Source organism: Eleutherodactylus coqui, chromosome 8 (genome assembly GCF_035609145.1).
Source record: "Eleutherodactylus coqui strain aEleCoq1 chromosome 8, aEleCoq1.hap1, whole genome shotgun sequence".
Taxonomy (NCBI): domain Eukaryota; kingdom Metazoa; phylum Chordata; class Amphibia; order Anura; family Eleutherodactylidae; genus Eleutherodactylus; species Eleutherodactylus coqui.
In genome coordinates, this window is record NC_089844.1 from 159,023,727 (window position 1) to 159,095,815 (window position 72,089).

At 44.0% G+C, this 72,089-nt stretch overlaps 1 pseudogene; it reads right to left on the reverse strand.

Annotated features, from left to right (window-relative positions):
* Positions 1–12,151: 12,151 nt before the first annotated feature.
* Positions 12,152–46,546, reverse strand: LOC136577077 (protein ELFN1-like; annotated as a pseudogene).
* Between the last annotated feature and the right edge of the window lie 25,543 nt (positions 46,547–72,089).

Here is a 72,089-nt window from a genome sequence, read left to right on the forward strand (position 1 = left end):
TGATCTTACCACGAGGGGAGTGCAGGACCACCAAACATCAATCGTGACATTTAAATGCTGCTGTCAGAATAGACGGCGGCATTTAAAGGATTAACAGCTCTGATCAGTGGCGCTTCATCGTACGTAATCCTTCATTCAAAGATTTTTTTTTTGACTATGCAAATAATATTGTTTTAGTGCTATAAAATCTATTATTAAATGTCTATTCTCAGTAAAGCCACCCCCATCAGTAAAAACGGCATTTTCAGTAACATTGTAACAGAAGATACCGGAGATTGGAGCAGGAGGGGAGGAAGGGGATGAAGCTGCAGTTTCTCAGTGTGTAAGGCTCTTGCTATGAGAGGAGGAGCATCTGAGCGGATGGGGCGGCTCCACGTCTGATAGCTTTCTCTACCACTTATTATTTCATAGTATATGTTCACCTTTGAAAATCACTTTCCAATTTATATTTGATTATATACATTAAGACTTGAGTAACTTTGTATATACATCACATTACATATCTTCTACTGATCCTGATGTACAGCCTATGTTATACTCCAATTCTGTATTCACAATTCTGCTGGTTGTTATTGGAAACAATGAACAAGTTTGTCCTAAGATCTTAGCTAGGCTTGTACAATGCAGGGGAGTAATTACTAGATTCTACATCACATAGGTGAAGAGGAAATTTATCAGCAGACACTGAGGTATCAAGGAATACTGGGAGATTTCTCTGTAGCATGCAGAATTGTGAATACTGCTCTTGCCATGTAAGTGACCCTAAGGACAAAATTCTGTCCTGGAACTGCAGGGGAGGGGAGTATAGTAGCTGCAGTTATTCTCTGCCATCCCTCCGATCTGCCAGATTTGGGTCTTATTTTCAGCTGTCCAACATGGGTGACGAAATCTTCAGGCCAACTAATCCCCACTGTGCATTGGTAGTGTTAGACTACCAATGCACTATACGTGCTCTCTGATTGGTCAAAACTGTTCATGTAAAAAGATAGTCAGGGAGGCGCTTCAACTAGTTAACTGGGGGGTGTCGCTGGGTGGTCAGAATAAGTGAAATAAAAATGAAGTTTAAAGGAAATAAAATAAAATGGGACTTACCCGGTGTATGGTGGAAACCCCTGTGGAGAGGGGTCCCACCAACACCTCCTAGTCCAAGTTTGCTTGTCAGACCTCTCAAGGGTCTTACTCCTCTGGTGTCGACCTGGTTCCTGAGTTGTTGGAGTCTGCTGCAGAGCTTCTGTGTCCAATAATAGATTGGACCTGCGGAAACGTGATGACGAAAAAAAGGTTTGAAAAAAATGCTCTTGCGCCGTCTCAAAAAACAACTGGAGTTGACAATGTAATATTGTCTAAAAGATTTAATGAAGTACAACGCGTTTCGTCGCGCAAAAGCGACTTTATCAAGTACATAAAACATAACATAACGATGCATCCTTATATAGGGACTTACATGTATGTAATAATGTTCCTAAGGTGGATAACCGGGTGTAAGCAGCCCACATGACCTCCACGTCATGTGTGCCACGTCAGCTCAATAGTTGCCGGTGGAGAGTGAAACTGAAACTACTTCCGGGTACGTGGTGATCACGTGACCCGAGTGGCCATATGTATGCATAAAGTTTTTTTAGGTTTACGTCTATACCGCTATCTACCTATATATATAGTCATAATGCGGGCGGTTGTTTCGATATATTATGGGCTCCGGTATGGATTACCGGCATAGAAGTGTAGAGCGTCATGACGCGGGGTTACGTCATGACGCCGGTAACGTGAGGACGCATGGTAGCGCTAGTGTATGTTGATGTATTACTATGGCGACCTGCGTCAGAACGTCAAGAAGCATTGCCCCCAGATGCCTCAGGGTCACCATAGGTCCAGCCTTTCCCCAAGATGAAGAATTCTCGGGTGAATGGCTTCTTATGCTGAACACTTTCTCCACACTGATGCTTGACAAACTAATTGCTAAACGTTACTCTCTCCTTTCCATGTATATCAAAAGTTTAGTTCTATCTGAAGATAAAGAGGATGTAATACGGGACGTTATACGACACATGGAAGGGGTTGAGGAAGAAGTAATTAGAAGGAAGAGTAAAAAACTATCACGGGATGCGATAGATTTTAAACATAATAAATTTTATCCCAAGGATTATAAAAGAACCAGGATGAGGAATCCCCACCCCTCTGGTCACACAAATAACAATACAGACGAAAACACGCACAAAAACAGATATCATACCAGAAATACAACAATATCAAATCAGAGACTACCCAGCCACAAACAAGGTCTCACCTCTAAACGACAAAACTATCGACCACATGAGACACATGCGTATAGAGATGAGACACATGCGTATAGACAAAGACATACAAATACAAGAACATATAACCAGACCCAGAAACATCAATACATGTACCATCAGAAAGAAAATCAACAAATCCCATATCGTAATAATTATCCAAGAGACCAATATGAGAAACACCAACCTAAAGGATACAACCATTATAATCATTACAGGCAACGGTACCCTGGCAGTAGAACAACGAAACACACCCCAGGGGTTGCAACACAAACCAACCGCCCGCATTATGACTATATATATAGGTAGATAGCGGTATAGACGTAAACCTAAAAAAACTTTATGCATACATATGGCCACTCGGGTCACGTGATCACCACGTACCCGGAAGTAGTTTCAGTTTCACTCTCCACCGGCAACTATTGAGCTGACGTGGCACACATGACGTGGAGGTCATGTGGGCTGCTTACACCCGGTTATCCACCTTAGGAACATTATTACATACATGTAAGTCCCTATATAAGGATGCATCGTTATGTTATGTTTTATGTACTTGATAAAGTCGCTTTTGCGCGACGAAACGCGTTGTACTTCATTAAATCTTTTAGACAATATTACATTGTCAACTCCAGTTGTTTGTTGAGACGGCGCAAGAGCATTTTTTTCAAACCTTTTTTTCGTCAAAACTGTTCATGTGACCAGCACTGGCCATTTAGAAAGCAGTGCACAGTGTGCATTAAGCAGTAAGAAAATCGCTGCAGTCAACCAATGGCCGAAAAAAGATCTAAAACTGGTGGATCGGGGGAGGGGGGCAGCAGGTAATATATTCCCCTCCCCCTCCCGTTGCTTTAAAGGAGTTGTACTAAGATAGACTTTTAGTCTGATCAGTGGGGGTCTCAGCAGTAAACAAGCACTTATCCTGAGAACAGGGGTCCTACGTTTCTCTCTTCTGTCTCTGCAGGGATGCTTCTCCCACCCACAGTGACATCAGATAGAATGCAGTGATGGCCGCACATGCGTGACTGCTCCATTCAATATCAAGGGGGCTGATGAAAATAGCCCACTGCTTGTACTCAGTTATCTTCGGCAACCCCATTGAAAATTAATGCACCACACATGTGCGGCTATAGCTCCCTTCAATCTCCTCCTCCCTGCAGGGGTGCAGTGAGCCTACAGTGGGGATGTATGGGGGGAAAATACTCCTGTTCTCTGGATCTGTGGGGTTCTCAACAGCAAGACCCCTTTGGATAGGCGATGGAAATCTATCTTGACAGAACCTCTTTAATACAGGTTGTAACTGGATCAGTACAAGACGTGTAAAGCAATGTACAGCAGGGTGGCCGAAAAAACTCAACTTTCAACTACAAAGCAAGACACCCTCTAACTTTTTCCTTTTAGCAAACCTTTATCTGGGTCAGTTTCAGGTTCTTCTGTCTACGACAAGCTTGCGCTCAAAGACCATGCCTTTTCAGACTTTTTACTAATGACGAAGAAGAAAAACAACTGTTGCTTCAAGTCGTGGAAGCAAATTGCAAGGCTGTTCCAACACAGTTTCCCAAGACGTCTGCTGCCCGGTCCTTAAGCGCTGACTGACAAGTATTTGTGTCGTAATTTTGACTATTTTCATATATTTGGAGGTATTTTTGCAGGAACAGCACAAATGTGTAGATTGTCAGCACAAATACCATTGTCAATACTTCATGTTAAAGTATAGCGGTTCTATTGCAAAAGCACATTGTTAATATTAATGCTGTAGCTCGTGGAATTGGACATCTTGCACATAAGCGCCATTTCTCATAATATACATCCGTTTTGAGCCCCATCTTGCAGTTGGAATTTAAAGCTAAAACTTTACCCTAACATTACTATTAGCAGATGCAACAAATTGGGAAGGTGTCTTAATGTATAGCTGCCACTTAATTTTTTGCCATATCTCTATGGGCCACCCTAATGTACAGTATATACAGAGTAATCCCACTTTTTATGCAGAGTACATAAACTTTTGAAAGATTTCTGAGATGTTATAGTGACATGTCAGAAGTCTGACTAGTAGGGTCTGGGAGGTGAGCCCCCCACCAATTGCTAAAATAAATGGGCAGAAATGTTCACCTGAACGTTGTGCTGGTTGTTCTCTTTTTGTTCTTGCTCTGAGCAACGTACAGGCATGAATAGAAAGTCTATGAGCCTCTGAATTACTGAACGATCACGGTGGAAGAGGCACAAAACTTGCCAGAGGGCTTATACCCCTTCATTTCAGCAATCAGTGGAAGTTTCAGCACCCAGACCGCCAGATAGTCATTGTGGCTCTATAAACCATTGATTCAAGGGAGTTTACTTAATTTTTCACACACTGCTTCTGCATTTTAGCCTAGCTTTTGTTTAATAAACAATGGCACGGTGTCATTTGTCATGTGTTCTTCTTCATCTGAGGTTGCATTTACCTCATTTTAAGAACTTCTAAAGACTAGACGTTTTATCATTATGTCCTGAAAAATAAAACAAAGCAATTCAAACAGGGTGCACTTAGTTTTTCTAATGACTGTGGCTCAGATTAAAAAAATCAGAACTCTATCAAAATCTCAAATCAATAATAGAATATTTCAAACGAAGTGACCATTCAGATGGTGTGGGTTTGGGTTGCATGCTATCTGGGTATTCCATGGACAGCAAATGACCCCATAGTAGCCTAGAAGGCTATTCACATGCTGATTGCTGCATGTCCTATTCTCATTCGTTTTTGCAGATGAGAATGGCGTATGCAATCTGCAGGTCAGCGTATATCAGACAGCACACAGATGGGTACCTGCATGCTGTGCAATGCAAGATGTGCCCTCATTTCTCAAATGCAGTTCATATATTTCCATTTGCATGTGGCCTTAAACACAGACATGAAAATTCCTAGTGTAATATCAATGTACACAACCGATTAACCCTTTCCAATCTACTGTCTGACGTCTGAAGACATTCTGATTGAAGGCTGTACAGCTCCGATGTCGGAAGATGTCCGGCAGGGTTTTCTTACTGTTGATTCCTGGCCGCTCTGTTGTCAGGGTCTCTCCAGCATGTCCCATACTGCAGTACTGGCTCTAGCCAGCAGATGGCGATATTGTATAATGGCAGAAAGAGAAAAACCCCTAGGAAACCCTGAATCCAAAATTGGATAGCAAAGGGTTAAAGGGATGGGAAGGCTCTTCATAGTCGTGATGGCTGATGATAGAAGGCTTCACAATTTTGTCAAGAGTCTCTATTTTATTCGCAGCTGTCAGCCATATTTCTACTATCTGCGATGCTCGGCATCCTGGAGACTGTCGCCTTACCTGCTCACATCTGGTGTCTATAAAACTAATTTCTCAAATACCTTATTAGTCGCATTTCAGGCATCTCCAGCAGAACTTAAATGCAGCTTTCTGATGAACTTTGTGTAACAGTTGTTAAGAACTCTACTTGCTGTCAGTGAAAGGAAACCTTTTTCGTAGTTTTTACACCTAGTGGCTGAAATCTGCCCATACAGGCTTGTAATATATGATACACCTGAACGTATAGGCAACTACAGCAATGTTTCTCAATCTCAGACTTCTGGTACCTCTAAATTTCATGATTTGAGGATCATCAATAGTAAAAAAAAAAACACCCATGGCAAATCCTGATACCTTGACAATACTTATATCACCCGTACAATACTAAAAATATAACCCGTGGGGTTATAACTTATAACGGACTGGGTCAAGGCTGATGGAAGGCTTTTTGTGGGACAAAGGCTTTGTGTAAGCCCCTACCCCTTAACTCAGCCCTGTACCGCAGGGATAGATTATGCTGGCCATACGCTTTATGTAATTGCTGAGGTCGGCAGGATCTGGTGACAATATAATCTGTGTAGAAAAAGTCCCACTCCCCTGTAGTGTCAGTCGATATGGGGGTGAAGCTGTAACCGGGCCTCTTAGTCAAGGGCGCCCATTAGCCCTCTAACCACACAAAGAGTTATATTCACATGGCAGAATCCAATCTGCGCCAGAATCTCAAAACTGCGGCAGAAATATACGGCTAAGCTGCAAATTTCTGCCATATATTTTGCGACCGATTTCTATGCAGATTTAGCCCTGTGAATGGGCAAAATCCATGTGTGAAATTTTCAGTGCGATTCCACGCAGATTCACATTAAGAAGGGACACGTCATTTCTTAACGTGGAATTGCATCAGAAATTCTGCATGCGGATTTTGCCTATTCGCAGGTCTAAATTCACGTTTGGATCCAGGGCAAAATACACAGCAGAAATACACGGCTTGATAGTAGATTTCTGCTGCAATTTTTAGAGACAGGATCCACATGGAATAATTTGCATTGGATTCCGCCATGTGAACACCCCCCTAATATGGTTAGGGGGCCATTGGCCCCCCTGGCTAAGGGACCTGGTTGCAACTGCAGCCACTGTAGTTACTGCCAACAGGGAATAGTGAGAAAATGTGTGTCAGATTCCACTATGTGAACATGCCCTAAGGCTAACTGTACTCTGGACTGCTTATCTCCCTAAGGCGGGTGGCATGTGGCAGCATGTGCATGCTATATTCTCCTCCCCTGTCTCTTCTTCTCTAGTTCTACTGGTACTTTAAAGGGGTTGTCTCGCGGCAGCATGTGGGGTTATACACTTCTGTATGGCCATATTAATGCACTTTGTAATGTACATTGTGCATTAAATATGAGCCATACAGAAGTTATTCACTTACCTGCTCCGTTGCTAGCGTCCCCGTCGCCATGGATCCGTCTAAATTCGCCGTCTTCTGACGATTTTAGACGCGCTTGTGCTGTCTGGTCTTCTCCCTGGTGAATGGGGCCGCTCGTGCCGGAGAGCTGGTCCCGCGTCGTCATCGTAGCTCCGCCCCGTCATGTGTGCCGATTCCAGCCAATCAGGAGGCTGGAATCGGCAATGGACCGACAGAGCCCACGGTGCACCATGGGAGAAGACCCGCGGTGCATCGTGGGTGAAGATACCGGCGGCCATCTTGGTAAGGGAAGAAAGAAGTCGCCGCAGAGCGGGGATTCGGGTAAGTAAGCTATATTTTTTTTTTTTAGCCCATCCCTTTGGTTTGTCTCGCGCCGAACAGGGGGCCTATTGAAAAAAAAAAAAAAAAACGTTTCGGCGTGAGACAACCCCTTTAAGGCACCAGAGAAGAAAAGACAGAGGAGGAGGATTAAGGATGCATATGCTGCTGCCTCAGAAAGAAGAGCAAGTAACAATATAAGGGCTTCTACCCACTAGCCTTTTTTTTACGCTACGATATCGCAGCGTTTTTTTCAATGGGACTTTCTAATGTTAAAATAGCATCACACAAAAATTGCAAAAGCCCAAACTTGCGATTTTTGTGCTATGCGATTTTAATATTAGAAAGTCCCATTGAAAAAAACAGCGATATTGCAGCGTTAAAAAAAAAAAAAACGCTAGTGGGTAGGAGCCCTAATAAAGAAATAATGGCTGGCGGCTGTGGAGCCTACAATTTGGTTGTGCAGACAGCAGGAGGTAGTATTACTATGGGGGCATAGAGAGGGCACTATTACTTTGCAGAGGAACAAAGGGAAATAATTACTTAGAGGACACTATTACCATATGTGGGATGCTTATTACTACGGGTGGTGGGCACAAAGAGGACACTATTACCATATGTGGGATGCTTATTACTATGGGTGGTGGGCACAAAGAGGACACTATTACCATATGTGGGATGCTTATTACTATGGGTGGTGGGCACAAAGAGGACACTATTACCATATGTGGGATGCTTATCACTATGGGTGGTGGGCACAAAGAGGACACTATTACCATATGTGGGATGCTTATTACTATGGGTGGTGCACAAAGTGTGTATTATTACTTTGCACAGATAAGGGTACTTTGACTGTGAGACACAAAGCAAGCATTATTTTGTGAGAGGGTAATTTTTCCTGCATAGGATCACAAAGGAGGCAGTTATCACTATGTGGAGGCAAAATGGGGTATTATTACTGTGTGGCAGCACTATTATTTTATCGTGTACAAAAGGAGGCGTGTGGAAGGCACTATTACTGTACAGGGGCAGTGAGAGTAGCACTGAGCATAGCAGCAGGATGAGGAGTTTACATGCCGAGACTGATTGTAGCTGGAATAAATCTTCTTAGCGATCTGGGCTGGTTGGAGAAGAAAAGGTGAAAGCATGTGCCTCCAATCTATAGAGATGTCACTTGAGTCACTGGAGGTAACTGCACTGTAATCACTATCACTGCTATCTGACTGCATTGGTGACTGCATTATAAAGATGCACTACCATACGTAGAGCTGAGCTACTATAACTTAGCCTGTTATTTGATAAAAGTTGTTTTACAGGTGTGCAGTCTACAATGTATTTGCACCATGGCCCTTTGCTACACCCCTGGAAACAAGCCTTTGCATGTTGCCTTTTTACATGCAAGATCCTTTCCTAACCACGAAATCTCTTCTGGTTAGCAAAGTAGGCTTTGGCTATAATTTGGGCCTGAGGGTACCCATGGCCTAGACCTGAGAAACATAGTATTAGAGTAGGAGTAAGAGATACATTAGTAAATTCTGGCTTGGAGGTTTCTAGGCACTAATAGAGAACAATTGGCATGCCTTCTTACTCAGAGACTGCCCAGGGCATGTGTTTTCTGCATAGCAATGGGATTGTTCATTATTTCTTACATTTTTTTATTGAGTCATGGAGTGAAGGACCCTGGGGCAAAGTAAGTGGCTTTCTGAAGGAGCAGCTCATACTTGATGCTAATATCATTGGTACAATGCAGTGAATGCTAGATGCCTATACATCAATTACATGGTTGGTTTACCATATGCCTAATAGCATTTCCTTCAAGAGAATGATAGATAATGGTGGTAGGTTTACAAGCATGGGCTGAATCTCAATGTCTTGCTGAATCAAAGATGCCCTTGTTTGTAGAAAGGCCATGAGGTGTAATACCCAGAACTGAACAGGAACAAGACTGGGTCATTTCTTATGACAGACCCAAACATCATAAATAATGCATTTTTACCTATTATCCATCCTTATAAGCTTCATAAGCCACATTTTTGGACATGCTCCAACTTTACTACATCTAGGTGCCTTCAATGGGAGCTGACTGCCTAAAACACAAGAAATGCCCCTGTGTATAGTATAGTACATAAAGCAAACACTACTGTATTCTCACATTTATTTTCTGTATTACTGATAAATAAAGTTAATTAGGTACCTTTATGGGTAATACAAGAATATTTTGGGGAATCAAATGTGATAGACATGCTTTGTCATTTCTTGTTTTCCTTAGTTTTGGCTTCTGTACGCTTTAACTAACATTAAAGGAATTGTGCGTATTTACACCATTGATGACCCATCCTCAGGAGATACACACTGACAGCCACCAGGAGAGCAACTCATCAGCCGGGGTCCTGAACAGGAGACCCCTACCAATCAGCTATTGATGACCTATTGTGAAGCCTCAATTTAGATTCTTCTATGGTACCCGTTCTTATCCTTCTGTACTACCCCTCTGAATATGATATAGATACCCATGAATAGTGTTGAGCCAACTGAACCAGTTGAACCCTGTTTCAGGTCAAACGTTGCTAAACCTTGGGCGGTACATCCTAGACGAACCCACTAAAAGGTAGTGGTGATCCTGTGTCTCAGTGGTTAGCTCTGCCTTGCAGTGCTGGGGTCCTAGGCTCAAATCTGAGCAAATACAATGTCTGCATAAAGTTTGTGTATTCTCCCTGTGTTTCATAATAGCCACCCTTATTTTTATAGCATACGTATAATATTTACATGGCTTGATATTTTCTGTCTCCACTGGGACTCACAATCTATATTCACTATTAGTATGTTTTCTCAAACTCAGCAAGAACATAAAACTCCATGCAGAGTTTGTCCTTGGTCAGATTTGACCCCAGGATCCCAACACTTCAAAATATTAGTGCAAACCACTAAGCCACCATGCTGCTGCTGCTTCCCCTCAACAAATGTATACATTATATAAATAAAGATGATCATTTTTAGGAGGAATAAACCCACACAAACGAAGAACATACAAACTCCATGCAGATGTTGTCCGTGGTCAGATTTGAACCTAGGACCTCTGCACTGCCAGACAACAGTGCTAACCATTGAACGACCACACTTCTTCCTTCTCTTCCTCCTTCTTCCTTTAACTCTTCTGGAGGAGGAAGAGAAAGAAGAAGAAGAAGGATAATGGCTCAGTGGTTGGGTTCAATTCTGCCAAAAGGCAACATCTGCATGGAGTTTGTATGTCTGTTTGTGTGAGTTTGCGCCCACACTCCAAAAACATACTAACAGGTAAATAAAAATTGCGAGCACCAATGGGATAGTAAATATCAAGTGATCTAAAGCTCTATGTAATATGTATGTACTATATCAATAAAGATGATTATTATGAAATACAGGAAAACCATACAAACTCCATGCAGATGTTGTCCTTGCTCAGATTTGAAGCTAGAGCCTCAGCCTAGCAAGGCAGCAGTGCTAGCCACTGGACCACCCCCACTAATGTCACACAATAATTTTTAAGGGTATTGGTGAAGTTCTGGTTTGTTTTGAAATAATTTGGACTGAACAGACATTTTTGCTGAAATTTGGCGATCTGGCTGAACCAAAGTTTTCGAACGTTGGTTCAACACTACCCATGAAGTTGTATGGATTCTTGAAACTCTATTGTTGGAACCTTTCCAGAGTGGGGAACTGGTTTAGTATGATGATGGTACATCAGCTAATGGTCACAATGTGATTTCTTATGAAAATAATATATTTATCTAATCATCGTCAATAAACGACACACAAGACTGGAGATTTTTGTAAGAGTGTCATCTTTTCTATTTCTCATTGCAGTTTACCTCTTCCGGAAAAAAACAATCACTCAGTGAAGAAAGAAAGAAACCGACCCCCAAAAAAGCAACAAACGTAGAATTTTTTTTTTTTTTTTAACAAAATAAAGTGAAATAATAGAAAACGACCTCTTCTAAAACCCATGATTAAAACCTGATACTAACATGGTATTATTTTTTTAATCCTTTAGCAGGTCCTGGAAAGACGAGCAAGGCCTTGCAATTGTGTGTTGTACCGGCTGCCAAAGGGTTAAGCTCTAGGTTTATATATCTATCTATAGATTTATTTCTCATATTTAATTTCTCTCTCTCTCTTTACAGCAAACGTTGCAAATATAGAAATTTGTATCTGTACAGTGTAATAGTGATCACAGTTTTGAATGCAGCTGTAGGTGTTTAAATGGGAGCCTTCTTGTAGGCAAAGTCGGCACTGGAAGACTCAGTTGAAATACAAATTAACATTAAAGGGGTTGTCCCGCGGCAGCAAGTGGGTCTATACACTTCTGTATGGCCATATTAATGCACTTTGTAATGTACATTGTGCATTAATTATGAGCCATACAGAAGTTATAAAAAGTTTTTTACTTACCTGCTCCGTTGCTAGCGTCCTCGTTCCCATGGAGCCGACTAATTTTCGCCCTCCGATGGCCAAATTAGCCGCGCTTGCGCAGTCCGGGTCTTCTGCTCTCTTCAATGGAGCCGCTCGTGCAGAATGCCGGCTCCGTGTAGCTCCGCCCCGTCACGTGCCGATTCCAGCCAATCAGGAGGCTGGAATCGGCAATGGACCGCACAGAAGAGCTGCGGTCCACGGAGGAAGCAGACCCCGGCGGCCATCTTCAGCAGGTAAGTATGAAGACGCCGGACCGCCGGGATTCAGGTAAGCGCTGAGCGGTTTGTTTTTTTAACCCCTGCATCGGGGTTGTCTCGCGCCGAACGGGGGGGGGGGGGGGGGTTAAAAAAAAAAAAAAAAACCCGTTTCGGCGCGGGACAACCCCTTTAAGGAAAGGAGTTTTACTGTCTTATTCCAGTTCTTGTTGCTGTTTTTTTTTTCCGTTTCATTTTTGTCCTGCAGTGATGAAGGGATAGAACAAAATTTCACAGGAGTCAAACCACGCAAGTCAGAATATGAGATAACATGCGATAATGCGTTACAGAGTTCCGACCGCTCCTACTATCTCACACGGCTCTTATTTTTGCTTGATTTTTTTTCTCTTCTTTTGTTATAAAAAGAAATTCCTCTTCACAGTTTTAGCGTATATTTTTTGTTTTTTTTCCTGATTTGCTGCATATGCTCATGTTTTTTGACTTGATTCGTTATTTAGGTTTCTAAGCCATTGTATTGTTTTTTTCCGCTAGATTAGATATAATAGTTTTGTTTTTGTTTTTTTTTTCCATTCGTAAAGACAGTTTTGAATAAAAAGTAGCTGCTGCTAGTTGGAGTTTGGTCCTGTTAACCTCTTTACCGCTAAAGGGACCTACAGAATCTGTGTACCATGTACCCACAATGCTCTGCTGGGCACTCTTTCTAGGACAGGGTTAAGGTTTACGAAAGAAAGAGTTAAGTCACGAGTAGCTGGAGGCAAAGGGAAGAGGTGAGGACTCAGGACTTGTGCTGGGCAGAGACGCCCTTCCAGTAGTCTAGGATGTCATGGAGATCCTCATCTTTGGCAAACTGGACCTTTTTGCGCAGGGCATGACCGGCTGCCATATACTCTTCCTCTTTGTGGCGTTTGCGGAGCAGTTTGAAACGTTCCCGGATGCTGTGGGAGGGTTTGCACGTGTACTCTGGACTGGAGGTGTCGCTCAAATTGTGGTAGTGAGGTGAAAGTTGGGAATAAGCCAGTTCCCTTGGACGCGGTCGAGTTAAAGGTTCCAGTATGGAGGTTTTGCGACCTACTATGTTTTCATGCTGAGACATAGGCTGCTGTTGCTGCTGCTGTTGCTCACCTTGATGTGAGCCCGGATAGGAATGCCAGTGCTCCGTATACTGACGGATTTTTTCAGCTTCCGCTCTTAAAGGGGTTGTCCCGCGCCGAAACGGGTTTTGTTTTTTTTTCACCCCCCCCCCCCCCCCCCCCCCCCCGTTCGGCGCGAGACAACCCCGATGCAGGGACTTAAAAAAAAAACAGCACAGCGCTTACCTGAATCCCCGCGCTCCGGTGACTTCTATACTTACCGGTTGAAAATGGCCGCCGGGATCTTCTTCCTCCGTGGACCGCAGCTCTTCTGTGCGGTCCATTGCCGATTCCAGCCTCCTGATTGGCTGGAATCGGCACGTGACGGGGCGGAGCTACACGGAGCCCCATTGAGAAGAGAAGACCCGGACTGCGCAAGCGCGTCTAATTTGGCCATTAGACGGCGAAAATTAGACGGCAACCATGGAGACGAGGACGCCAGCAACGGAACAGGTAAGTGAATAACTTTTTATAACTTCTGTATGGCTCATAATTAATGCACAATGTACATTACAAAGTGCATTAATATGGCCATACAGAAGTGTATAGACCCACTTGCTGCCGCGGGACAACCCCTTTAAGATTGCAGCAGCGGGGGTCACAGTGAGGATGGTATCAGCAGTTGGAGAAGTCTTCTCTATATACTGTGCTTCTGATTTATGTGCAGACCCTTCGGAACGAAATGACCTTGGACTGTGGATAGACCCACTGGAAGATGTGCTAGAGCGTTTTGGAGGTGCTTCCATGCTGTGATGCCTCTGTAAGGGATGGGTGTAGCTTTCCTTATATACTGGAGAAAGAAAACCATGTTTGCTGGGAATCTGTTCAGATATCAAGACCAACTGAGGCTCTGCTGTAGAGACAGCTCCCGACATTACGCCTTGGAATGATGTTGTCTCTGGCTTCAAGGCATCTATACAATTATTTATAATCTGGTTGACCTTGTCTACCCCCTTAGCAATGGTGGATATCTCTCCCTCTGAACTCTGAGTGTCCGGTGGCATGGACAGTTCACAGTCTCTTCTCTCAGATTGTTCACCAGTTCACACCTCCATGTAATTCCCCTTCGTGGCTTTAGGGGTTTCACTGGTTTCTATCAGTTTGTACTGTTCCACTTCCCGCACTAACGGCAAATAGGGGATGCGGGACATTGATTCTGGACCCATCATCTGTCCTTGAGACAGCTGACTTATACTAGGTGTCTCCATTTCAGGATCATATTTAAGTTCAATGATTCTTTTCTTCATACTACCACCTGCTTTTTTGTGCTTTTCCTCTTTTTGGCGCTTTTTGCGCAGGCAGTAGTATACAATACCCAATATTATTACCATACCAAACAGGCAGCCAAGAATAGTCATAATATAGTGAGTGGCGGTGGATGGGGTAGGCACATGTTCTTGTTTGGTATGGCTGCGAGTGTAAAAGGCTATGCAGGTGTGGTTGAACCTGAGAGAATTACGAATAGAGGCGACACAGTAAGTGTAAGTTGTGTTGGGTTTCAACCCGTCCAATTTTATGGATTCTTTCTCTGCCTTCAGGTTTCGAATGTCAGTAAAGAAGCTATTATTGTACTGGACCAAGATGTACATCTTGCTGTAAGGGTATGGTATTTCGGCCACTAGAACTGCATCTGAATGGGTTTCTGTGTTTAGGTTCACACTTAGGCTGACTTTGGAATTGGCAGGAGGAGTATAGACAATAATAAGGGGTGTAGTCCCATCACCGGAGAAACAGTCTTCATCAGAACAAGGGCTTTCAGGTGGACCAGTGGTGGCTTGGTACTTCGGAGACATCAAATATGGCATCATTGTATAAGACCCATCTGTGCAGAGAGATGACAGCATGCCAAGTGCATTATGATAACTGGATCGACCCTGACCCACCAAGAAATAACCTGTATAGTCAGGTGGAGAATCGCACTGCATGCGGTCAAAAGTACGAGTCATGTTGGTGAATATATCCAACCACTTTAGGAAGCCCAGAAGCTCACATGAGCAATAGAAAGGATTACTGTACAACTCACAAATAGTCAGCTTACTGAGGCCCACAAAAGTATTACTGTCCAGCCTCTGGATTCGGTTCATAGATAAGTCAATGTTCATAATGTTTGGGCACTCCCAAAAGGCATTAGGAGTCACAGTTTCAATTAGGTTTGCATGGAGGTAGAGATACTCCAACATTCCCAGTCCCCTAAGAATTCCCTCAGTCAGACTTCGTAATCTGTTGTGACCAAGCTGGAGCACCTGCAAATTGGACTGACCAGCAAAAGCTCCATCTTCTATATATGACACCTCGTTCTTAGTGAGGTTGAGGTACGTTAAGTTGTCGAATCGGCTAAGTGAAGAGTAGTGAACGCTCTTTATTCTATTCTCATTGAGCCTCAGGTCCCTTATGGTGCTATTAATGTGCCGTGGTATAGACTCATAAGGTGGCTGGTTCTGACTGCAGATAGCAAGCCAAACAAAACCCTTGTTACCTTCCATCAGCCAGCAGTCTGCCTGTACTTTACCGGTGTATAAAAGTGCAAACAGAACAAACATCCATAAGCAGAGAGCTGGCATTGCAAATCCTCTGTGCCTAGCCATGGTAAATGATGCCCCAGCGTGGAGACTCCTTGGTACACTCTAGTATTTGAGAATACAGTAACTTATAATGTGAAGGACGAGCCTCCTTTTTTCACTTTTCTCCTCACCAGTACAGCATTGAGTGCAGATCCCAAGTCTTTGCCAGAGGAAGACCACCGACGAGTAGTTGCAGTCTATTCTGCAAGAACGTTGGAAGAAAATTCCTTGTGCATATTGAGTGCTAAATTTGGAGTCACTGACGATAAAGACACATTCGCTGGTCAAGCTGGTCTCCAAAGATAACACATTTATTGTCTGCAGTTCAATCCCATCCTGATTCTGCATCACATTTCACCAACTTCTTGTCTGGGGTCTTTTGAGGAGTTGATGTTTTTGTAGAATTCATGAGTCTCCCTGTAAACAAAAAAAACACATATTAATACAAAAATATTTTGTCACATTCAGAAAAACATTTTGTTAGAGGGTTCTCATAGAAGAACCTGATCACAGCGCGTACTCATGCTGGGGCCACCACTGATAAGTTATTCTATTTCCCTGCAGTGCCCGCAGGGGAAATGAAGCATTGCATGGTGCCCACTAAATTCATTGAACAGAAAGGCCCCCATACACACTAGGGAAAAGTTGACTGAACCTGCTGATATAACCAGGACTGTCTGACTATCATATATATGAGGGCCTCCAGAATTTCACACCAAATTCCGCATCAAAATTAGCTCCAAATGTTGTGGAATTTGACATAGATCCGCAGTGCAAAATCTACTGTAGAACATCCACTGTGGACACTCCATGGCCAATCCACCCTATGTGGACATACCCTAAAGAAGACATACTCTTCTTGTCCAATCCCATGCAACTCCTGTTCTGATGATGCTGCAGCGATGACATCACTAACACCAGGGACATGTGACCTCTGCAGCCAATCATCAGCTTATTTTGATCAGAGACTGACTGCAGCGATCACATTTCCCATTGTAAGAACATCATCTGGACTATTACACGAAGAGGGGGACCAGACGCTGTTGGGAACAGAGCAGTGGGGGACCAGGTGAAGGGAATATGTTATCTTGGTCATTACCTTTGCCCAAAAATGTTATGCCTGAATAAATATTTTAATTGACCGTAACGACCCCTGACTGATGACATAGCATGTCGATCGCTCACATTTAAAGACCTTTTACACCAGGCAATTGTTGGGTAAGGAATGACCTATTGGTGTCCACTTTGATCAGCTGTACATTCCTTGCTTACATTAGGGGGTGTGCTAGGAAAAAAACGATAATTTTTATGTCTACCTAATATATGGGATTGGTTCACAAACAAATGAATTATTGTTTGTCATTGGACTGCTTCTCCTATTTACACTGGGCAGTTATAGATCACTCAGCCAATAATCACTCCATGCAAAAGGCCCGTAAAGGGGTATTCCCATCTTGGCATAGTACAGCTTGCTACACTGTTTCCGTGACTCTCATTCACGTCATTGAGAGCTACAGAACAGCGCTGGACTGAAGAAAACGAGAAAAGCTCAGATTATGAAGACAACGTTAACATATAATCTAGTAGATATCGTGGTGGGCCGTATTAGCCTCACAGGTTTGCACACATATTCCGTCCATCCTTGGATATACTATGAATGAGGCGCTGCATTTGTGATATTTTGTTGTAAAACTACGTTTGAGAATAAATTATGGAATTGTCTACAAGTAATAAAGCAATGCTATTATTGTGCCAATTAGCTGGGGAAATGACAAATGCAAAAAGAAACCGGAAAGCATACTCCAGCAAATCCAATTCTGTTTCGATGATGGATGGCAGGAACGATACAGGAAATCTGAAATTGTATATTCAGATTTAGGCTGGCTTCACATGACTGTATTTGCGCATAGAAGTCACTGGGGATGCGCAAATGTGCCGCAATACGCTAGCAGATGTGAAAAATACTGTGGAATTGTGCAGAATAAGGAACACAACTTGAACTCATTAGAGTAATTTTGGCTGGGAGGATTGGTGCCCATTTCTGTGCATGTGCAGAAAGTACAGTAAAATACACTGCTGTGCGCTCAAAAAGAAAGCACCGCTTGTTCCATAAAAACACAGCGCGATAATGCACATATGCTCGTGTGAATCTGGCCTATGTAGCATAACAAGTTGTCCAGGATTAAAAAACGAATCTTCATTTTATTTTCCAAAAACAGCGCCACTCTTGTTCATTGGTTGTGTCTGGTATTGCATATGCATTCAAATACATTAGCCTAAGGCTTTACACACGAGTGTATATCGGCCGCTGTTTTCACAGCCAGCCGATATACTCTAACATCTGATGCATTGGATTCCAATGCATCAGTTCAGATGGGCGCATTCCCGCGGCGTAAAAGCGCCCAGCCGGACAATATAGCATTGGGCGCTTTTACGCTGGGCAGCAAAAATAGTCCTGGAACTATCTTTCTGCTTGGAATACGTCGGCTGCTGCATAGACTCCTATGGGAGCCAATGACAGCTGCGGAAAAAGGGCGGTGGGAGGGAGTTTAGCAGCGTGCCTCCGCCCCTTGTCAGCTGTTTGGATTGGGAGGGGGAGAGACGGGGGTGAGGCTAGTTGCTAAGCTAGTGCCGGCAAGGGAGAGGGAAGGGGGAGACAGTATAGCGGAGCTAAACCATATCCCCCTGTCCGACAGCATTTCGGGCTTGGCGTATATATGGCGGACTTGGCGTATATATGGCGGACTTGGCGTATATATGGCGGACTTGGCGTATATATGGCGGACTTGGCGTATATATGGCGGACTTGGGACGTCTGAACGGGCTCACAAACGTTAGATTGTGGGCGAGCATAAAAACGCTGACGCCCGTGTGAAAGAGCCCTAAACCAGTGTTTCCCAACTCCAGTCCTCAGGGACCCCCTACAGGTCATGTTTCCTCAGTGGTGCGCAGGTGATGTAATTATTGTCGGTGCCTCAGACATTGCCACAGGGGTTCTTACCATAGGATATCCTGGAAACATGACCTGTTGGTGGTCCCTGAGGACTGGAGTTGGGAAACAGTTGGGTCACAGTCCTGGAAACTCCTCTATGAAATGACTATTTAAGCAACTGTGCAATCTATCCAGAAACATCTCATAGTCTAATTTCATTCACATGGAAAGTATTGTAATTTCATCTACAGTATTAGCCGCTACGGTCTCCTGTGGGAAGTGTAGCACCTGGCACATTAAAATAAAATGACATTATACAGCATGTAGTTAATGAATAGTGAGCTGCGTGACTGGGACCTAGGAGTCCCCTAAATGAGTTTAATCCCTAACATTGCAAAATTGAGTTAGGCGGCTCGCCTCTGTCTTTCTGCTGTTATATCTGGTTTTCTCCCTCACCCAAAATGACTTTTTCTTGCCATAGAAAGTAGTGTAATAAACACATTTTATCAGGACCAGAGTTTAATTTCAACTCATTAGAGCAAGCAATTTGACGGTTATTTGCACTCCAAAGTGTGAATGAAATGCTGGCATTAAGGAAGAAGAGACATGAGAAAGCTAATCTCACAGTTTACTGCAAGACTGCGACCCGTCTGGGGACCGGAGACTTGGTTTTAGATGCAAGAATATTTCTTTCATGTTTCTGTTTATCTGATGCCTAAATACTCACAGGAGAGATTCGACTAGTGTGGGAACACAGCCAGCAACGGACGTACATTACTACTCATGTCATCGCGGGCCGCTACAATCTAATCTGCTATATTGTATCCAGCTAGGCTAGATTTGTTCGGACTCTGGAGGAAATTGGAGGTACAGTATTTCTAGGGTGCCCTATTATGGTTCTGTGCAAACATAGCAGTTAGTAGAACAGAGTGCAGGAGACCTTATGGTTCTGAAAGACAAGCACATTTTACAGGTCACATGCTATAACGGAGTATATTACGGCTCCATGACGATTTTGATACAGAATTAAAAATGACTTAATTCTGCAGGCAATTCATCCAAATCCACATGCATAACCAATGTTGATCGCAGCATGTAAAGGGTTCACAGAGGGAGGGGACTCCCTCTGCAACGTCATTTGCCCCCTGCTATGTAATCACAGAGGGCCAATGGCGTCCAGGTTTGCCATGACCTATGATCGCTATTATAACGGATACATTGCAGTACAGGTAACATGGTATAACTGAGTATATTACGACTCCATGCAATGTACTGAGTCCTGCAATATACATTTCACTGAGGCAAAAAGAGGTCTATTTCTTAAAGTAAGTGCCCTTCACAGTATAGACACAATCAACACTAAATTTTATGAGCACTTTTAAAATTAGGGCTGGAGATAAACCCAGAAACTAAGTTGTTTTTACCTGCAGTTAGGAGAGTACAGAGAGCAGAAACTTATGACTTCAGACATACAGACAACACATATACAATAAAACAACTATACCTGATGCTTATTTCGGAGGTACAATGGTGAGGATTCTTGAGAGCAATTCAGAGCCCGATATTATATAAACCAGTTTCTTTCTAAATGGTGGTGGTGAAGTTGGTCAAAGATTTAGGGTTCTGCCTTAAATTAGCGAATCAGTATGTGAATATTGTGTAAGGGGGAATACTGCAATGGATTATCATAATGACCCGAGGTTCACAGGTCCTACAGGGACATAGAAGATGTAAAAAAAGAAAAGAAAAAACACGTAAAAGATGGAAACAGAAAAAAAACTTTTTTACGCACTTTACCCTCTGCTTAATTTTTTTTAAGGAAGCTATATGTTTGGTATTGTTGCATACATAACAAGCCATACAATAAAGAGGAAAAGGAAAATAATAGCTGTGCTCAGTGGAAACAATGGGAATGGCTCACAGTAAAAACGAACATCTCTGTAAAAGATGTCCCCTAGAAATACCAGTGTGAGATAGGATATCACTTACTAGTTTCCTTCATGAATCCCCCTGCTTGTATAACAGCGGTGAAATAGAGACTTTTCTCCAGACCCGAGAGTATTCCAAAAGTTAGGTTTATTTCAAAAAGGGTACAGTTTGCAGGTAAAAGCAAAGCAACACGTTTCGGCCTAAGATTGGCCTTTTTCAAGCCATACAATAAATTGAAGAGAAAAAGGTGAACCCAGGAAGCTTCAGACCTGTGAGCCTGACTTTTATATTGGGAAAGATCTTTGAACAACTATTAAACAGCATGTATGCAAGTACTTGGATGAGAATGGAGTAATTAACCAGAGCCAGCATGGGTTTGTAATAAACAAGTCATACCAGACTAATTTCCTTCTATGTCAGAATCACCGAGTGGGTTGATCAGGGAAATGTTGTAGATATAGTAGATCTTGACTTTATTAAAGCATTTGACAAAGTATCTCATACTATACTTCTTAAAGAAATGACCAAATATGGGATTGGCAAGGCAACTGTTAGGTGGATTCACAACTGGCTGAGTGATCATACTCAAAGAGTGGTCATAAATGGCTGCACATCCAAGTGGAAGAATGTATCAAAAGGGGTACCACAAGGCTCTGTCCTGGGCCCAGTGTTGGTCAACATTATTATAAATGATCTAAACGAGGGAATTAAGGGAATACTGATCAAGTTTGCCAAAGCTAGGAGAGATAGCTAACACTAAGGAAGAGTATTCAAAAAGATCAAGAAAAGCTTGAATAGCGGGCGGTAACTAACAGAATGGTATTTAACAAGGAGAAATGCAAAGTCTTACACCTAGGCAAGAAAAATGAAATTAAAGCACCTACAGAATGGGAGAAACTGAGCTAAGCAGCAGACTGAACATGAGTCAACATTATGATACAGTAGCAAACAAGGCAATTTTGGGATGTATTAAAAGAAGCATAGAGTCTAGATCACGTGAGGTAATTATCCCCCTCTCTTCTCTTCCTTAGTCAGACCTCATCTGGAATACTGTGTCCAGTTCTGGGCACCCCAATTTAAATAAGACATAGACAAAACGGGAGCAAGTTCAGAGAAGAGTTACCAAGATGGTAAACGGTCTGCAAATCATGTCCTATGAGAAACGGTTAAAGGATCTGGGAATGTTTAGCTTGCAAAAAAGAAGGCTGAGAGAAGATTTAATAGCTGTCTACAAATATCTGAAGGGCTGTCACAGTGCAGAGGGATCAGCCCTATTCTCATTTGCACAAGGAAAGACTAGAAACAATAGGATCAAACTGAAAGGGAGGAGACACAAATTAGATATTAGAAAAAACTTTCTGACAGTGAGGGTGATCAATGAGTGGAACAGGATTAGAGATGAGCGAGCACCAAAATGCTCGGGTGCTCGTTACTCGAGTCGAACTTTTCGCGATGCTCGAGGGTTCGTTTCGAGTAACGAACCCCATTGAAGTCAATGGGCGACTCGAGCATTTTTGTATATCGCCGATGCTCGCTAAGGTTTTCATTTGTGAAAATCTGGGAAAATCAAGAAAGTGATGGGAACCACACAGCAACGGATAGGGCAGGCGAGGGGCTACATGTTGGGCTGCATCTCAAGTTCCCAGGTCCCACTATTAAGCCACAATAGCGGTAAGAGTGCCCCCCCCCCCCCAACAATTTTTACTTCTGAAAAACCTTCATTAGCAAGGCATACCTTAGCTAAGCACCACACTACCTCCAACAAAGCACAATCACTGCCTGCATGACACTCCGCTGCCACTTCTCCTGGGTTACATGCTGCCCAACCCCCCCGCACGACCCAGTGTTTACAGTGCACACCAAAGTGTCCCTGGCAGCCTTCAGCTGCCCTCATGCCACACGCTGGCCTCATAGCCACACCACCCTCATGTCTATTTATAAGTGCACCTGTCATGAGGAGGAACCGGAAGCACACACTGCAGAGGGTTGGCAGGGCCAGGCAGCGACCCTCTTCAAAAGGGGTGGGGCGATAGCCCACAATGCTGTACAGAAGCAATGAGAACTCCAATCCTGTGCCACCTCCATCAGGAGCTACAAACGTGGGCATAGCAATGGGGAATCCATGTGCCACACAGTATTTATTCTGTCAAGGTGTCGCATAGCTCAATCCACACTGCAAGGGGAAAGCCGTCAGCGCTCTGCCCTCTACCCAAGTCAGTCAGTGCCTTTGTGCAAGACAGGTCAAACACCGCGATGGGAACTAAGTTTGCACCAACAGAATAGGTGGGTCCTAGGAAACCCAAGACATGAACAAAAAATTGATCTGAGCGGCCAAACATGGCAGACTTGCACCGCGCCCACGACATAGGCCTCGGCCCACAGCTTCAGCAATCCTAGGCAGGAAGCGGACTTTCACTGCACCAAGGACATAGGCCTCTGCACAAACCCTAAGCAATCACGGGCCTACAGCGGACTCCTATGCTAGAGTAGCTGTGCACGTCTCATTAGCGCTGTATTGCTCCTGTAGTTTGTCCCAATGCAGTGCCCCGGATAGTAGAGCTAACGTCAGATTAAAAACAGGTGGGCTTCGGCCGACACTGCATGCCCCAACCTGACCGTGGTTTTTAATTCATAGACACAGGCAGGTACAAATCCCCAATGTGAAGTCCCTGTGGACCCACAGCATGGGTGGCTCCCTGGAACCCACCGGCGGTACATAAATAGATCCCATTGCAGTGCCCAGCACAGCTGAGGTAACGTCAGGTTTAATGCAGGTGGGCTTCGGCCCACACTGCCTGCCCCAGTCAGACTGGGGTTCTCTATAAGTAGACACATGCAGTTACAACTCCGTGTGGACCGACCGCATAGGTGGGTCCCAGGAAGCCACCGGCGGTACATAAATATATCCCATTGCAGTGCCCTGGACAGCAAAGCTAACGTCAGATTAAATGCAGGTGGGCTTCGGCCCACACTGCATACGCCAACCTGACCGTGGTTTTTAATACATAGACACTGGCAGGTACAAATCGCTAATGTTAAGTCCCTGTGGACCCACAGCATGGGTGTCTCCCTGGAACCCATCGGCGGTACATAAATGTATCCCATTGCAGTGCCCTGCTCAGCAGAGCTAACGTCACATACAATACAGGTGTGCTTCGGCCCACAGTGCATGCCCCAGTCAGACTGGTAATATGTACCTTAACAGTAACCGCATTGGTGGGAATGTGGTGGCGACTGCGAACCTAGTAGCGCGGTTTTATTTAGTTGGTTTTCGGAATGTGGACAGGATTAAGTGGGCCGTAGCGGGGGGATGGTTGGGGGGCTCTCTTGTTGTGTCGGTAAAGGTGAAATTCTTGGACTGCCACCAGACGGACCAATGCAAAGGTATTTGCCAAGAATGTTTTCATTGTTGGAGGAGGAGGGGGATGTTTTTGAGGCACTACGTGTCATCTCCACGTGTCCGTGGTTATATGCACCTTAACAGTAACCGCGTTGGTGGGAAATGGCCTCGCCACCATCATGTCTTTGGGAAGCCTCCGTTTCCACACCCCAATGACATAGCATTAGCAGCGGTATAGGCAGAGCCCAGAATTAGTAACATTTCAGCGGTAGCATTAGGGACAGGCCCCAGTAACATATCACTAGCAGCATTATAGGGGGAGCGCAGTATTAGTTCCATTTCAGTAGTAGTAGCAGTCAAGACAGGCCACAGTAACATTCCCGATGCAGCAGTTTAGGGAGATAACAGTCTCTTTCACATTTCAGTAGTTGCAGTATAGACAAGGCCCCAGTTACATTTATGTAGCAAAAGTGTAGGCCAACCCCACACACCTTGCAGTAGCATGAGTGCAGGCGAAGCCCATAAAAATTAATTGGATTACACTGTAGGCGAGGGCCCAAAAAAATTGGTGTACCAACAGTACTAATGTACCTCAGAAAAATTGCCCATGCCCAACCAAGAGGGCAGGTGAAACCCATTAATCGCTTTGGTTAATGTGGCTTAATTTGTAACTAGGCCTGGAGGCAGCCCAGTTAAAATAAAAATTGGTTCAGGTGCAAGTTTCAACGCTTTAATGAGAATTGAAACGTATAAACATTGTTTACAAAAGTAATATGGCTGAGCCTTGTGGGCCTAAGAAAAATTGCCCGTTCGGCGTGATTACGTGAGGTTTCAGGAGGAGGAGCAGGAGGAGGAGGATGAATATAATACACAAATTGATGAAGCTAAAAGGTCCCCGTTTTTTATGGTGATAGAGAACGATGCTTCCATCCGCGGGTGCAGCCTACGTATTGTTTAGGTACTGCTGCTGTCCGCTGGTGGAGAAGAGAAGTCTGGGGAAATCCAGGCTTTGTTCATCTTGATGAGTGTAAGCCTGTCGGCACTGTCAGTTGACAGGCGGGTACGCTTATCCGTGATGATTCCCCCAGCCGCACTAAACACCCTCTCTCACAAGACGCTAGCCACAGGACAAGCAAGCACCTCCAGGGCATACAGCGCGAGTTCAGGCCACGCGTCCAGCTTCGACACCCAGTAGTTGTAGGGAGCAGAGGCGTCACGGAGGACGGTCGTGTGATCGGCTACGTACTCTCTCACCATCCTTTTACACTGCTCCTGCCGACTCAGCCTTGACTGGGGAGCGGTGACACAGTCTTGCTGGGGAGCCATAAAGCTGGCAAAGGCCTTGGAGAGTGTTCCCCTGCCTGTGCTGTACATGCTGCCTGATCTCCACGCCTCCCCTGCTACCTGGCCCTCGGAACTGCGCCTTCTGCCACTAGCGCTGTCGGATGGGAATTTTACCATCAGTTTGTCCACCATGGTCCTGTGGTATAGCATCACTCTCGAACCCCTTTCCTCGTCGGGTATGAGAGTGGAATGGTTCTCCTTATACCGTGGGTCGAGCAGTATGTACACCCAGTAATCTGTAGTGGCCAGAATGCGTGTAACGCGAGGGTCACGAGAAAGGCATCCTAACATAAAGTCAGCCATGTGTGCCAGGGTACCTGTACGCAACACATGGCTGTCCTCACTAGGAAGATCACTTTCAGGATCCTCCTCCTCCTCCTCCTCAGGCCATACACGCTGAAAGGATGACAGGCAAGCAGCATGGGTACCGTCAGCAGTGGGCCAAGCTGTCTCTTCTCCCTCCTCCTCCTCCTCAACGCGCTGAGATATAGACAGGAGGGTGCTCTGACTATCCAGCGACATACTGTCTTCCCCCGCCTCCGTTTCCGAGCACAAAGCGTCTGCCTTTATGCTTTGCAGGGAACTTCTCAAGAGGCATAGCAGAGGAATGGTGACGCTAATGATTGCAGCATCCCCGCTCACCATCTGGGTAGACTCCTCAAAGTTTCCAAGGACCTGGCAGATGTCTGCCAACCAGGCCCACTCTTCTGTAAAGAATTGAGGAGGCTGACTCCCACTACGCCGCCCATGTTGGAGTTGGTATTCCACTATAGCTCTACACTGCTCATAGAGCCTGGCCAACAACATGTGCAGCGTAGAGTTCCACCGTGCGGGCACGTCGCACAGCAGTCGGTGCAGTGGCAGATTAAACTGATGTTGCAGGGTCCACAGGGTGGCAGCGTCCGTCTTGGACTTGCGGAAATGTGCCCTGAGCCGGCGCACCTTTCCGAGCAGGTCTGACAAGCATGGGTAGCTTTTCAGAAAGCGCTGAACCACCAAATTAAAGACGTGGGCCAGGCATGGCACGTGCGTGAGGCTGCTGAGCTGCAGAGCCGCCACTAGGTTACGGCCGTTGTCACACATGACCATGCCCGCTTGGAGGCTCAGCGGCGAAAGCCAGCGGTCGGTCTGCTTTGTCAGACCCTGCAACAGTTCGTGGGCCGTGTGCCTCTTCTCTTTTAAGCTGAGTAGTTTCAGCACGGCCTGCTGACGCTTGCCCACCGCTGTGCTGCCATGCCGCGCGACACCGACTGCTGTCGATGTGCTGCTGCTGACACATCTTGATTGTGAGACAGAGGTTGCGTAGGAGGAGGAGGAGGAGGGTGGTTTAGTGGAGGAAGCATACACCGCCGCAGATACCAGCACCGAGCTGGGGCCTGCAATTCTGGGGGTGGGCAGGACGTGAGCGGTCCCAGGCTCTGACTCGGTCCAGGCCTCCACTAAATTCACCCAATGTGCCGTCAGGGAGATATAGTGGCCTTGCCCGCCTGTGCTTGTCCACGTGTCTGTTGTTAAGTGGACCTTGGCAGTAACCGCGTTGGTGAGGGCGCGTACAATGTTGCAGGAGACGTGGTCGTGCAGCGCTGGGACGGCACATCGGGAAAAGTAGTGGCGACTGGGAACCGAGTAGCGCGGGCCGCCGCCATCATACCTTTGAAAGCCTCCGTTTCCACAACCCTATACGGCAGCATCTCCAGGCTGATAAATTTGGCTATGTGCACGTTTAACGCTTGAGCGTGCGGGTGCGTGGTGGCGTACTTGCACTTGCGCTCCAACACTTGCGCTAGCGACGGCTAGACGGTGCGCTGACAGACATTGGTGGATTGGGCCGAGGACAGCGGAGGTGAGGGTGTGGGTGCAGGACAGGAGACGGTAGTGCCTGTGTCCTGAGAGGGGGGTTGGATCTCAGTGGCAGGTTGGGGCACAGGGGGAGAGGCAGCGGTGCAAACCGGAGGCGGTGAACGGCCTTCGTCCCACCTTGTGGGGTGCTTGGCCATCATATGTCTGCGCATGCTGGTGGTGGCTACCCGGCTGATCTTGGCGCGACACAGGTTTCACACCACTGTTCGTCGGTCGTCTGTACTCTCAGTGAAAAACTGCCAGACCTTTGAGCACCTCGGCCTCTGCAGGGTGGCATGGCGCGAGGGGGCGCTTTGGGAAACAGTTGGTGGATTATTCGGTCTGGCCCTGCCTCTACCCCTGGCCACCGCACTGCCTCTTGCAACCTGCCCTGCTGCTGCCCTTGCCTCCCCCTCTGAAGACCTGTCCTCAGTAGGCGTAGCAAACCAGGTGGGGTCAGTCACCTCATCGTCCTGCTCCTCTTCCTCCGAATCCTCTGTGCGCTCCTCCCTCGGACTTACTGCCCTTACTACTACCTCACTGATAGACAACTGTGTCTCATCGTCATCGTCCTCCTCACCCACTGAAAGCTCGAGACAGTTGCCGGAAGTCCCCAGCCTCATCCCCCGGACCCCGGATACTTTCAAAAGGTTGGGCATCAGTCACAACAAACTCCTCCAGTGGGAGAGCATTCGGAACCATTGCTGCCCATTCTGGGCAGGGGCCCGAGAACAGTTCCTGGGAGTCTGCCCGCTCCTCAGAATGGGTCATTGTAATGGAGTGAGGAGGCTGGTAGGAAGGAGGAGCAGCAGCCAGAGGATTCAGAGTTGCAGCAGTGGACGGCGCAGAACTCTGGGTGGTCGATAGATTGCTGGATGCACTTTCTGCCATCCACGATAGGACCTGCTCACACTGCTCATTTTCTAATAAAGGTCTACCGTGTGGACCCATTAATTGTGAGATGAATGTGGGGACGCCAGAAACGTGCCTCTCTACTAATCCCGCAGCAGTCGGCTGCGATACAACTGGATCAGGAGCTCGGCCTGTGCCCACACCCTGACTTGGGCCTCCGCGTCCTCGCCCGCGTCCACGTCCTCTAGGCCTACCCCTACCCCTCAGCATGCTGTATTACCAGTAGTGCAGAAACAGAACGCTGTAATTAAATGTGCCACTTATTGGCCTGTGGTTGGAGGCTGACTTCGCTTACGGAATGCACAGCAGAGCCAGGAAAGAATTTTGCGCAAGCCTGCTGTAACACTTAGCTGGCTGCGTATGAATTAGGACAACTACCCCCAGCACAGACCCAGTACACTGAGGACGGTCACAGGCAGCCCAAATAGATTTTTTTTCCCAAATGTTTTTGGAAAAGCCCACTGCCTATATACACTGTATATGTCTTCGTCCCTGCCTCACCACTACTGGCCCTGGACTATGTAAAATTACTGCAGACTGAGGGTGCAATGCTCTGCACGGCCGATATACAAAAAAAAAAAAGTAAAACACTGCAAAAAGCAGCCTCAACAGTACTGCACACGGTCAGATGTGGCCCTAAGAAGGACCGTTGGGGTTCTTGAAGCCTAAAATAACTCCTAACACTCTCCCTATAGCAACTCCAGCAAGACAGCACTTTCCCTAAAGTATGTCAGAACGCATCTGTGGCGAGCCACGGGAGGGGCCGATTTATATACTCGGGTGACACCTGATCTCGCCAGCCACTCACTGCAGGGGGGTGGTATAGGGCTTGAACGTCGCAGGGGGAAGTTGTAATGCCTTCCCTGTCTTTCTATTGGCCAGAAAAGCGCGCTAACGTCTCAGAGATGAAAGTGAAAGTAACTCGAACATAGCGTGGTACTTGTCACGAGTAACGAGCATCTCGAACACGCTAATACTCGAACGAGCATCAAGCTCGGACGAGTACGTTCGCTCATCTCTATTTATAAACTGCTATCAGACATAAAACTCTTCTGCCTCTCATCTATGCCATCTCAACTTTTACATACCTAAATATCACTGCACAGTAAGAGAAGTGAAGCTAATCATATCCATTTTAATTATGGCAAATGCAGATAGCAGTTTACCAAGGGACCAGATAGGAAACAAGGTACGAAACATCAAGAGGACATCTGGCAAACTATCAATTTGTTCAGAATCCCAATTATACTTAACTACTAAGTAACAGGGCTGAGAACTACATATATAGGGAGTATAAATGAGAAGATAAAGTGACGCCTCTAGAAGACCACCCCTGATCTAGGCCAGATGAGAATGAGATTTCAGGGCACTTACATGCTATGTATTTTTGCCCTCATTTTTGAGAATACAGGTGTCTACAGGGGACTGCTGGAACCAGATTCTCTCCCTATTCATAGTGACTAACAGAGGTGTAGGTAGGCTTTCCGTCCCCAAGGGCAAAGAATCAGTTTGGCACAACCCCACCCATCCTCGAAACTTTAGTCTTTACTTCCAGGTGCAATCTCTTTTTAAAAAAAACTGGTTTATAAGCTGGTAACAGACGGAAAACTCTTCTGCCTCTCATCTATACCATCTCAACTTTTACATACCTAAATATCAGACATGCCAGCTGTAAATTCAATATTTCTGACGCTACTTTAAATGGCTGTAGCTCCAATTTTATAAGGGCTCTAGACATGTTTTAGGTGTCATTTTAAAGCAGCAGTTTGAATTAGCACGAGTTTGTCCAAAACTTTTCCTGCAGAGCCAGCTCTGTTCTGGGTAAACTGTAGTTGGGTTAAATTACTAGGCTGGTGCCCCCCCCCCTATTCAGTCTTGACTGCACCTGGGGCACATGCCCCGCCAGCTCCCCCCTAGCTATACCCTTGTGACTAATCATTATGTATATCCATATATATCTAATATAGATCCCAGGATAAGATCAAGAATAGTGTAGGCCTCTGTGCAAAACATGTATGGGAGGGGGGCTTTTTAACTTTGGGAAGCAGAAAAATTAAGTAATTTGCATAAAGGGAGGAATGCATCATCCTGGTAATTTTTTATGCTACTTTTTTAGCATTTTTTTTTACCTTGTGCAGTTTAACCTGATACAGGCCTAGCACTGTAAATAAAGGGTGCAGGGTCCTGGGATTTAATTCTGTGTCATTGTAAAAATATGGCGCAGGATTAAAGCTCCTGCTCCTGTAATTTAGCAGGAGCAGGTTGGGTCCTCAGTTCACTGTGACAGCCAAAGACTCGAAGACTCCGAGTTTTTTTTACTGCCTCTGTCTTCTTTTTTGCAGGCTACATACCACTTAACGAATGCTATGCAGAGAATAGAGAAAGTAGAAGTGCCATTTCTGGTATTTGACCAGGCAATCAACCCCTTGGCATGACAGAGCTGCTGGGCCTTAGCAGGACCTGATCAGCTATAGGGACTATTGTTACTATAGGGGAATGTTTTCCCCTGTAGCTTGAGCTCCAATGGATGCGGCTCCTATAAATGTCCCAGTTACAGCGGAAAACTGCGAAATACAGGAAAAAAAATTATAATGTGAATGTCCCCCAGAGATTTTATATGATGTAATGGGGCTATAGATGTTAAAAGATAGTTACAAAAATAAGTTAAAAAATTATAGAAAAAATAAAAATATTAAATAAAAAAAAAGAAAATGACCCACCACCCACGCCAAGCTAAATAGTTGCCATATCCACCCTGTAATGCAAGACTATACAAATTATATATGGAAACATCCAAAATAAAATGGAGAACCTATTCCTGTACTTTATTTTAGCACAAATATACTAATTTTAAAATTAAAAACTATAAATTTTTAGAAAAAAATCTTTTTTTTTGTACACATTACAGACTTACGCACATGGGCGTATATCATCTGAGTTTTCACGCCCCTCCGATATACTCTGCCCCTCTGATGCATTGGCTTACAATGCATCAGTGCACAGGGGCATATTTCCACAACGTAAAAGCATCTGACCAGTGGCAGCTGCATAGATTCCTATGAGAGCCTATGCTAGCTGCCGGAGAAGGGAGGAGGGAGGGAGTTTAGCAGCGTGACTGCTAAACTTCCTCTCCCTTGTCTTCTCCTCTCAGCCCTTTGCCGCTGTTTGCAATGGGAGGGGGTGCGACAGTGGTGGAGCTAAGTCTCTCCCCTCCCATTGCTGGCTGCAGACAAGGGGTGGGAGCTTAGCTCCACCCCCACTCCCTCCCATTGCAAACAGCCGGAGGGGAGGAGAGAGGAGGTGACCCGACGAGGGGGAGGGAAGGGGGAATGTCGACCCAGGCCCCCTTGGCCCTGGCGTCTATGCGGGACATGCCTGTAAATCGCATACCGCCATGTAAATGGGGCTTGACTCTAATAAAACAAAAATGAAAAAAGGTATTAAAAAATAGCCCCACATGTCATGAAAAAACACAGCAAAAATAACTTTGGTAGCTGAAGAAAAAAAAATAGTGCCATAAAACCACCACCAAATTGTCTCTTAGGCCTGAAACATCCTGGTCTTTAAAGGCTTAAATAGTGACAAATTCTTATCAAACCCACATCCTTCTCTAGACACTTTTGAAACGTGGAGTGAGAGGGGTAACATTTGTTCTTTTTTTGGTGAAAATCAATAGTAAATTTGTTTACATAAATTTACATTAAAGAGGTGTAACACCTGGAATAAATGTGCCCTGCAGTCCTTTCACTGCTGTTTTTGCCCCTCAGGGCAAGCCAGACAAGATTTTTTTTTGTGCCCGCGCCTTTGTGTGCAAAACAAGTGCGTCTGATAGAATCATCGGTTTCCTATGTAGTGTTCACATGTCCAGCTTTTACAGGTGCAAAATGCTTGCACCTGCAAAAGATAGGACATCCGTGCCTGGGAAGGTCCGTGCTGTGTGGAAAGAGTCCTAGCGAGAGTCCCCCCACAGTGTTCAGTGATGACGGGTCTGCAGCGGGGATGAAGGAATCGCCTGCCACAGCTGTCATAGCTGTGACAGCTGTGGCAAAGGACCGCAATGCCACCCCATTGCTTTCAATGGGGCTGAAGGCTACTGCCGCCAGGACCATTTAAAGCAATGAGATGAAGGCAACCCCTGCAGTAATTTTCGGGGAAGGGCTGCTCATAACAGGCTTATATTTCAGTTTCTGAAACACGGACAGCTAAAGATGTGCCAAATTTATTTAGAGACGCATTTTCTTGCACCATATTTTGGCTGTAAACTGGCCGGTCTAAGTGAATCTTCCCCACTGAGTTCAATAGTTGTACTGCATAATCTTGCTTTCTAAGGACTCATTCACACGAGTGTGCGTTTTGCGTACGCATAATACGTTCATATTCATGGAATTTGAAGCGGAAAATAGTGCGCACCTAAACAAGATAGGACATAGCTGTGCGTTTTGCAGGAGTTAATGGAAACTCTTGCGCTGCCAATAGCCTCCCCACTGCTTACAGCAAGATATTTAAAAGATACTCCTGGTCAGAAACACCTTTTAAATGTCCTGCTGTTAACCCCTTAGTCCTCGCGGGGATGAGGGGACTCCCAGGGGGTTCCGTTAATCCCCGCGGGGAGTCCCCTCATCACTGAACACTGTGACAACACTGTCACAGTGTTTAGTGATGAAGGAACTGCAGCGGGGATGAAAGAATCAATGAATGGCTGAGCGCTGCTACTGATTGGTAACAGCTCTCAGCCAATCAGAGGCAGCGCTTTCTGGAGGCGGGGATTTTTCAATCCCCGGCTACCAGAATACAGAAGAAGACTGCCGGGGATGAGGAGAAGATCCGATTAGTGCTTCTAGGTGAGTTACCTTTTTTTACAGCTAGGGATGATTTTTGGGGTAGGGCTTATATTTCAAGACACCGAAAATTATCACTGTGGTAGATGCCTTCGTCCCAGGCGATCAGCTATTGATGACCTATCCAGAGGATGGCCATCAAGACAAGTAGCCATGAAAACACCTCTAAGCTGGTTTAAGGGATTGGATGGTGGAGGTCTCTAAATGGTGGAGACATTGCCCCTTTTGCCTATGTTATAAGCTGGCATTGATTCCTCTCCATAGAAGCTGGGTCTCATGACAATGAGTAATGAGGCAGTATTCAAAACAAACCATCATTTTTACAACATGCTCATTTTCTATGTGTTATCTCACGTAGCCCATCCTTGTGAACATATATGTACAGCAATATGTGGATAGGGTGTATACAGTGGATAGTGTAAACAATGCTTTTCAGCTATTCAAATGGATTGAAAGACTGGAGAAACTATACCATCCCCCGACCCACTCAACCCCCAGGTGTCTCCACACACTGTTTGGGTGCTCTCCTTAAGGAGACACAACACCCCTCTTGACCCACATCATAGGCCTCTCACAGACTAAGCCAGAAACCTACTGTACACTAATGAGGGGTAAATACCCTGAAACAGCTGTCTGTGTATGGTTCTCTGGCTTCCTATTACCAATCATTGTTAAGAATTTTTAGAAAGTCACACTGATTTGCAGGAATGCTGCCATACAATAGGGGGTGCTGCAGAGGTATTTTTCCATCTTCCTTATTTAAACATAGTAGAAAACGCAGTTGGAACTAGTCTAACCGCCTTTGCAACAAGAAAAAACCCTTGCTCATTCACAGTTGTATACTATAGAAAGAAAGAAAAGCAATACATCTGTTGACAGCTGCTTGCTGATGGTTTCCAGTTAAAAAAAATTATAGTTTTTTTTCCACACTGTAAAGAATTAAATGAACTTCAGAGCCGCTATATTCTACATTTGCCAACTATAGAGCCAATACTAATCAAAGATGGAGCTTCACTCTTTGACATTGAATGACTGGCACTGCAGCAGATGAAGTGTTGATCAATGGGACTGGTAGATAAATAGAGTTATTGGGCAGTTGGGTATCGCTGGCTTTTACTAACTTTGTAATTGGGTGGATTACACCTTGGGTTGAGTTCAGCAGAAAAGCAAACTAAGCTGGAATACAACTGGATGTGTGTCTAATTTTATTTCCTGGCAGCTGGTAAGGGTACAGCCTGTTTTGCCAATGTCCTGCTCATCTGTGGTTCTGGATCACTGTAACTTGGCAGAGAACCTGCGCGCTGGTCCCTCCATTATCTCTAATAGTGCTGCCAACATGTATTTTTCTTAATTTGTTGTATCCATTTTACAACCTTTCTTATACTGGGCTAAGTAATTTACAATCCTCCTGCCAAGTCAGCTGCCCACGGGAGAGTAGAGGGAAGGGTTGTTAGTTACTTACAGAATGTAATAACACACAAATGAGATAAAATAGCTAACCGATTCCTATTGCATTCCGAGTGCGGTCCCACACACAAGTACCTTCGGAAATTGCAGGGAAAGTAAGGCAATTTGCAATATAGCATTACTATGGTTATTTCATAGACCCGCTGTCTGGGAAAATGACAAAATAGAGCATTACACTTTGTGCTTTGTGCTGACTAAAAGCATTCAGGAGCCGTTTGCTTGGCAGAAACAGCAAGATTAAAATGCTGGGAGTCCTGGGAAAGTGATTCTCTGGTAAGGGTCTCTCCGCACGTGTGGGGACTACTTAGCTGTGTTTGGTTTTGAAAAGTGGTTTGTATTGACTGATACAGTATACAAAGTATATTCGCCAGCTTCCTGGAGAGAGATTATCGGGTCAGGTAAAAGAAAAAGAGATTTTATGGAGGGGTGAATGTGGACAACCTTCAATTGGGAAAGAATACTTTAAAAAAGATCTATGATTATTATTAAAACCAGCTTGTATACACGTTTCGAGGTTTGGGAGCCTCTTCCTCAGTACTTGCTGAGGTTACACATCTACAGATACACAGTTAGCATCTTTAGGCGTGTAACTCTGTTTTTCTTAAGAAGTAGAGGACAGAAGAACTGGGCCTGTCTACGTTTTTTGTGGATAGTAAAAAAGAATGGCATACAGAAGTAAAATAATGGGCACATGGACCGCATACATATTGTGAAAGACATCTGTTTTTTGCAAATGCAACACATTTTTATGCTACTCTTTGTTGGATTTCCAATACCCTTATAAGCCTCCAGCACACCAGCAATGAATTAACATGGATAGTACTAGAGATGAGCGAGTATACTCGCTAAGGCACATTACTCGAGCGAGTAGTGCCTTAGCCGAGTATCTCCTCGCTCGTCTCTAAAGATTCGGGGGCTGGCGCCGGTGACAGGTGAGTTGCGGCGGGGAGCAGGGGGGAGCGGGGGTGAGAGAGAGAGAGATCTCCCCTTCGTTCCTCCCCGCTCTCCCCCACCGGCCCCTGAATCTTTAGAGACGAGCGGGGAGATACTCTGCTAAGGCACTACTCGCTCAAGTAATGTGCCTTAGCGAGTATACTCGCTCATCTCTAGATAGTACACATCCACATTAGAGCCTATGGTGCTAAGCAGATTGACATTTTGTACTGATGTACTACTATTCCTGTCCGGATCACAGGCAAGCAATAGGACATGCAAATCAATGTCTACATACTGTGTCCGTTGTGAGTTGTGCCTGAGCCTCTTGGACACAACTTGCACACATGAGAAGTGGGCACCCAGCCATATTCTATGTACTATCTATCCAAGCTAGAGTGAGAGGACCTGTTCTGATTAGTAGTGGACCGGAGAAAGTACTTGGCAGCATTACATGTAGGCTAGATCCACACTTGCATAAAAAAATCTTGTCCATGTTACATTCAGAAAAAAATGATGTTTTGCCATCAGTATGCGGTTTGCGTATCCATTTTTTTTACTTCCGTATGTCATCCGTTTTTCATGTCCACAAAAATAAAACTTGAAACAGGCCCAATTCTCTATTTCTGCATCTCGTAAGAAAAAAGGAGGGCAGATGGACTGAATCTAAATGCTGTCCGTTTTTATTTCTTTCCAATCTCTGAATGAGCAAGTCTCGTCCACAAATCACATTAGAATACTGCGTGTCTTGGGTTTTTTCTTGCAATCTATGTGTCAGTGTAAAACTAAAACTGATGAGTCTCTTGCCAAATTAATTGATAAGGGCTGTGTGACATCTGAGTCTAGTCCATTTTTTACTCAAATAGCACACAGACAGAAAAATGCTAGTGTGCCAGAGGACATAGGCTGCTGAACAAATGGCATCAGAAGGGGTGGACTTGGCTAACATAAGTTGGCGGGGAGGTGGGTAAGAAGTGGGTAAGAGATTGTTATAGCCAATAACCCAGACCAGGAGGATTATGTTAATTTTCCTATGAGGCCTCCACCTCTGCCATTTATCTTCTGACAACCAATTTGAGACATAACAAACTTTATAATATCATTATAATAGCCATGCCTGAATGGGGAAAGCAAAAACTAATATTAAATGTGCTATCATTAAATGGGTTGTCTGGTCTAAAAGAACACTTTCAAATAGCTTAGTTGCAAATTCTGCATTCCATTTCCTCATTCAAGGCTTTCATCTACTAGCCAGAGTGGCTACAAAGATAGTCATACACTTTGGCATACCCAGTTTTGTCAGCCTCAGGGCTTATTCACACGAGCGTATATCGGCTGCTGTTTTCACGGCTGGCCGATGTACACTACCATCTGATGCATTGGATTCCAATGCATCAGATCACACAGCGTAAAATCGCCCGGCCAGCCAATATAGCGCCGGGCAGCAAAGATAGTCCTGGAACTATCTTCCCGGCCAGAATTGGTTGGCCGCTTCATAGGCTCCAATAGGTGCCAATGACAGCGGCCAGAGAAGGGAGTTGGGAGGGAGTTTAGTAGTGTGACTCCTCCTCTCTTCTTTTCTCCGGCTGTTTGCAATGGGAGTGAACGGGGTGGGGGCGTTGCTAAGCTCCGCCTCATCCCCTCCAATTGCTGGCTGCAGACAAGAGACAGGAAGGCCCACATCCCATCACCTCCCACTGCAAACAGCCAGAGAGGAGGAGAAAGCCAGAGAGTCGGCGAGGGGGAGGGAAGGAGGAGACGGCTTAGCAGAGCTAAACAGTCTCCCCCTGCCTAATGGCATGGCGGCCTCGGTGTATATGTGATGGGCCATTGCTGACTGAGTGGATGCACAAATGTTAGATTTGTGTGCCTGTTCACACATTTTTACAGTGCCTGAGGGAGCTTGTAAAAACGCCTGCCGCCATGTAAAAGGGACCTCACCTTGACCTAGCCGCACAATTGAAGGGAGGTTTTGTAGGTAAAATGTACAGAACAGGCTGTAGGCTATTGCAAAATGCTAAAAATTGTCTAGTCTATATATTAAAAGAAAAAATTTTGCATAGTATTTAATGGCTCACTCAGACGAGTGTTTTTTTCTTTTTTTGCATGCCTATTGGGGCTAAACAAATGTGCTCCACTGATGTGCAAAAAGTGTGTGACCAAAGCTCCATTCTATTTTTTACATGTGTGTGGAGCGGCTGTGCTTGTAAAAGTGCAGCTGCTCCACAAAGATCCCCTCATCACTGAACACTGTGACAGCACTGTCACAGTGTTCAGCGATGAGAGGACTGCAGTGGGGATGAAAGAATCCCCTGTCACAGCTGTGGCAGAGGAGTGCGATACCATTCCATTGCTTTCAATGGAGCCAGCACTGCTGCCGCCCCATTGACAGCAATGGGATGAAGGCAACTCCTGTAGTGATGATTTTCGGGGAAAGGCTTGAAATATAAGCCCTTCCCTGAAAATCATCCCTAGCTATAGAAAAAATGTTTTTACTCACCTAGAAGCGCTGAATTCAATAAATGGCTGTGCGCTGCCTCTGATTGATTACAGCGCTCAGCCAATGAGAAGCAGCACTTTTTGGAGGCAGGGATTTCACAATACCTGGACACCAGAATACAGAAGAAGACTGTTGGGGAAATGGAGAAGAGACAGACAGCGCTTCTAGGTGAGATAACTTTTTTTTTTCTACAGCTAGGGATGATTTTGGGGTAGGGCTTATATTTCAAGCCAGTGAACGGACAAACTTTCATTCGCTGCACATATGAAACGTTGCCCGTTCACACGTTTTCCGCTCATGCAGGGTTTTTTTTTGTGCACATAGACGCGCAAAAAAACACTCGTCTGAATGAGGCCTAAGAGGGCCAATTACTACAGCATTCACACTTACACACTCACTTATGTATGCTTTATGTTGCTTTTATCTGTAATACTCCTGCTCCTCCTCTGCTTGGAAAGTGTAGGTACTCTTTAAGAAGAGGGGGATAGGGCCTACAAACATGGGCCTTCCTCTTCAAGTTTTAGAGTACAAGAGCCTCATAGCAAATACAGGAGCTAGCAGAGCATTGGGAACAATGTCTCCTATTTTTCCGAGTGTAAAGTTAGAGGGATCTTTTTTCCCCCCAGATATCACACTGTGATTAAATACGGGAAGGACGGAATGACTAGAGAGGACAGTGGGTGGAATTTTCCATTACCGTTAAATAGAGCAGTGAATCTCTTTCGAAAACCATGGTACTGGTTTCAAATAATACCGAGAACTTTCTATCAAATCCTCCAATGGTCCATTCACTTCTAAATAAAACTAATTTTTAGACCAACGCTTCGCGGTATTCAATATGCTCATTTTCGGTTTAAGTGTTTCCAAGACAACCATCTATATCTCAATGCTTTCTTCTTTGAGGCGCTGCAAATGTTAAAGAAACAGTAAAAAAGAATAACCGAACCTCGATTGTGTTACAGCTAAGTAATTTTAAATATCCTAAAGCACTGATATTTCTGGGCCACCAGAGGTGACGAACATGGGTCGTGATGAAGCCTGTTTGCGCCTTAATGAACAACTAATTTTTTTGTTTTTTCATTGGGGCATTTCTAGAGAAATAACTCTAAGGGCTTAGTCACATGGGCGTTTTTAAGCACAATTTTTTGTGCGCAAAACTGATGTGAACAAAAAAATCGCTTGACCGAGGCCGGCGTAACGGCTGAAAAAAATGCTGCTAGCAAAGTTTATCAGTCCAAAGGGCTCGGTCACACGGGTGTTTTTACACTCAAAAAGAGCGCTGCCCGCTATCCTCTGCCACAGCTGAATTGAATTCATGAATGGGTGAGTGCTGCCTCTGATTGGCTGAGCGCTGTGACCAATCAGAGGCAGCCCATTCAGCAGGCGGGGATTTTAAATTCCCGCCTGCTGAATACTACTGAAAGTTCCTGAGCAGAGACGGGTGGACGCGGCTGAGCCCCGGCAGCTGCAAAAAGGTGAGAATATATATTTTTATTTTTTACATTTTTTTTGGATGCTTTTCAGGGAAGGGCTTATATTTGAAGCCCTTCCCCGAAAATTTATACAGCAATTGCCGGCAGCCCATTGCTTTCAATGGAGCCAGCTGTATTGCTGGCTCCATTAAATTCAATGGGAGAACATTGTTCTCCTCTGCCACAGCTGTCACAGCTGTGGCAGAGGAGAACGATCTTTCGTATATGTTCTCAATGGGGTCGGCGCCATAGAGTGCACATAAACGAACACCGATTTGCGCAGAACGTAGTTACATGCGTTCTGCAAATTGTTGTGTCATATAATTTGCGGCCCATCCGCATAAAAAACGGACATGTGACCAGTCCCATTGCAAAGCATTGGGTATATATAGATGCAGATCGCACACATGTGACTAAGCCCTAAGAATTAATTTTTCAGTCCACATAGCCATACAAGGGCTTGTTTTTTTAATGTCATCATTTTTGGGTACATATAATGTATTGTATAACCTTTATAAAAAAAAATTAGTGGTATTGGGGAAAAAATAAATTCTGCTATTTGTTTTTTGGATTTTATTTTCTGGCGTTCAATGTGCAAAATAAATAATCTGATGATAACATTTTCTGGGTGATACCATGTTTATATAGCTTTTTACGTTTTGCTATTTTTGTACACAAAAAAACACTTTTTCCATCGATGGAGCTCTATGAGGGCTTGTTTTTTGGGAATGAACTCTAGTCCTTATCCAATTTTTGGGAACATATTACATTTTGATTACTTTTTATTCTATTCTCAACAAAATCTGCAATTCTGGCATGTTTTTTATTTTTTACCGCCATTCACTGTGCAGTATAAATAATAAATTAAATCTGAAGACCAGTATGATTATATCAATATCAAATTTATATAGTTGGGGTTTTTCATGCTTTTTCTTTTTTTTTTAAGTATTTTTTTTTTTATTGCTGCATTGAAAGACCCCTAGCATTTTTCTTTTTCTGTCAATCGTGCACTAAAAGGGTTTTTTTTTCAGGGGGGGGGGGGGGGGTTAATTGTTCTTTTTAATGGTACCATTAGTTGATCAATGCAACATTTTGGTCAATTCTATTTTGTTTTTTGTAAGACGAATTAGCCTTTTGCGCCACATTTATTGTATTTTTTTTCATGGCGTCCACCGTGTGGGTTAAATAATGTACTAACTTTTTTCTTTGGGTTTTTACAAATGCAGTGATACCACGTGTGATTTTTTTTTTCTTATTTATATTGTTAAGAGGGAAAGGTAGGGTTTTGATGTGTTTATTTATTTATACTTTAACTTTTTATTTTTGTCCCACTGGGGGACTTGAATATCACCATATTTTAGCATTCTTCTAATACACTATTATATTTCTTTACAACAGTGTGTTACAAACCCTATGAAGCTCAGCCAGAGGCTGAGCCCCAAAGGCCACCATAGCTGGAAGACTCGGAGGCCATATTCAAGCCTTCAGGTACCATAGCAACCCATTGGGACCCCGCGATCACATTACAGGGGTCCAATGGGCGAGAGAGGAAACCTGCTCCCTGTCAGCGTTTTACATGCCACAGGTCTCACTGACAGTGGCATGTAAAAGGTTAAACATTGGCTCCGTGGTTTCTTCAGTCCCCGCTGTTAGAGCAGCTGCCATGCTGTTATCCGACAGCCGAGCACCTGTTCCTTCCTGGCATAAGTCAACAATTTGCAATAAGATGTATATTATAATTCCCTTATAGGGAAAACAAAATTGGGTTTTCTAAACTAGACAAACCCTTTAACTCCTTAATGACTGCCCATACGTCTTTTTACGACAGCCATTTAGGGGCTTTATTCTGATGCATTGACTTTTGACGGAACTGCATCAGAAGCTTGTCGTGGGTCTCCATGCCAGGGAGGAGCGGGTGCTCGGCTGTCAGATAACAGATAACGAATCCCTGGTGTTTAACTTTTTACATGCCGCTTTCCATTGAAGGGAATGTTGACTTATGCAGACAAATAAACGATGAGAGAAATTTATCCATTGAAGGGAATGAGGCTGAGCTGCCATACCAGACACAACCTGTGGACCGCTGTGGTGCTGTTTTAAAAGAAGTAGGCAGCCATGCATTTCTAATCCTATACAACCCTGTAAAAGGTAGAACATGTTCCCATGGCATAGTTTTGCTGCAGATTTGATACAAAATTCTCTCCAGTTACATGGCAAATTCACATTCCATTACTTTTAATGGGAATCTGTGCCATGGTTTATGCTTTGTGGATTGTTTTTGCAAGCGTATCTCAAGTCTTCAAAAAGGAAGTGACATGCTACTTCTTGATCCCCGGGGTGAGCAAGGGTGAGCGGGGGGAGGGGAGAAAGATCTCCCCCCCCCCCCCCCCCCCATTCCCTCCGCTCTCCCGGCCGCCCCCCGCCGGCACCCAAATCTTTGCGGACCCGAAAAGGACGATACTCGCTCGAGTATTTGTCCTTACTGAGTATGCTTGCTCATCTCTAATCACCGCCCATACATAGTATGCTGATAGAGGACATGCTGATAGTGCACTCTTGCTAATAGGGGACCTGCACGGAATGTGACCACAGGTCCAGCACACATATAATACAATGCAATTACATATAATCACAAGTTTATAATCCTTATAATTAATCAAATATGTTGCTGAAACAAAGAGATGGTTAAAGCAATTTTAAAAGCAACACACTACAAATAAGGAACTCCACTGCCCAAGGAGGTTCCACCTTCTTACAAGGGTTGCAGTAATTTTGGCAAAAGAGTCTGCTACCTACCAGAAAGATTGATAAAAAAGCCCTATGGAAAAACCCAGCCAGAGTTTCATAGATGTACACTATCCTACCATAAGTATTTGGACTCCCCAATCAGTAGAATGGATTGTGTCTTATTAGCATGTCCCATGTCCTAAACCATGCTAGGTAAGATGCAGATCCTTGGAGGGGTCAGCCATAGTTTGTGATGAGAATTGCACTTTACTGCCACTGTACACGAGCCGTCCATCAGGAAGCATAATGCATTGGCTTGTCTACAGTGGTGGAAGGAGAGTCATCATTCGAGCAATGGAAGAGTGTTTTATGGAGTGACTAGCTTACCCGTCGCGCGTTGCTGCGAAGACAGACAGACATACATTCGTTTTTATATATCTAGATAACAACCAATCACAGCGCAGCTTTTTTAGGTTACCTCAGTGGTATAATATATAACAACCAATCACAGCACAGCTTTCATGTTACCTCAGCTTTATAATATATAACACCCAATCACAGCGCAGCTTTCATGTTACCTCAGCTTTATAATATATAACACCCAATCACAGCGCAGCTTATATGTTACCTCAGCAGTATAAAATATAACAACCAATCACAGTGCAGCTTTCATGTTACGTCAGCAGTAAGAGAAATAACAACCAATCACAGCGCAACTTTTATTCTGCCTCAGCAATATAAAAAATAGCAACGAATCACAGTGCAACATTGATTTTACCTCAGCAGTATAATATATAGCAACCAATCACAGCACAGCTTTTATTTTACCTCAGCATTCTCAATATCCAGGAATTGTCTTGTGATACGTTCGGCGGATGCATCATTTTGTAGTTGAACACGCATCCCGTTACTCGTAATGCCTTTTGCTTTTGTGCTTAAGATGGAAATCAAACGATCTTTGTCTGGGGGGCATAACTGTCGACGACGCTTGCACGCGCGCCACCTATCGTTGGATAGTTGTACTATGCCAGTAATCTTCCCAGGAGTGTACTCAACAACTTCCCATTAACTTTTCCTATTTATGACATAATCAATGCTCGTGCCAAATTTCGAGTTTCTATTACATTGGGAAGCGAGAGAATTCGATTCCGTACGTAAAATTTGGGCGCTACTTCTTTTGCGCATAGAATTGAATAATCGAGTTGGGACCCATTAGCTTTTCCTATTTATGACATAATCAATGCTCGTGCCAAATTTTAAGTTTCTATGACACTGGGAAGCGAGAAAATTACATTCCGCACGTAAAATTTCGACGCTAATTCTTTGGCGCATAGAATTGAATAATGGAGTTGGGACCCATTAGCTTTTCCTATTTATGACATAATCAATGCTCCTGCCAAATTTCACGTTTCTATTACATTGGGAAGCGAGAGAATTCGATTCCGTACGTAAAATTTGGACGCTAATTCTTTGGCGCATAGAATTGAATAATCGAGTTGGGACCGATTAGCATTTCCTATTTATGACATATTCAATGCCCGTGCCAAATTTCATGTTTCTATGACATTGGGAAGTGAGAAAATTAGATTCCGTACGTAAAATTCTTTGGTGTTTACAATTGAATAATCGAGTTGGGACCCATTAGCTTTTCCTATTTATGACATAATCAATGCTAGTGCCAAATTTCAAGTTTCTATGACATTGGAAAGTGAGAAAATAACATTCCGTACGTAAAATTTGGACGCTAATTCTTTTGCGCATAATATTGAATAATCGAGTTGGGACCCATTAGCTTTTCCTATTTATGACATAATCAATGTTCCTGCCAAATTTCATGTTTCTACGACATTGACAAGTCAGAGAATTAGTGGCAATGATGGAACCGAACGATCTACGTGGGGGGGTCGTAACTGTCGACGACGCACGCATGCGCGCCATTTATCGTAGCATAAATGTACTATGCCTATAATCTTCCCAGGAGTGTACTCAACAACTTCCCAAAGTTTCATGGCGATCGGATGAATGGTGTAGTACCGCATAAAGGACAAACAGACAGACACACAGACAGACACACAGACAGACACACAGACAGACACACAGACAGACACACAGACAGACACACAGACAGACACACAGACAGACACACAGACAGACACACAGACAGACACACAGACAGACACACATTCAATTTTATATATCTAGATGAATCACGTTATTCCACCCTCACATTAGATGGAACGTACCTGGCTATGGAGGATGCTGGGGACACCTTTTACCTGATTGCGTTCTGCCAACAGGTAAGTACTGCGGAAGTTCCATTATGGTCTGGGGATGATTTACGTGGCATGGTCTCAGTCCGTTGGTTATAGTGACAAGATCCATGAACATGCAGGTGTACCCTGACATTCTACACAATAATGTGCTGCTGACAATGTGGTAATACTCTGGGAATGGTCGGCCATACTTCCAACAAGACAATGTGCCTTGTCACAGATCCAACACTGTTTTACATTGGTTTGGGAATATGGATGTGTAGTGAGCGGGGATCAGTTTGGGGAATATGGATGTGTAGTGAGCGGGGATCAGTTTGGGGAATATGGATGTGTAGTGAGCGGGGATCAGTTTGGGGAATATGGATGTGTAGTGAGCGGGGATCAGTTTGGGGAATATGGATGTGTAGTGAGCGGGGATCAGTTTGGGGAATATGGATGTGTAGTGAGCGGGGATCAGTTTGGGGAATATGGATGTGTAGTGAGCGGGGATCAGTTTGGGGAATATGGATGTGTAGTGAGCGGGGATCAGTTTGGGGAATATGGGTGTGTAGTGAGCGGGGATCAGTTTGGGGAATATGGGTGTGTAGTGAGCGGGGATCAGTTTGGGGAATATGGGTGTGTAGTGAGCGGGGATCAGTTTGGGGAATATGGGTGTGTAGTGAGCGGGGATCAGTTTGGGGAATATGGGTGTGTAGTGAGCGGGGATCAGTTTGGGGAATATGGGTGTGTAGTGAGCGGGGATCAGTTTGGGGAATATGGGTGTGTAGTGAGCGGGGATCAGTTTGGGGAATATGGGTGTGTAGTGAGCGGGGATCAGTTTGGGGAATATGGGTGTGTAGTGAGCGGGGATCAGTTTGGGGAATATGGGTGTGTAGTGAGCGGGGATCAGTTTGGGGAATATGGAGGTGTAGTGAGCGGGGATCAGTTTGGGGAATATGGAGGTGTAGTGAGCGGGGATCAGTTTGGGGAATATGGAGGTGTAGTGAGCGGGGATCAGTTTGGGGAATATGGATGTGTAGTGAGCGGGGATCAGTTTGGGGAATATGGATGTGTAGTGAGCGGGGATCAGTTTGGGGAATATGGATGTGTAGTGAGCGGGGATCAGTTTGGGGAATATGGATGTGTAGTGAGCGGGGATCAGTTTGGGGAATATGGATGTGTAGTGAGCGGGGATCAGTTTGGGGAATATGGATGTGTAGTGAGCGGGGATCAGTTTGGGGAATATGGATGTGTAGTGAGCGGGGATCAGTTTGGGGAATATGGGTGTGTAGTGAGCGGGGATCAGTTTGGGGAATATGGGTGTGTAGTGAGCGGGGATCAGTTTGGGGAATATGGGTGTGTAGTGAGCGGGGATCAGTTTGGGGAATATGGGTGTGTAGTGAGCGGGGATCAGTTTGGGGAATATGGGTGTGTAGTGAGCGGGGATCAGTTTGGGGAATATGGGTGTGTAGTGAGCGGGGATCAGTTTGGGGAATATGGGTGTGTAGTGAGCGGGGATCAGTTTGGGGAATATGGGTGTGTAGTGAGCGGGGATCAGTTTGGGGAATATGGGTGTGTAGTGAGCGGGGATCAGTTTGGGGAATATGGATGTGTAGTGAGCGGGGATCAGTTTGGGGAATATGGATGTGTAGTGAGCGGGGATCAGTTTGGGGAATATGGAGGTGTAGTGAGCGGGGATCAGTTTGGGGAATATGGAGGTGTAGTGAGCGGGGATCAGTTTGGGGAATATGGAGGTGTAGTGAGCGGGGATCAGTTTGGGGAATATGGAGGTGTAGTGAGCGGGGATCAGTTTGGGGAATATGGATGTGTAGTGAGCGGGGATCAGTTTGGGGAATATGGATGTGTAGTGAGCGGGGATCAGTTTGCGTTCACGGTAGCTTTAAATTCTAATGCCTAACCGCTCTGCGAAATAGGGTGAAAGGGTTTGAATAAGGCGTGATGATGGCTGTAGTTTGCGACGTCAGTCTGCAGCCAGCCAGAGTGACGGGCAGCTGAGTAGCTGCACCCACACAGGGTCATGCTACAAAGTGTTTCATTGTTGAGGTTTGTAGTCCCTTACCCTGGAGGATGGTGTAGCATGTGGCATAGTGCAGAAGGAACTCCAGGAGTCAGGGTAAGGGTGAAAAAGGTAAAACTCACTTTTTTTGAAACTTCAGATGAAATACGGTTACATTGAAAGTAGTCCAATTACTGTCCACAAGCATCCGGAGTTGGGTGACTGGAGAGACCGTCCTCAGCCCAATGCATTGTATCTAACAGTGAAGATACTGTTCTCTATATCATGCATTTCATCTGGCACTTTCTTTCAGACGTGGGGAAAGGATGTCTCTGTCTTCCTATCCAATTTTCTTTCTCTATCTTTTGTTACTTCTGCTAACCTTTCTTAGGCTTTTCGGCACCCTTCCTTCTCACTGCATTAATAACTAAACTCTTTCTCTCTCTGTCTTCTCTTCTCAATAACATTTCCTCTAGCCTGAACTTTCTAGAACGGGGAGGAGCCATTTATAGCCTCTAGGTCCTCCCTGAGCATAGAGCTCTGGGGCTAGACAAGAGCCTAGTCTACCCACTAATTGGGACTTGTTAATCCCCCAGTCATCAAATCCATTCCAGCTCCCATATAATTAAAGTGGTATACACACATTTTCATAAAGCTATAAACATCTATATATATAAAGACGAAAGCCCTCACTCACTCACTCACTCACTCACTGACTGACTCGCCAAAAGTTCTCCAACTTCCCGATGTCGTAGAAACATGAAATTTGGCACAAGCATAGATTATCTCCAAAATAGGAAAAGTAATTGGGTCCCAACTCGATTATTCAATTCTAGCGCAAAAGAATTGGCGTCGAAATTTTACGTACATAATCTAAATCTGTCACTTCCCAGTGTCATAGAAACTTAAAACTTGGCACGAGCATTGATTATGTCATAAATAGGAAAAGCTAATGGGTTCCAACACGATTATTCAATTCTATGCGCAAAAGAATTAGCGTCCAAATTTTACGTACGGAATCTAATTTTCTCACTTCCCGGTGTCATAGAAACTCGAAATTTGGCAGGAGCATTAATTATGTCAGAAATAGGAAAAGCTAATGGGTCCCAACTCGATTATTTAATTCTAGCGCAAAAGAATTAGCGTCCAAATTTTATGTGCGGAATGTAATTTCTTCACTTTCCGGTGTCATAGAAACAGGAAATTTGGCACGAGCATTGATTATGTCATAAATAGGGCAAGCTAATGGGTCCCAACTCGATTATTCAATTCTAGCGCAAAAGAATTGGCGTCGAAATTTTACGTACATAATCTAAATCTGTCACTTTCCAATGTCATAGAAACTTAAAACTTGGCAGGAGCATTCATTATGACATAAGTAGGAAAAGTTAATGGGTTCCAACTCAATTATTCAATTCTATGCGCAAAAGAATTAGCGTCCAAATTTTACGTACGGAATCTAATTTTCTCACTTTCCGGTGTCATAGAAACTTGAAATTTGGCACGAGCATTGATTATGTCAAAAATAGGAAAAGCTAATGGGTCCTAACTCGATTATTTAATTCTATGCGCAAAAGAATTGGCGTCGAAATTTTACGTGCGGAATGTAATTTTCTCACTTTCTGGTCTCAAAGAAACAGGAAATTTGGCACGAGCATTGATTATGTCATAAATAGGAAAAGCTAATGGGTCCCAACTCGATTATTCAATTCTATGCGCAAAAGAATTAGCGTCCAAATTTTACGTACATAATCTAAATCTCTCACTTCCCAATGTCATAGAAACATGAAATTTGGCACAAGCATTGCTTGTGTTCTAAGTATGAAAAGCTAATGGGTCCCAACTCGATTATTCAATTCTAAGCGCAAAATAATTTGTGTCCTTTTTTTATGTACGTAATTTAATTCTCTCACTTCCTGATGTCATTTTATATAAAGGAAACGTCGCATGGTTACCTCCCCATGGGGTTTCCTGGGTAACGCAGAGAACTATGCAAAATGGTGAACATATGTTTTTCCTCAGTTTCTCTAAAGTAACCACGACTTCATAAGCTTTTCCGTGTGAACACCAGATAAACACCAGTACCAAATTAACTCGGGCGAAGCCGGGTTTATCAGCTAGTTATATATATAAAGCTGAAAGCCCTCACTGACTCACTGACTGACTGACTGACTCACTGACTGACTCACTGACTGACTCACTGACTGACTCACTGACTGACTCACTGACTGACTCGCCAAAAGTTCTCCAACTTCCCAATATCGTAGAAACATGAAATTTGGCACAAGCATAGATTATCTCCAAAATAGGAAAAGTAATTGGGTCCCAACTCGATTATTCAATTCTAGCGCAAAAGAATTGGTGTCAAAATTTTACGTACATAATCTAAATCTGTCACTTCCCAATGCCATAGAAACTTAAAATTTGGCACGGGCATTGGATCTGACAAAAATAGGAAAAGTTAATGGGTCCCAAATAGATTATTTAATTCTATGCGCAAAAGAATTAGCGTCAAAATTTTACGTGCGGAATCTAATTTTCTCACTTTCCGGTGTCATAGAAACTCGAAATTTGGCACGAGCATTGATTATGTCATAAATAGGAAAAGTTAATGGGTCCCAACTCGATTATTCAATTCTAGCGCAAAAGAATTGGCGTCGAAAGTTTACGTGCGGAATGTAATTTTTTCACTTTCCGGTGTCATAGAAATGGGAAATTTGGCATGAGCATTGATTATGTCATAAATAGGAAAAGCTAATGGGTCCCAACTGGATTACTCAATTTTAGCGCAAAAGAATTAGCGTCCAAATTTTACGTACGGAATGTAATTTTTTCACTTTCCGGTATCATAGAAACGGGAAATTTGGCACGAGCATTGATTATGTCATAAATAGGAAAAGTTAATAGGTCCCAACTCCATTATTCAATTCTAGCGCAAAAGAATTGGCGTCGAAACTTTACGTGCGGAATGTAATTTTTTCACTTTCCGGTGTCATAGAAACAGGAAATTTGGCACGAGCATCGATTATGTCATAAATAGGAAAAGCGAATGTGTCTCAACTCGATTATTCAATTCTAGCGCAAAAGAATTGGCGTCGAAATTTTACGTGCGGAATGTAATTTTCTCACTTTCCGGTATCATAGAAACGGGAAATTTGGCACGAGCATTGATTATGTCATAAGTAGTAAAAGCTAATGGGTCCCAACTCCATTATTCAATTCTATGCTCAAAAGAATTAGCGTCCAAATTTTACGTGCGGAATCTAATTTTCTCACTTTCCGGTGTCATAGAAACGGGAAATTTGGCACGAGCATTGATTATGTCATAAATAGGAAAAGCTAATGGGTCCTAACTCCATTATTCAGTTCTATGCGCAAAAGAATTAGCGTCCAAATTTTACGTGCGGAATCTAATTTTCTCACTTTCTGGTGTCATCGAAACGGGAAATTTGGCATGAGCATTGATTATGTCATAAATAGGAAAGGCTAATGGGTCCCAACTCCATTATTCAATTCTATGCGCAAAAGAATTAGCGTCCAAATTTTACGTGCGGAATCTAATTTTCTCACTTTCTGGTGTCATCGAAACGGGAAATTTGGCATGAGCATTGATTATGTCATAAATAGGAAAGGCTAATGGGTCCCAACTCCATTATTCAATTCTATGCGCAAAAGAATTAGCGTCCAAATTTTACGTGTGGTATGTAATTTTCTCACTTTCCGGTGTCATAGAAACAGGAAATTTGGCACGAGCATCGATTATGTCATAAGTAGTAAAAGCTAATGAGTCCCAACTCCATTATTCAATTCTATGCTCAAAAGAATTAGCGTCCAAATTTTACGTACGGAATGTAATTTTCTCACTTTCCGGTGTCATAGAAACGGGAAATTTGGCACGAGCATTGATTATGTCATAAATAGGAAAAGCTAATGGGTCCCAACTTGATTATTCAATTCTATGCGCAAAAGAATTAGCGTCCAAATTTTAAGTGCGGAATGTAATTTTCTCACTTCCCGGTGTCATAGAAACTGGAAATTTGGCACGAGCATTGATTATGTTATAAATAGGAAAAGCTAATGGGTCCTAACTCCATTATTCAGTTCTATGCGCAAAAGAATTAGCGTCCAAATTTTACGTGCGGAATGTAATTTTCTCACTTTCCGGTGTCATAGAAACGGGAAATTTGGCACGAGCATTGATTATGTCATAAATAGGAAAGTCTAATGGGTCCCAACTCCATTATTCAATTCTATGCGCAAAAGAATTAGCGTCCAAATTTTACGTGCGGAATCTAATTTTCTCACTTTCCGGTGTCATCGAAACGGGAAATTTGGCACGAGCATTGATTATGTCATAAATAGGAAAAGCTAATGGGTCCCAACACGATTATTCAATTCTATGCGCAAAAGAATTAGCGTCCAAATTTTACGTGCGGAATCTAATTTTCTCACTTCCCGGTGTCATAGAAACTCGAAATTTGGCAGGAGCATTAATTATGTCAGAAATAGGAAAAGCTAATGGGTCCCAACTCGATTATTTAATTCTAGCGCAAAAGAATTAGCGTCCAAATTTTATGTGCGGAATGTAATTTCTTCACTTTCCGGTGTCATAGAAACAGGAAATTTGGCACGAGCATTGATTATGTCATAAATAGGGCAAGCTAATGGGTCCCAACTCGATTATTCAATTCTAGCGCAAAAGAATTGGCGTCGAAATTTTACGTACATAATCTAAATCTGTCACTTTCCAATGTCATAGAAACTTAAAACTTGGCAGGAGCATTGATTATGTCATAAATAGGAAAAGCTAATGGGTCCCAACTCAATTATTCAATTCTATGCGCAAAAGAATTAGCGTCCAAATTTTACGTACGGAATCTAAATCTGTCACTTTCCAATGTCATAGAAACTTAAAACTTGGCAGGAGCATTGATTATGTCATAAATAGGAAAAGCTAATGGGTCCCAACTCAATTATTCAATTCTATGCGCAAAAGAATTAGCGTCCAAATTTTACGTACGGAATCTAATTTTCTCACTTTCCGGTGTCATAGAAACTTGAAATTTGGCACGAGCATTGATTATGTCAAAAATAGGAAAAGCTAATGGGTCCTAACTCGATTATTTAATTCTATGCGCAAAAGAATTGGCGTCGAAATTTTACGTGCGGAATGTAATTTTCTCACTTTCTGGTCTCAAAGAAACAGGAAATTTGGCACGAGCATTGATTATGTCATAAATAGGAAAAGCTAATGGGTCCCAACTCCATTATTCAATTCTAAGAGCAAAAGAATTAGCGTCCAAATTTTACGTACATAATCTAAATCTCTCACTTCCCAATGTCATAGAAACATGAAATTTGGCACAAGCATTGCTTGTGTTCTAAGTATGAAAAGCTAATGGGTCCCAACTCGATTATTCAATTCTAAGCGCAAAATAATTTGTGTCCTTTTTTTATGTACGTAATCTAATTCTCTCACTTCCTGATGTCATTTTATATAAAGGAAACGTCGCATGGTTACCTCCCCATGGGGTTTCCTGGGTAACGCAGAGAACTATGCAAAATGGTGAACATATGTTTTTCCTCAGTTTCTCTAAAGTAACCACGACTTCATAAGCTTTTCCGTGTGAACACCAGATAAACACCAGTACCAAATTAACTCGGGCGAAGCCGGGTTTATCAGCTAGTTATATATATAAAGCTGAAAGCCCTCACTGACTCACTGACTGACTGACTGACTCACTGACTGACTCACTGACTGACTCACTGACTGACTCACTGACTGACTCACTGACTGACTCACTGACTGACTCGCCAAAAGTTCTCCAACTTCCCAATATCGTAGAAACATGAAATTTGGCACAAGCATAGATTATCTCCAAAATAGGAAAAGTAATTGGGTCCCAACTCGATTATTCAATTCTAGCGCAAAAGAATTGGTGTCAAAATTTTACGTACATAATCTAAATCTGTCACTTCCCAATGCCATAGAAACTTAAAATTTGGCACGGGCATTGGATCTGACAAAAATAGGAAAAGTTAATGGGTCCCAAATAGATTATTTAATTCTATGCGCAAAAGAATTAGCGTCAAAATTTTACGTGCGGAATCTAATTTTCTCACTTTCCGGTGTCATAGAAACTCGAAATTTGGCACGAGCATTGATTATGTCATAAATAGGAAAAGTTAATGGGTCCCAACTCGATTATTCAATTCTAGCGCAAAAGAATTGGCGTCGAAAGTTTACGTGCGGAATGTAATTTTTTCACTTTCCGGTGTCATAGAAATGGGAAATTTGGCATGAGCATTGATTATGTCATAAATAGGAAAAGCTAATGGGTCCCAACTGGATTACTCAATTTTAGCGCAAAAGAATTAGCGTCCAAATTTTACGTACGGAATGTAATTTTTTCACTTTCCGGTATCATAGAAACGGGAAATTTGGCACGAGCATTGATTATGTCATAAATAGGAAAAGTTAATAGGTCCCAATTCCATTATTCAATTCTAGCGCAAAAGAATTGGCGTCGAAACTTTACGTGCGGAATGTAATTTTTTCACTTTCCGGTGTCATAGAAACAGGAAATTTGGCACGAGCATCGATTATGTCATAAATAGGAAAAGCGAATGTGTCTCAACTCGATTATTCAATTCTAGCGCAAAAGAATTGGCGTCGAAATTTTACGTGCGGAATGTAATTTTCTCACTTTCCGGTATCATAGAAACGGGAAATTTGGCACGAGCATTGATTATGTCATAAGTAGTAAAAGCTAATGGGTCCCAACTCCATTATTCAATTCTATGCTCAAAAGAATTAGCGTCCAAATTTTACGTGCGGAATCTAATTTTCTCACTTTCCGGTGTCATAGAAACGGGAAATTTGGCACGAGCATTGATTATGTCATAAATAGGAAAAGCTAATGGGTCCTAACTCCATTATTCAGTTCTATGCGCAAAAGAATTAGCGTCCAAATTTTACGTGCGGAATGTAATTTTCTCACTTTCCGGTGTCATAGAAACGGGAAATTTGGCACGAGCATTGATTATGTCATAAATAGGAAAGTCTAATGGGTCCCAACTCCATTATTCAATTCTATGCGCAAAAGAATTAGCGTCCAAATTTTACGTGCGGAATCTAATTTTCTCACTTTCTGGTGTCATCGAAACGGGAAATTTGGCATGAGCATTGATTATGTCATAAATAGGAAAGGCTAATGGGTCCCAACTCCATTATTCAATTCTATGCGCAAAAGAATTAGCGTCCAAATTTTACGTGTGGTATGTAATTTTCTCACTTTCCGGTGTCATAGAAACAGGAAATTTGGCACGAGCATCGATTATGTCATAAGTAGTAAAAGCTAATGAGTCCCAACTCCATTATTCAATTCTATGCTCAAAAGAATTAGCGTCCAAATTTTACGTACGGAATGTAATTTTCTCACTTTCCGGTGTCATAGAAACGGGAAATTTGGCACGAGCATTGATTATGTCATAAATAGGAAAAGCTAATGGGTCCCAACTTGATTATTCAATTCTATGCGCAAAAGAATTAGCGTCCAAATTTTAAGTGCGGAATGTAATTTTCTCACTTCCCGGTGTCATAGAAACTGGAAATTTGGCACGAGCATTGATTATGTTATAAATAGGAAAAGCTAATGGGTCCTAACTCCATTATTCAGTTCTATGCGCAAAAGAATTAGCGTCCAAATTTTACGTGCGGAATGTAATTTTCTCACTTTCCGGTGTCATAGAAACGGGAAATTTGGCACGAGCATTGATTATGTCATAAATAGGAAAGTCTAATGGGTCCCAACTCCATTATTCAATTCTATGCGCAAAAGAATTAGCGTCCAAATTTTACGTGCGGAATCTAATTTTCTCACTTTCCGGTGTCATCGAAACGGGAAATTTGGCACGAGCATTGATTATGTCATCAATAGGAAAAGCTAATGGGTCCCAACACGATTATTCAATTCTATGCGCAAAAGAATTAGCGTCCAAATTTTACGTGCGGAATCTAATTTTCTCACTTCCCGGTGTCATAGAAACTCGAAATTTGGCAGGAGCATTAATTATGTCAGAAATAGGAAAAGCTAATGGGTCCCAACTCGATTATTTAATTCTAGCGCAAAAGAATTAGCGTCCAAATTTTATGTGCGGAATGTAATTTCTTCACTTTCCGGTGTCATAGAAACAGGAAATTTGGCACGAGCATTGATTATGTCATAAATAGGGCAAGCTAATGGGTCCCAACTCGATTATTCAATTCTAGCGCAAAAGAATTGGCGTCGAAATTTTACGTACATAATCTAAATCTGTCACTTTCCAATGTCATAGAAACTTAAAACTTGGCAGGAGCATTGATTATGTCATAAATAGGAAAAGCTAATGGGTCCCAACTCAATTATTCAATTCTATGCGCAAAAGAATTAGCGTCCAAATTTTACGTACGGAATCTAAATCTGTCACTTTCCAATGTCATAGAAACTTAAAACTTGGCAGGAGCATTGATTATGTCATAAATAGGAAAAGCTAATGGGTCCCAACTCAATTATTCAATTCTATGCGCAAAAGAATTAGCGTCCAAATTTTACGTACGGAATCTAATTTTCTCACTTTCCGGTGCCATAGAAACTTGAAATTTGGCACGAGCATTGATTATGTCAAAAATAGGAAAAGCTAATGGGTCCTAACTCGATTATTTAATTCTATGCGCAAAAGAATTGGTGTCGAAATTTTACGTGCGGAATGTAATTTTCTCACTTTCTGGTCTCAAAGAAACAGGAAATTTGGCACGAGCATTGATTATGTCATAAATAGGAAAAGCTAATGGGTCCCAACTCGATTATTCAATTCTAAGAGCAAAAGAATTAGCGTCCAAATTTTACGTACATAATCTAAATCTCTCACTTCCCAATGTCATAGAAACATGAAATTTGGCACAAGCATTGCTTGTGTTCTAAGTATGAAAAGCTAATGGGTCCCAACTCGATTATTCAATTCTAAGCGCAAAATAATTTGTGTCCTTTTTTTATGTACGTAATCTAATTCTCTCACTTCCTGATGTTATTTTATATAAAGGAAACGTCGCATGGTTACCTCCCCATGGGGTTTCCTGGGTAACGCAGAGAACTATGCAAAATGGTGAACATATGTTTTTCCTCAGTTTCTCTAAAGTAACCACGACTTCATAAGCTTTTCCGTGTGAACACCAGATAAACACCAGTACCAAATTAACTCGGGCGAAGCCGGGTTTATCAGCTAGTTATATATATAAAGCTGAAAGCCCTCACTGACTCACTGACTGACTGACTGACTCACTGACTGACTCACTGACTGACTCACTGACTGACTCGCCAAAAGTTCTCCAACTTCCCAATATCGTAGAAACATGAAATTTGGCACAAGCATAGATTATCTCCAAAATAGGAAAAGTAATTGGGTCCCAACTCGATTATTCAATTCTAGCGCAAAAGAATTGGTGTCAAAATTTTACGTACATAATCTAAATCTGTCACTTCCCAATGCCATAGAAACTTAAAATTTGGCACGGGCATTGGATCTGACAAAAATAGGAAAAGTTAATGGGTCCCAAATAGATTATTTAATTCTATGCGCAAAAGAATTAGCGTCAAAATTTTACGTGCGGAATCTAATTTTCTCACTTTCCGGTGTCATAGAAACAGGAAATTTGGCACGAGCATTGATTATGTCATAAATAGGAAAAGTTAATGGGTCCCAACTCGATTATTCAATTCTAGCGCAAAAGAATTGGCGTCGAAAGTTTACGTGCGGAATGTAATTTTTTCACTTTCCGGTGTCATAGAAATGGGAAATTTGGCATGAGCATTGATTATGTCATAAATAGGAAAAGCTAATGGGTCCCAACTGGATTACTCAATTTTAGCGCAAAAGAATTAGCGTCCAAATTTTACGTACGGAATGTAATTTTTTCACTTTCCGGTATCATAGAAACGGGAAATTTGGCACGAGCATTGATTATGTCATAAATAGGAAAAGTTAATAGGTCCCAATTCCATTATTCAATTCTAGCGCAAAAGAATTGGCGTCGAAACTTTACGTGCGGAATGTAATTTTTTCACTTTCCGGTGTCATAGAAACAGGAAATTTGGCACGAGCATCGATTATGTCATAAATAGGAAAAGCGAATGTGTCTCAACTCGATTATTCAATTCTAGCGCAAAAGAATTGGCGTCGAAATTTTACGTGCGGAATGTAATTTTCTCACTTTCCGGTATCATAGAAACGGGGAAATTTGGCACGAGCATTGATTATGTCATAAGTAGTAAAAGCTAATGGGTCCCAACTCCATTATTCAATTCTATGCTCAAAAGAATTAGCGTCCAAATTTTACGTGCGGAATCTAATTTTCTCACTTTCCGGTGTCATAGAAACGGGAAATTTGGCACGAGCATTGATTATGTCATAAATAAGAAAGTCTAATGGGTCCCAACTCCATTATTCAATTCTATGCACAAAAGAATTAGCGTCCAAATTTTACGTGCGGAATCTAATTTTCTCACTTTCTGGTGTCATCGAAACGGGAAATTTGGCATGAGCATTGATTATGTCATAAATAGGAAAGGCTAATGGGTCCCAACTCCATTATTCAATTCTATGCTCAAAAGAATTAGCGTCCAAATTTTACGTACGGAATGTAATTTTCTCACTTTCCGGTGTCATAGAAACGGGAAATTTGGCACGAGCATTGATTATGTCATAAATAGGAAAAGCTAATGGGTCCCAACTTGATTATTCAATTCTATGCGCAAAAGAATTAGCGTCCAAATTTTAAGTGCGGAATGTAATTTTCTCACTTCCCGGTGTCATAGAAACTGGAAATTTGGCACGAGCATTGATTATGTTATAAATAGGAAAAGCTAATGGGTCCTAACTCCATTATTCAGTTCTATGCGCAAAAGAATTAGCGTCCAAATTTTACGTGCGGAATGTAATTTTCTCACTTTCCGGTGTCATAGAAACGGGAAATTTGGCACGAGCATTGATTATGTCATAAATAGGAAAGTCTAATGGGTCCCAACTCCATTATTCAATTCTATGCGCAAAAGAATTAGCGTCCAAATTTTACGTGCGGAATCTAATTTTCTCACTTTCCGGTGTCATCGAAACGGGAAATTTGGCACGAGCATTGATTATGTCATAAATAGGAAAGGCTAATGGGTCCCAACTCCATTATTCAATTCTATGCGCAAAAGAATTAGCGTTCAAATTTTACGTGCGGTATGTAATTTTCTCACTTTCCGGTGTCATAGAAACAGGAAATTTGGCACGAGCATTGATTATGTCATAAATAGGAAAAGCTAATGGGTCCCAACTCGATTATTCAATTCTATGCGCAAAAGAATTAGCGTCCAAATTTTACGTGCGGAATGTAATTTTCTCACTTTCCGGTGTCATAGAAACGGTAAATTTGGCACGAGTATTGATTATGTCATAAATAGGAAAAGCTAACGGGTCCCAACTTGATTATTCAATTCTATGTGCAAAAGAATTAGCGTCCAAATTTTACGTACGGAATGTAATTTTTTCACTTTCCGGTGTCATAGAAACGGGAAATTTGGCACAAGCATTGATTATGTCATAAATAGGAAACGCTAATGGGTCCAAACTCGATTATTCAATTCTAGCGCAAAAGAATTGGCGTCAAAATTTTACGTGCGGATTGTAATTTTTTCACTTTCCGGTGTCATAGGAACGGGAAATTTGGCACGAGCATTGATTATGTCATAAATAGGAAAAGCTAATGGGTCCCAACTCGATTATTCAATTCTAAGCGCAAAAGAATTAGTGTCCAAATTTTACGTATGAAATCTAATTCTCTCACTTCCTGATGTCATTTTATATAAAGGAAACATCGCATGGTTACCTCCCCATGGTGTTTCCTGGGTAACGCAGAGAACTATGAAAAATGGTGAACATATTTTTTTTCCTCAGTATCTCTAAAGTAAGCATGACTTCATAAGATTTTCCGTGTAAACACCAGATAAACACCAGTACCAAATTAACTCGGGCGAAGCCGGGTATATCAGCTAGTAAATAAACATGAATATTTAATTAACTATGTACATACTCCATGTAATGACAAGTCCAGACAAGTACAGATGTACCACGATTAGACTAGCCTGCACAGAGTCCTGACCTGAACCCTACTGAACATCTTTGGTACAGGGTGGAACCTTGGGTCAGGAAATATTACCAGCTTCTATCTTCTTTGAAGGAACTGGCCAGATATTTGCAGGATGATTGGAGGGAAATACCAGCTGGGGTGTATCAGATGTCATTAGGGCCAAAGGAGCCACACTAAGTATTATCATATGGAAATAAATACTACTTTTGATTCTTAATCAGGAGACCAATTACTTTTGGTAGGATAGTGTCATGGACCAGTTGATGTGCACTAGAACAGAACTGCAGTCACTTCATGTGTACTTGTAAGGTGACTCAGTGACATCACTTACTAAATACAGTTCAGCGACATAAGATCCAACTGTGTAAGTACATTAGAACGTAATACACGACATAAGTAATTATACAGTCATAAAACAGTTATTACAACACTACGTTTTGGGTTCGGGCTGTAGACATGTACAGCTACAAGGTGCCCCGAGCTGGATAACTTAAGAAGGTTAAAAAAGATCCCCTTCCAGGAACCCTCTCAGGCATCTTGGATATTATATAACCCATGACATCGCCGGTGTGTATTGCCTCTAAAATATTCATGCTGTAATAAAATGTGCCCAGAAGCGACAAGTCACCGTGGAGATGTTTTCGTGGATGTTTATTAAAACTATTTAGCAAAATGCGACTTTTACATATTCTACATTTTGCCCCCTAAAGATAATCCTGTCAGGGGGCTAAATAATGGCTACTTCAAATTGAAGGGGTCCTATAGGTTTAGGAAGGTGGGTCTGCAACGCTACCCTTATTCCATGGCCCGTGCCTGGTATTGGGCTTCAGCACTATTCAAGTAAATGGCGCGGAGTTGCAATATCAGACATACCGTAGCCTCAACTGTATGGGGGAGGGAGCAATTCCAGACACTGACTTTGTCCCTTTCATCAGATTTCATGCGCCTAGACAGGAGTCTTGTGGGGTTATTTGAAGGGGTATTTCCATCTTATTATGTTATATCACTAGAATATGCTGTAACGTTATGACTGGGGGAGGATACAGTCTTTAGGACTGTCACGATCTCAAGAACTAAGTGACCAAAGTCTGTTCTGCTTTTTTCATGCACCCCTGTTTTTATCCAAGTTATCTACTGTGCAGTAAGAGGAAGTATTTTATCCTATGCCCATGCAAGCAAAATGCGAGTACGTGTATACAGACAGCTCAGGCAGCCTTCTTGAGATGTTTATATGCTTGTATAGTTGCAACCAAATTTAACCAATGAAACCCTTAACTCCTTTAGCTCCACGCTGTCTTGTACCTAAAGGACCAGACACTGTTTAGGGCTTTTACCCATGTAGTGGTTTTACTGCCCTATCTTTATTCCTTCAGCTACCAAAATTATTTTTGCTACATTTTTTTCCCGTGACATATAGGGGTAGTTTTTAAATATATTTTTTACTGACTTTTTTTTTTGTTTATTCGTTTTATTGGGGGTAAAAGGCTAAAAAATGATTTTTTTTAACATTTATAGTTACATGTACCCCAAAATGATGTAATTAAAAATACAACTTGTCCCACAAAACAAGCCCTCATACAGCTATGTCGATGGGAAATTTTAAAAATTATGGTTCTAGGTATGTAATAATAAGAAAATCTGAAAAGTTAGGGTATTAAAATCGACTAGGTTAGTTATTTTGTATCACACATTTAATTTGGGTAAATTGAGCAGTATATGCTGTGGAAGAAAACAAAGTCTGATCCATCTATTTCACTAGCAGATTTTGGGAGCATGAATATGAACAGGTTTCAGAATCTGTCATTCATTCAGCTCCATTAATAAGATGTTTGTTGTAGCCTCGTTGTTTGAGGCGACAAGAAATAATATGAGATTTCTTTTCATAATCTAGTACAAATGAACAGGCGCATTTGGCACGAATGAACCCACCAATAGGAATGTCTTTAATAATGTGAGTAGGTTGGCAGTTAGTAGTGGGTAGAAGAGTATCGGTGTGTAGAATCACCGGTAAGGGAAACATCTAAACCAGCAATGGTATTTGGGTGTGTAGGGGGTACAAAAGATAAATTGTCCTCGTTGGAATTAAGATGATTAATGAATTCTGGTATGCTCTTGAAGGTTCCTTGCCAACCTTAGGATTAGATCATCTATAGACCTCCCATACCACCCAATGGAATATTGGAAATGGTTATGGGGACTATATAGATGAGAGTCCATATATGAGAGGACATATATAAGTTGGCTAAAAACGGAGAAAAACTAGTGCCCTTTGGGCATCCACGATGCTGTAAATAATAATGGTTATTCAACATGAAAATATTATGTGATATTTCAAAAGTAGCAATTGTTATGATGAACACTTTGAGATCAAAGAAAAATGACTGTATTTGTCCAAATGCTGTCCCAATGCTGTAATGGCTCTATCATGCGGTATAATGGTATGGAGAGACGTGACATCTAAAGTCATTCATGAAGACTGGTCTCTCTAATGTGAATAATTCATCATTTGGAGCAATGTGTCCTTTATATAACCAGAAGTACGAATGGTTGAAGGATCTTGTCCAGCCAGATACTCAGACATTCTGGGAGGGAGTTGTTGGACATAATGGAGGTGGAAAGCAATTTTTATGGATTTTTAGGAAAGCCATGTAGTATTGGATAAACGAGAAAATCGGGTAAAAAATATTCCTGTTGTTTAGAATCAATTGTGTCCAAGACTAGACCTTCCTGCAGAAATATATATGTAACAGGATGAGTAGGATCAGAAGAGAACGTTTGTATGTGGTGTATTGTCTGATAACATTGTATTGATTCGTTGTTCATAGAGTTGCTTGTCCAGAATCAGCACTGCGCCTCCCCTGTCAGCCGGACGTATGATGGTCTATGGATTGCTTTTTTGGATCTTGAAAAGCTTTCTGCTCATTTGCTGTAAGATTGGAGGGTGTAGTGCATTGTTGGTGATATAAAGCTGTTCGTTCTTTGCTGGTACTCTGAATTGAATATGATAAAAATATGGATTGGGAATCCTTTGAAAGTTCATAGTGGTGGTAATTTCATTATTCCCTGAAGATGACAGAGTAGACATTTGGACATCAAACATCGTTGATGTCGCTGCCACATTGTTACCGCATCATTTCCTTCTTCTTGGTTCATTATTGTCATACTATGATTAAGGCTTATAGAAGCTGAAATGTGTCAGCACTAGAGATGAGCGAGCACCAAAATGCTCGGGTGCTCGTTACTCTGGACGAAATTATCGCGATGCTCAAGGGTTCGTTTCGAGTAACGAACCCCATTGAAGTCAATGGGCGACCCGAGCATTTTTGTATTTCGCCGATGCTCGCTAAGGTTTCCTTGTGTGAAAATCTGGGCAATTCAAGAAAGTGATGGGAACGACACAGCAACGGATAGGGCAGGCGAGGGGCTACATGTTGGGCTGCATCTCAAGTTCACAGGTCCCACTATTAAGCCACAATAGCGGCAAGAGTGGGCCCCCCCCCCTCCCAAACACTTTTACTTCTGAAAAGCCCTCATTACCATGGCATACCTTTGCTAAGCACCACACTACCTCCAACAAAGCACAATCACTGCCTGCATGACACTCCGCTGCCACTTCTCCTGGGTTACATGCTGCCCAACCCCCCCCTCCCCCCCACAGCGCACACCAAAGTGTCCCTGCGCAGCCTTCAGCTGCCCTCATGCCACACCACCCTTATGTCTATTTAGAAGTGCGTCTGCCATGACGAGAAACCGCAGGCACACACTGCAGAGGTTGGCACGGCTAGGCAGCGACCCTCTTTAAAAGGGGCGGGGCGATAGTCCACAATGCTGTACATAAGCAATGAGAAATAGAATCCTGTGCCACCGCCATCGGGAGCTGCACATGTGGGCATAGCAATGGGGAACCTATGTGCCACACACTATTCATTCTGTCAAGGTGTCTCTGCATGCCCCAGTCAGACCGGGCTTTTTAATTCATAGACACAGGCAGGTACAACTCCCTATTGTGAAGTCCCTGTCGACCGACAGCATGGGTGGCTCCCTGGAACCCACCGGCGGTACACAAAAATATCCCATTGCATTGCCCAACACAGCTGAGGTAGTAATGTCGTGCTTAATGCAGGTGGGCTTCGGCCCACACTGCATGCCCCAGTCAGACTGGGGTTCTTTACAAGTGGAAACAGATGCATTTATAATTCCCTGTGGACCCACAGCATGGGTGGGTGCCAGGAAGCCACCGGCGGTACATAGAAATATCCCATTGCATTGCCCAACACAGCTGAGGTAGTAATGTCGTGCTTAATGCAGGTGGGCTTCGGCCCACACTGCATGCCCCAGTCAGACTGGGGTTCTTTACAAGTGGAAACAGATGCATTTATAATTCCCTGTGGACCCACAGCATGGGTGGGTGCCAGGAAGCCACCGGCGGTACACAGAAATATCACATTGCATTGCCCAACACAGCGGATGTAACGTCAGCTGTAATGCAGGTGGGCTAAAAATTCATTTGATTACACTGTAGGCGAGGGCCCACAAAAATTGCTGTATCAACAGTACTAATGTACATCCAAAAAATTGGCCATGGCCAACCAAGAGGGCAGGTGAAACCCATTAATCGCTTTGGTTAATGTGGCTTAAGTGGTAACTAGGCCTGGAGGCAGCCCAGTTTAACGAAAAATTGGTTAAAGTTAAAGTTTCAACGCTTTTAAGAGCATTGAAACATATAAAAATTGTTTAGAAAAATTATGAGTGAGCCTTGTGGCCCTAAGAAAAATTGCCCGTTCAGCGTGATTACGTGAGGTTTCAGGAGGAGGAGCAGGAGGAGGAGGAGGAATATTAGACACAGATTGATGAAGCAGAAATGTCCCCGTTTTGGATGGTGAGAGAGAACGTAGCTTCCATCCGCGGGTGCAGCCTACGTATTGCTTAAGTATCGCTGCTGTCCGCTGGTGGAGAAGAGAAGTCTGGGGAAATCCAGGCTTTGTTCATCTTGATGAGTGTTAGCCTGTCGGCACTGTCGGTTGACAGGCGGGTACGCTTATCTGTGATGATTCCCCCAGCCGCACTAAACACCCTTTCCGACAAGACGCTAGCCGCAGGACAAGCAAGCACCTCCAGGGCATACAGCGCTAGTTCAGGCCACGTGTCCAGCTTCGACACCCAGTAGTTGTAGGGGGCAGAGGCGTCACCGAGGATGGTCGTGCGATCGGCTACGTACTCCCTCACCATCCTTTTACAGTGCTCCCGCCGACTCAGCCTTGACTGGGGAGCGGTGACACAGTCTTGCTGGGGAGCCATAAAGCTGGCCAGGCCCTTAAAGACTGTTGCACTGCCTGGGCTGAACATGCTGCTCGATCTACGCACCTCCCCTGCTACCTGGCCCTCGGAACTGCGCCTTCTGCCACTACCGCTGTCGGATGGGAATTTTACCATCAGCTTGTCAGCCAGGGTTCTGTGGTATAGTAACACTCTCGAACCCCTTTCCTCTTCGGGAATGAGACTGGGAAGGTTCTCCTTCTAGCGTGGGTCGAGCAGTGTGTACACCCAGTAATCCGTAGTGGCCAGAATGCGTTGAATGCGAGGGTCACGAGAAAGGCATCCTAACATGAAGTCAGCCATGTGTGCCAGGGTACCTGTACGCAACACATGGCTGTCCGCACTAGGAAGATCACTTTCAGGATCCTCCTCCTCCTCCTCCTCAGGCCATATACGCTGAAATGATGACAGGCAAGCAGCATGGGTACCGTCAGCAGTGGGCCAAGCTGTCTCTTCCCCCTCCTCCTCATCCTCCTCATGCTCCTCCTCCTCCTCCTGAATGCGCTGAGATATAGACAGGAGGGTGCTCTGACTATCCAGCGACATACTGTCTTCCCCCGGCTCTGTTTCCGAGCGCAAAGCGGCTGCCTTTATGGTTTGCAGGGAAGTTCTCAAGATGCATAGCAGAGGAATGGTGACGCTAATGATTGCAGCATCGCCGCTCACCACCTGGGTAGACTGCTCAAAGTTTCGAAGGACCTGGCAGATGTCTGCCAACCAGGCCCACTCTTCTGAAAAGAATTGAGGAGGCTGACTCCCACTGCGCCGCCCATGTTGGAGTTGGTATTCCACTATAGCTCTACGCTGCTCATAGAGCCTAGCCAACATGTGGAGCGTAGAGTTCCACCGTGTGGGCACGTCGCACAGCAGTCGGTGCACTGGCAGATTAAAGCGATGTTGCAGGGTGCGCAGGGTGGCAGCGTCCGTGTGGGACTTGCGGAAATGTGCGCAGAGACGGCGCACCTTTCCGAGCAGGTCTGACAAGCGTGGGTAGCTTTTCAGAAAGCGCTGAACCACCAAATTAAAGACGTGGGCCAGGCATGGCACGTGCGTGAGGCTGCCGAGCTGCAGAGCCGCCACCAGGTTACGGCCGTTGTCACACACGACCATGCCCGGTTGGAGGCTCAGCGGCGCAAGCCAACGGTCGGTCTGCTCTGTCAGACCCTGCAGCAGTTCGTGGGCCGTGTGCCTCCTATCTCCTAAGCTGAGTAGTTTCAGCACGGCCTGCTGACGCTTGCCCACCGCTGTGCTGCCACGCCGCGCGACACCGACTGCTGGCGACGTCCTGCTGCTGCTGACACATCTAGATTGCGAGACAGAGGTTGAGGAGGAGGAGGAGGAGGAGGGTGCTTTAATGGAAGAAGCATACACCGCCGAACATACCTGGGGCCCGCAATTCTGGGGGTGGGTAGGACGTGAGCGGTCCCAGGCTCTGACTCTGTCCCAGCCTCCACTAAATTCACCCAATGTGCTGTCAGGGAGATGTAGTGGCCCTGCCCGCCTGTGCTTGTCCACGTGTCCGTAGTTAAGTGGACCTTGCCACTAACCGCATTGGTGAGGGCGCATAGAATGTTGCGGGAGACGTGGTCGTGCAGGGCTGGGACGGCACATCGGGAAAAGTAGTGGCGACTGGGAACTGAGTAGCGCGGGGCCGCCGCCGCCATCATAGCTTTGAAGGACTCCGTTTCCACAACCCTATACGGCAGCATCTCAAGGCTGATAAATTTGGCTATGTGGACGGTTAACGATTGAGCGTGCGGGTGCGTGGCGGCGTACTTGCGCTTGCGCTCCAACAGTTGCGCTAGCGACGGCTGGATTGTGCGGTGCGAGACATTGCTGGATGGGGCCGAGGACAGCGGAGGTGAGGGTGTGGGTGCAGGCCATGAGACGGTCGTGCCTGTGTCCTGAGAGGGGGGTTGTATCTCAGTGGCAGGTTGGGGCACAGGGGGAGAGGCAGCGGTGCAAACCGGAGGCGGTGAACGGCCTTCGTCCCACCTTGTGGGGTGCTTGGCCATCATATGTCTGCGCATGCTGGTGGTGGTGAGGCTGTTGGTGGTGGCTCCCCGGCTGATCTTGGCGCGACAAAGGTTGCACACCACTGTTCGTCGGTCGTCAGGCGTCTCGGTGAAAAACTGCCAGACCTTAGAGCACCTCGGCCTCTGCAGGGTGGCATGGCGCGAGGGGGCGCTTTGGGAAACACTTGGTGGATTATTCGGTCTGGCCCTGCCTCTACCCCTGGCCACCGCACTGCCTCTTGCAACCTGCCCTGCTGCTGCCCGTGCCTCCCCCTCTGAAGACCTGTCCTGTGTAGGCGTTGCACACCAGGTGGGGTCAGTCACCTCATCATCCTGCTGCTCTTCCTCCGAATCCTCTGTGCGCTGCTCCCTCGGACTTACTGCCCTTACTACTACCTCACTGCAAGACAACTGTGTCTCATCGTCATCGTCCTCCTCACGCACTGAAAGGTCTTGAGACAGTTGCCGGAAGTCCCCAGCCTCATCCCCCGGACCCCGGGAACTTTCCAATGGTTGGGCATCAGTGACGATAAACTCCTCTGGTGGTAGAGGAACCACTGCTGCCCAATCTGAGCAGGGGCCCGAGAAAAGTTCCTGGGAGTGTTCCCGCTCCTGAGCATGTGTCATTGTAGTGGAGTGAGGAGGCTGGGAGGAAGGAGGAGCAGCAGACAGAGGATTCGGATTTGCAGCAGTGGACGGCGCAGAACTGTGGCTGGACGATAGGTTGCTCGAAGCACTTTCTGCCATCCAGGACAGGACCTGCTCACACTGCTCATTTTCTAATAAAGGTCTCCCGCGTGGACCCATTAATTGGGCGATGAATGTGGGGACGCCAGAAACGTGCCTCTCTCCTAATCGCGCAGCAGTCGGCTGCGACACACCTGGATAGGAGCTCGGCCTGTGCCCACACCCTCACTTGGCCCTCCGCGTCCTCGGCCGCGTCCACGTCCTCTAGGCCTACCCCTACCCCTCAGCATGCTGTATTACCAGTGATTTGATTTCCCAGGCAGGAAATAAATTGGCGCAAGCCTGCAGGTCAAATATAATTTTTTCGCTTTTTTGCAAAGGGAAGGCCCCACTGCGTATATTCAATGAACAATACGTTTAGTAACTGTGGTGTGGCCCTGAAAAAGTGTCACACAACTTTAGTAACTGTGGTGTGGCCCTGAAAAAGTGTCACACAACTTTAGTGTAGCAGAGTTATTAACTCTGGCAGAGCAGGTATTTGCCAGTCAGGAAAGACAATGGCGCAAGCCTGCAGTAAACCGTAGCTGGTTGCGTCTGATTTTTGTACGTTCTCCACGCAGCACACACGTACACGGAGACCTTAGGACTGACACAGGCAGGCCAAATATAATTTTTTCGCTTTTTTGCAAAGGGAAGGCCCCACTGCGTATATTCAATGAACAATACGTTTAATAACTGTGGTGTGGCCCTGAAAAAGTGTCACACAACTTTAGTGTAGCAGAGTTATTAACTCTGGCAGAGCAGGTATTTGCCAGTCAGGAAAGACAATGGCGCAAGCCTGCAGTAAACCGTAGCTGGTTGCGTCTGATTTTTGTACGTTCTCCACGCAGCACACACGTACACGGAGACCTTAGGACTGACACAGGCAGGCCAAATATATTTTTTTCGCTTTTTTGCAAAGGGAAGGCCCCACTGCGTATATTCAATGAACAATACGTTTAATAACTGTGGTGTGGCCCTGAAAAAGTGTCACACAATTTAGTGTAGCAGAGTTATTAACTCTGGCAGAGCAGGTATTTGCCAGTCAGGAAAGACAATGGCGCAAGCCTGCAGTAAACCGTAGCTGGTTGCGTCTGATTTTTGTACGTTCTCCACGCAGCACACACGTACACGGAGACCTTAGGACTGACACAGGCAGGCCAAATATAATTTTTTCGCTTTTTTGCAAAGGGAAGGCCCCACTGCGTATATTCAATGAACAATACGTTTAATAACTGTGGTGTGGCCCTGAAAAAGTGTCACACAACTTTAGTGTAGCAGAGTTATTAACTCTGGCAGAGCAGGTATTTGCCAGTCAGGAAAGACAATGGCGCAAGCCTGCAGTAAACCGTAGCTGGTTGCGTCTGATTTTTGTACGTTGTCCACGCAGCACACACGTACACGGAGACCTTAGGACTGACACAGGCAGGCCAAATATAATTTTTTCGCTTTTTTGCAAAGGGAAGGCCCCACTGCGTATATTCAATGAACAATAACTGTGTTGTGGCCCTGCCTACACAATTCTGTCCCTGTAGTATCAATGGAGGGTGCAATGCTCTGCACAGACGATTTTTAGAAAAAAAAAAAAAAATGCAACACTGCTAACAGCAGCCAGCACTGTACTGCACGTGGTTAAATTTGGCCCTAGAAAGGACCGTTGAGGTTCTTGAAGGCTACACTCACTCCTAACACTCTCCCTGCCTAAGCACCACTTCTGTCCCTAATACCGGGTGCAATGCTCTGCACTGCCGATTTTGAGAAAAAAAAATAAAAATTTTCCACTGATAGCAGCCTGCACACACGTAGATGTGGCCCTAAGAAGGACCGTTGGGGTTCTTGAAGCCTACACTCACTACAAACACTCTCCCTACAGCAGCACCAGCAGCAGCACTTTCCCTCACTAACTCACACGGCATCTGAGCCGAGCCGCGGGAGGGGCCGACTTTTATACTCGGGTGACATCTGATCACCCCAGCCACTCACAGCAGGGGGGTGGTATAGGGCTTGAACGTCACAGGGGGAAGTTGTAATGCCTTCCCTGTCTTTCAATTGGCCAGAAAAGCGTGCTAACGTCTCAGAGAGGAAACTGAAAGTAACCGGAACATCGCGTGGTACTCGTTACGAGTAATGAGCATCCCGAACACCGTAATATTCGCACGAATATCAAGCTTGGACGAGTACGTTCGCTCATCTCTAGTCAGCACTCTGGTGTCTTTTTTTAACCATGTCTAAATAAAATAGCCCGCTTTATTCGGTGCTGGAGTTCCCATCTTCTGCTACATGTGGATGTATTCCTGAATACCGGCGCAGCGTCTCCATCTGGGCATCCATCACTTTCACCTGTGATGTGAGCTCTTATACCTTTTTTTTTTTTTTGCATTTCCCAAACTCTGCCTAGTGTAACCTTGGCCCATTGTATTGCCCACGTATTGCCATGAATGCCGCCTGCCCTGAATTTCTGTTTGTTTAACTCCTTAATCACCGGCCCTTATTTTTCCATTTTCTGTTTTTCCTCCCCCCTTTAAGAAAATAAAAAAAATCATAGCTCTTTTATTTATCCATTGACGTAACTGTCTGAGGGCTTGTTTTTTGTGGGACAAGTTGTATTTTTAATGACACTATTTAATGTACCATATAATGTGCTGAAAAATTTTTAAAAAAATTCTAAGTAAAGTGAAATAGGAAAAAAAAATATTTCTTTCCCATTTCTTACAGAATGTCCTATAGTTCTTATTGATACCATTTTGGAGTATATACAACTCTTTGATTGCTTTTCATTACATTTTTTTCTTGGAGACATGTTGACCAAAAAAGCGATTCTGGTGGTTTTTTTCTGATGATTTTCACGGAGCGCTATAAATAATGCGTTGCTTTGATAGATTGGACTTTTACAGATGCAGCGATATCAAATATGTTTTGAGGTGTTATTATTTAGATTCCTTTATTATAAATATGGCAAACGTTTTTAGTTTTTCTTTTTTTTTTAAACAATATCTTTTGATTGAAAAGGTAACAATATCACGGGTGGTCCAATGCCTTTCGGCCACGCAGGGCCGTCTGATGGTACAGATTGCAATTATCGCATTGTAGTAAAGACAGTTAATTCTAGGCAATAGTGAAGCAATTCTGTCATTGGCGACAAGTGAAAACAACGGGTAATGGGGGGGGGGTATTTGGTTGGGACATGGGGGCTGGGGAACAGGGGTAATAACATACAGCAAGTTACACTCTATATGGGCGAAAACGTGGAGCGAGGCAGAGCAGAGCTTTGGTCTTTATCTTAGGTAAGCAAGTTTTTATTTAAGAATCTGAGTTTTCTCTGTCATTCTGGAAATGGACCCAGGGCGCCCAGAAGGTGACAAAGTCATCTCTTGAGCCATTTCCCCAGGCTAGCATCTCTTCGAATCTGTAAATTTGAGATATCCTCTCCAGCCATTGCGTGATTTTTGGGGTGTGCGTTTTCAACCAGAAAAGAGGAATCAGTAGTTTGGCTGCTGTGAGAAGGCTAGTCATTAGATTTTTATGTGATGGCTTGAATTGTTTCGAGGGTAGCCAGATGAGAACCTCCCCCGGTTCGAGAGAGATTTTTGTGTGACAAATTTTATTGATCAAGTTATTAACTGATTGCCAAAAAGGTTTAATTTTGGTGCATTGCCACCAAATGTGTAAAGTAGTTCCTCTCTCCTCCCCGCATCTCCAGCAGGTGTCTGGCGATCCCGGGTTCATCTTAGAGGTAATGACAGGAGTTCTGTGCCATCATGTTAAAATCTTGTATGAGTTTTCTTGCACTCTTACACACCTAGAGAATCCGTGCGAGTTTTTTAAGACTCTGTGGGTCTCTTCTCTATTCAAGTTTATGTTCAATTCTCTCTCCCATTCTCTGAGGAACCAGGGTTTATCTGTGGCGGATTGTAAGAGGAGGCTTTTATATAGTTGGGTGACTAACTTCCTCGGGCGGGAAGGAAGTGTGGTGTAGGTCTCAAACCAAAGTGGGTCTCTCAGATCCCCTGGGAGAGTTGACTGAAATCGCTTCAGAGCAGAAAAGAGGCTTGCCCTGTTCAGGAAGTCCAGGGAGAGCTGTGGTAAGAGAGTGTCCAGTTGCGTCTGACTGGTTAATTTGGGACCTTTAAGGATATCGTGGATTGTGAGGCCACTTAACTTATCCCATGCCCCTTCCGCTTTGATTGGTTTATTTGCTAAAATGGCCAGTATCAGGTTGGCCGGGGTCATTGGAGAGGGGGAGTAGCCTTCTGGTGTCTCTGATCTCAAAGATCTTAGAATTTTTATCGTACATTTTGTGATCGGGCTCAGGTTTGCGTGTTTGTTGAGAGGTGGCCCATTTATCCAAAGCAGAGCCTGGTTGTCCCTTCCTAGTATCTCTTTCTCCATGTCTAGTGAGGGTGTGTTTGCTCCTTTATCTAACAGGAGGAGCCATCTGGCGATGTGAATCGCCTTGTGGTAGAGCTGGGGGTCCGGAAGCCCCATGCCTCCCTGGGGGCGTTTTTGGGTTAGAATCGGGAACGCCAGTCTTGATTTATGCTTATCCCATATAAATTCCCTAAAGAGCTTGTGTAAGTGTTTGAAAAAGGAGTTCGGTATTTCTATTGGGACCGAGTGCAATATGTAAATTATCTGGGGCAGTATATAGGTAGAGATGAGATTCTTTCTGCCCAGCCATGAGATCATTGGTATATTGAATTGTGTGAGTTGAGTCTTCACTTTCTTAATCAGTTGGGTAAAATTGGCCTCGTAGAGCTGGGAGGGTTTGGCTGTTAATGTGATTCCTAAATACTTGATCTTAGATGTCGGCCATTTAAAAGCATATTGGTCTTTCAAATTTTTAACAACCTGGGGCGGGGCAGAGACATTCAGTGCTTCTGATTTGTCGTAGTTTATTTTAAAATTAGATAGGCCTCCGAAGAGGTCAAACGTGCCCATAAGCGCCGCCAGTGCTTTGGTCGGGTTGGTGACAAACACAAGGAGATCGTCAGCAAAGGCCGCCGTGGTGTGCGTCATGTTCCCTATCTTAAGGCCTATAATTTCTGGTCTTTGCCTAATTTCTTGGAGGAGGGTTTCCATTGTTAATATAAAAAGCGTTGGAGATAGTGGACAGCCCTGCCTGGTGCCGTTTTTTATAGCGAAGGGTTTGGAGAATGTGCCATTTATTTGGACTTTGGCTGTTGGCTCTGTATAGAGAGATAGGATAGCTTTAATAAATGTGGGCGGGAAGCCAAACTTGGTTAGTGTGGCTTCCATGTAGCTCCATTTTACTCTATTGAAAGCTTTTTCAGCATCCGTAGAGAGCAAAACTAGAGGAATTTTGTTTAATTTGGCGTAGTGAATTGCGTGTATTACTCTAGTGGTGTTATATTTACCCTCCCTACCCGGGACAAAACCGACCTGGTCGGGGTTAATTAGTTTAGTGAGGAGAGGGGATATTCTTTTAGCTAATAGTTTTGCCCATATTTTAATGTCCGCATTTAGAAGCGAGATTGGCCTGTAGTTGCTACATAAATTTGGGTCTTTGCCTTCCTTGGGGATAAGTGTGATATGGGCTTCTAATGATTGCTTAGGAAGGGGTGATCCCGAGAGTAGAGAGTTACAGAGTTTAGTTAAATATGGGGTAAGTATGTTAGCAAATTTTTTGTAATATAGAGTGGGGAGTCCATCCGGTCCAG